This window comes from Lolium rigidum, chromosome 7 (genome assembly GCF_022539505.1).
Source record: "Lolium rigidum isolate FL_2022 chromosome 7, APGP_CSIRO_Lrig_0.1, whole genome shotgun sequence".
Taxonomy (NCBI): domain Eukaryota; kingdom Viridiplantae; phylum Streptophyta; class Magnoliopsida; order Poales; family Poaceae; genus Lolium; species Lolium rigidum.
Window position 1 is genome coordinate 114,451,729 of NC_061514.1, and position 72,089 is coordinate 114,523,817.

A 72,089-nucleotide genomic window follows, 5' to 3' on the forward strand; every position below is an offset into this window, starting at 1 on the left:
AGGGTGAAAACCTAAAACCTTTGGTCGGGCGACGACGGCGCTGGTGCAATGTTCCCTTCTTGGAGGCGTCGCTTTTGGAGATTCTGTCACGGTGGTGGTTGTATTGCTGTTGCTAGGTCTACAATGCTGTAGCGGGACTTTTATTTCTTACTTTTTTGGCTGTGTACATCCGTACTGCCATTAGGGTGGGGCGTTGTTGCAGAGGCTGGATGTAATTGGTATCTTTTGATATTAATATATTCCCTTTATCTAAAAAAAAGTGTATTGTGGGTGCCATAGGAATGAGATGCAAAAATAACAATGTATTTTCTTGTATCTAGTGTACTAGAACTAGCACACTTACCTGATCCGAAAGATTTATTCCGGTAACTGTTTCACGTACAAGATTCAGGGTTGTCACAAAAACAGGGTACACAAGGAGGATCATATACTAAAGATATGCACCAGAAAGGCAGAAACACAAAAAAGAAAGAAAGTTGAAAAGGTTCAGTTACTGACCTATGAAAGTCTTCGTTTGAATGTGTTCTAGCTTCTAGATACTCTTGCTGGATAGTTCTACCAAGATTCAGTAATAACTTGGCATTACTTATACCGAAAATTATTTTAAATTTTGTGGCACAGAAGATAGAATCGAATTAGGTAAGCATGCCTGGAGAACACTCTTTGTTTCTTTGAGCTTTGCCTTCAGTGCTCTGGAATCACCAAAAGCTAGTCAATTTCACCCATTTTCGCTAAAAACAAACTTATGAATTGTTTTCATGTTGCATCAAATAAATTTCAACTAACTGGTCCTAGTTTTTCTCCAGCACAACATATGTATGTATATTTTATAGCCTATATGTAGTTCTTATATCCTACACTAGCACATAACTGCTAAAAGTATTAAGTTTACTCTACATGATTTATCTGTTAAGCTTCATGCACTAACCACATTATCTACTCAATAAAGGGAATGGATTAAACGATGCAGAGGCCGGGAGATCAGAAACCCTTTCTTCAAAAAAAAAAAGGATTACTTGAGGAATGGATGAAGATCTTACATGGTCATGGACATCCTTGATATATTGATGATGGCTGTGCCCTTCTCATAACCTAGGTTCTTCTTGTTCTTAGAATCCTGCAAACAGACAAAGGAAGAGTGAGGCGAGTTCATATTTTACAGATTTTTACGGGTCAGTCCTATATCGGAACATTTATTGTTATTTTCTGAAATTTCTCTTTAATTTCATGTGCCATCTTCCCCACTTCATCCATGTCATTCTCCATTTGCCCCTTGATTTCTGGATGTAGGTCACAAAGAATGGTCCAGTTTTTTTCGAAATGGGGATTTTAACCCCGGCTTACGCATCATGATGATGCACACGGTCTTTTATTAATAAGTTACAAGTACATAGTTTCAAAACATCTTACGCATCCTTCAGAATTGATACAAAAATCAACCAGCAAAAAAAGAAAAAATAGTACGACTACACATCAACGTAGCCGTCTAGTGTGCCGCCAGCCAGCCTGACACAAGATATCCTGAGCGACCATCTGGAGTCGTGTGCATCCAGAAGCTATAGCATCCCGCTGCTCCTCCGGTGACAGTAGAGCCCACAACTGAACCCAATGAGACACCATATGAATAACCTGCAAAAAGTGAAAGGATTGTTTTTTTGTTAAAGATAATATCATTCCTCACCTTCCATATAGACCAACATAAGGCACAGACCCCAACATGGATAAAAGCCTTAGATTGTCTATCAACTCCATTTAACCAATTACCAAACATATTCGTAATATTAGTTGGAGGTGGAAGATTATATGCAAAATTAACTGTGCGCCAAAGAATTTTAGCTAAAGGGCAATTTATGAAGAGGTGTTCAATAGTCTCCTGTTCCCCACAAAAAACACATTTCGTACACCCATTACATCGACGTTTAGCTAAATTGTCCTTGGTAAGCAAAATTTTGTTACTGAGAAACCACATAAATATTTAATCTTAAGTGGAATTTTTACTTTCCATAGATATTTTCTCAAAAAGGGTGTGTGGTCATTCATAAGATCTTCATACATAGATTTCACCGTGAACAAACCATTGGTTGTCAAATTCCAAATAAAACGATCTTTTTGTCCATTTAAATTAACCATCATAAGTCTTCGGCATAATTGTAACCATGAAGTCCATTTATTACCCACTAACAGCCGTTTGAAACTGATATTTAGAGGTGTTTGTGTTAACACATGAGCTACTGTTACAATCTTGTGATACACTATATTATATAAGGATGGATATTGATGGGCTAGCGGTGTTCTCCCGAGCCAACTATCTTCCAAAAAACGAGTAGTCTCTCCATTACCAATTTGGAAAATACCTCTAGAGAAAAAATCATCATTAATCCCCATCAATCCCTTCCAAAAGGGAGAGTTAGTAGGTTTAGCTTTCACCTCAGATAAGGTCTTGTGTCTTAGATATTTATTATGTAGCAATTCTTGCCACATCCCGTCCTCATTAGAAGTTTATAAAGACACTTACTCAATAAATATCTATTTTTGAGTTTAAGAACCTCAATACCTAAGCCCCCTTGATCCTTGGGTCGGCAAACAATATTCCATTTTGTAAGACGATATTTTCTCTTATTTTCATCGGACTGCCAAAAAATCTAGACCTATAGAAATCTAATCTTTTCCTTACCCCAACAGGTATCTCTAGAAAAGACAACATAAACATAGGTAAACTTGTTAAAACTGAATTGATGAGAACAAGTCTATCCCCATAAGATAGTAACTTGCCTTTCCAGCATCCCAGTTTTCTCTCAAACCGAGTTTCTACTGGATACCAATCCGAGTTTCTGAGTTTTCTATAATGGATAGGAATACCTAAGTACCTAAAGGGTAAGGCGCCAGCGTCGCATCCAAAAATCTGCTTATACTGGTCAACCTCGTCCTTTTCCTTTCCAAAACAGAAAATCTCACTTTTATGGAAATTTATTTTAAGTCCGGATAGCTGTCAAACATACACAATATTAACTTCATATTAACAGCTTTGTCTAGGTCATGCTCCAAAAATAGGATTGTATCACCGACATATTGTAGTATAGAGATGCCACCCAATAAGATGAGGAATAAAGCCCCCAACTTGACCATCATCTTTTGCTCTTTCAATTATGATGGCTAGCATATCAACGACAATATTAAAAAGCATAGGAGATAGGGGATCTCCTTGTCTCAAACCTTTTTTTTTCTAGAAATAATGACTAGTGTCATCATTTACCTTCACACCGACACTACCTCCTTCAACAAATTGTTTCACTACTCTACACCATTCCGGAGCAAAGCCCTTCATTCATAAAGTCTGTTGTAGAAAAGGCCATTCACTTTATCGTATGCTTTTTCAAAATCAATTTTAAATAGAACCCCATCCATCTTCTTAGTTTGCAATTCATGGACGGTTTCATGAAGAATGACCACCCCTTCAATAATATTCCTACCTGACATAAAAGCCGATTGTGTTAGTTTTATAACTTTTGGGGCAATCCTCGTTATACGATTTGTACCTACTTTAGTAAAAAAATTGAAGCACACATTAAGTAAACAAATAGATCTATATTGTTGTATTTGAATCGCATCCTCTTTCTTAGGTAATAAGGTGATGACACCAAAATTCAGTTTAAAAAGAGGCAATTCCCCATTAGAGAACTGATGAAAAAGCGCCATCAAGTCATCCTTAATTACCTTCCAATTTTTTTGATAAAACTCTGTTGGGAAACCATCAGGCCCAGGAGCTTTGTTATGTTCCATCTTTGAGATTGCCTCGAAAACCTGTTCCTCGGCGAAAGGTGCTTTCAAAATCTCATTTTCAATAGCCGATATTTGAGGAATATCATGCACATCCTCCTCGACTAAAGACACATTACTTGGTTCTGGTGCCCCAAAGAGTTTCTTATAAAATTCCGTAATGTATACTTTCAGATTATCTTCCCCAACAATGGTACCCTCTTGCTGTTCTAACTGGAAAATTTTCTTTTTTCTTTTTTCTGTGCTTTCCATTTGCAATCAAATAGAAATACCTCGTATTATTCCCCCTTTCTTGAATATGTTTGACTTTTGCTCTTTGGACCCATTTAGACTCCTCTTCTCTTCTTAATTTATTCAGATTATCATTTGCATTCTTCAAAATTTCTCTTTCCACCAAAGTCAAAATATTTATTTCAGCTTTCACATCTAAACGATCAATAATACCAAGTAGTCTCTCCTTTTCCTTTTTATACTTTCCACTCTGATTTTTTGCCCATCCTTTAAGAACTTTTCGTATGTGGCTCAATTTATTTAACCAAATATTCATCGGATTTAAACCTACTAAAACCGACTTCCACTCTTTTTCAATTATTTCAAAGAAACCTTCTTGTCGCAGCCAATGTAATTCGAAGGAGAATTTAGGCTTATTGCCCAAGTGTGCTTTCACTTCTGAGTCAATAAGAATCGGCGTATGGTCAGAATCCGTCCTTGTCAATGCACGAACAGTGATTAAGGGGAATTTTTGATCCCAGGAAATGGAAGCTAGAACTCTATCTAGTTTCTCATAAGTTGGTTCTACACGACGACTCGCCCACGTGAATTGTCTCCCCGATAAGGCAATCTCACACAAGTTTAAATGTTCAATAATTGCATTAAAAATAAAAGGCCAGCAAGCCCTGAAATTATCATTATTATTTAAAGAATGGTCCAGTTAGGAATGCAACACTATTCTCCAGAAAATGCAAGACTATCTATGCAGTTGAACAAGTGGAGTTTTCACCTTTCATTGCAGCCAATTCGATGGCTGAATTGAAGTCCTGATTGGCTTCCTACAGGGGCAGGGGGCAGAAAGAATGAATTTCAAGTGGTACAAGCAAAAAACTACTAGTATTGAGTTGGGTGCAAAAATGGAAGGAAATGAGCATGCTATCACGGAAAACAAACTTGTCTGATGGGAACAAGTTTTACCTTGAGTTTTCGAACCATGTTTGCCATGTTGTTCAGCAGCACCCCAAACTCGCAAACCTCCTGGAAGTAGTGCTGAGGTCCTTGAGCTAAAGTAGTGTTGGCCCTCAGACGCCCCAGCTCGATGTCCTTCTCAATCATCGCAGAACTCTCGCCCGTCGCAGCAGAAGCCTGCAGTTCACAGGATCAGCAGAAAGGAAAGAAGCAGCATCGATATATATTTGCATGACTGATCGGTAAACAACATTACCCCCGCTGGCGCCGCCCGAGGATTGACCACGATGATGACCACTGCGGCTGCCACATCTGCCGCCGGTGGGTTGGCCTCTTTGTTCGCCACCGCCGGAGGTGGAGCAGGATTGAGTCGATTGACCGCGTTGTTGGCCACTGGCGCCGCCCGAGGATTGTCCATGTCGTGCCCGCGCAGAGAGAGTGATACAGACGGAGAAGCGTGTGTGATGTGGCGTGGAGGGATGAATTCTTTGGGCAGCGATGAATTACTAGTACGCTGGTAGCCAGAAGCCAACCGAGTAGAGAATACGGAGTAAGAGCATCTCCAACAGAGGCTCTAAAATAGCGCTGCGCTAAAATAACTGTCAATATACAGCGTCAGATGCATTTTTCTTCCCTCCAGCAGACGCTGTAAAATAGACCGCGCTGTAAATATTTTAGTGCGCGCGGTACTTTGCGCTATCAAAAGCGGTATATCTAGTGCGCCGGCTACCGCGCGCTGTAAGCTGAAACCGCTCGCGCGAAAAAGAAACTGCTCTGCTCTGCCGACCGCCGCATCGCGAGTTCCACCGGCCGCCGTGCTGCAAGCTTCGCCGGCCGCCTCCCTGCGAGCTCCGCCGGCCGCCGCCCCGCGAGCTCCGTCGGCCGCCCTGCGAGCTCCATCGGCCGCCGTGTTGCGAGCTCCGCCGGCCTCCCTGCAAGCTCCGCTGGCCGCCGCCCTGCGAGCTCCGTCGACCGCCGCCCTGCGAGCTCCGTCGACTGCCGCCCTCCGAGCTCCGTCGACCGCCGTGCTGCGAGCTCCGTCAGCTCCCCTGCGAGCTCCGCCGGCCGCCGCGCTACGAGCTCCGTTGGCCGCCGCGCTGCGAGCTCCGCCGGCCGCGCACGCAGGCACGGACTCGATTTCGATTGTTGTGGCTAGCTAGACTCGATTCGCCGCGCGCGGACTCGATTGATGTGGCGGCGCACGCACGCACGAACTAATTTCGGCCGGCCGCCCATGGAGATTCGATTGCTAGCTTGCTAGCTAGATCAATTTCTAGCTACATGGATAATGCGCAGTAATTTAGTTGAATTTTTCAGATTTATTTGTAGCCTGTTTGATCTTGTTTGTTCTATGAATGTTGAAGAAACTTGTTTGTGGAGCTCTATTTTACAGCCTCTGGTGGAGGGTTGTTTTTCGGCTTCGTGGTTGCGCTGTAAAATAGAGCCTCTGGCGAAGCACGCGTCGGCGCCGCGCGCTATATCCGAATCGAGCGCGCTGCAAACGGCTTTTACAGCGCCAAATTTTAGAGCCTCTGTTGGAGATGCTCTAATGAGTTTCTCGTTCCGGCGTAGCAAGGCTCCGGTAGGACGGCCGTGAATAGGCTCCTCTTCCGGGTTCCGGCAAAATTGAAAATCGCTAGCTGGAAGGTGTGAACTGCGGTGGACGTGAACAAGGCTTGACCACTGCACGTGGAACCGCAGCTCAAAAATGGCTGCCCTCGTATAAAGCAGCCGGATACTGCGAAATGGAAGTTTAATTATGGAATGTAACAACCGTCTGCACGCAGCAACGTGCAGTGTCTCCATCATTTGATCGATCACCCCTGTTCCAGTGACTGCCTCGAAGTTTAATTATGGAACGCAACAATGTATTTGCCGAATGTCTTTCCACCGGACATAGCACGGACATCTCGGCCGAGTACCAGCACTCGGCGCAGAAACGGAACACGGCAGAAATCTTCTATCTATTATATACTAAAAGCAAAATACAGGGGTTTTAAATAGAGACTTGAGGTTAATCCACATCATCTTAATTATTTCAACGGTTAGATCTAAAATTAGCGATTGTGATTTAATGAAAGATTATTATTTACGTAACAGTGTAAGTCCGTTTGACACGATCTATTAGCAGCTCAGGTTGATTAACAAAAAAGGAGTCCGATCTAATCCGGCAGATGGTGGCGTGTAGGAAAAAGACTCTTCTGCCTCTATTCAGAAAATGCGGTAAGAAAAAACATCAAGCCTGTAATGGCAACGGGATTCACGTCTTAACATGGAGAGAAGCTCCAAAAGATCTCAAAAAATACGTCTTGAATTCTTCACGTCTGTGGGCAGCAGGCTAAACATCTAAACTGGAGAAACTGTATCTTCAGGAATTATACATGAACGTTTCGTGCGTCGTTACAAGATAGCATATATAGTACAAAACAAGTTAATAGCACGTATATTATATATGAGGCAGTATATAAAAAATCAAATTATGCTATATATTAAAAGCAAAATGAGGGAGTTTTTTGAGGCATCAGCTTAATCCACGTATGCTTAAAAAATATAAACCGGGGATTTTAATCTTAACATTTCAGATTAAAAGATAAAAGTGTTAGTATAACAATATACATGTACAAAATAGACATATGACACGGTAAAGACCGTATATGTACATGCCACACCACCTAAATAATATTGGCTATTAATTAATTCTAAAAAGGAACTGTCTTAAATATGTCACGAATATACAACTTACAATTATAACACGTCACCCAGGAGTCTCAACCTTTTGTCACGTTGAGAACATGTATATTCTTGGGAAACAAATCCACATAATTGATCAACATATATACGGATCACGCCATGTGTGTCGTGCAGCAGCTTCTAACCATGGCGGTGCAACTACCAGTGGCAAGCCTGGCAATAATATGCATCTCCATGATAACTTGGCAAGATGCACCGCCTCGCACTATGTCCTGGGCTTGAGCTTTCCCCTTGGTGGCGGCCGCGTCCAGGACCTCAATCTCTCCCAGCTCCCGAAGCTCCTGTCGTCACCGGGATCATCAAACAATAAATCACCGCCGTCTCCACTACTATGTCATGGGCTTGAGCTTTTCCCTTGGCGGTGGCCGCGCCCAGAACCTCGATCTCTCCCAGCTCTCGAAGCTCATGTCATCGCCGGGATCATCAAAATCGAAATCACCGCCGCCTCTGCTAAGCTACTACCCATGACACTGCTCATCGTGGCTGTCGAGGTTCTCCTCCTGGTGGTCGGCGATCTTCGGAGTGATCTATGTGTGGCGGCGCGGGCAACAGTTCACCGAGGAGGAAGAAAACACTAAGGTCTCATGTGGATGCTGCGGCAGCTGCGCCCCGGCGATGCACGATGACCCCAGTTTTAGCAAGTTTGGCGTCATCAATATCCTCACTTCTGCTAATCTTCCTCTGAACCAGTTCAGTGCAGCATTTAAAGGTCGTGTTGCTGATTTCGACCATGGCGGGGAACCTGCGGCGGCAACAATCTGCGTCTCCATGAATGTACCGTCTCCGTCTTGGCTTGTATGGAACTCTGACACTAAGGTCATCAACATCCTCGCTAACCTTGCGCGCTGCCTCCTGGCTCCCTCCTCGAGATGAACCATTGGTGCACCATTTAAAGATACTCCAAGATGTTCTATGGTGTCGGACTGCTGGGGACGGGAGAACGATTCAGAATCTTACTTGACACTCAGAAGTTTCAAGCCCATGTTGAGATCCCTGTAGGATTCAAACATGCAACGTACTGCTGGCGCTACGGCCTGGCAATTACCGGAGATGTACGACCGAAATAGATTAAGGAGTATTGCATGATCATCTTCGAAGACAGCAACACACATCAGGGTGGAGATTGCAGGTACACACGTAATCATACATCAATGATCAATCTTATTGTGCATACCATAATGCCAAAAGAAAGTGACTGTTTATCATACGTGTGAACGCATGTGATTCCGGCATGAATTCGTGGAATTTAATTAAGTTATATTTTGTTCACCAGTTCAGATTATAATGTTGTTTTTTTAGATGAGATTACAACGTTTCTGCCGGCACACCGATGAAACTCATGAAAGACCACGCTCACGCCCCGTACCATAATCCCACTGAGAACACTTCGGTATCTAGGTATTGTTTTCTCCAAATATTCAGCTAATTAATGGCAAACAAATTATGTGGTACTGGTACATATGTGCGGTCCTTTCTCGCTCCTTCATTTTTTCCCAAGCATTAGCGGGCTGGAAAGGCAGTAGTAAGGGAGTAGTAAGAATGGATTATTGTTCTCTTCTAACTAGCAAGACACACCATTAATTAGTGGTCAAGCTGAAAGTTACTGTTACGTTGTTCTAAGTAGCTAACAGGTACAAATATTCTCATATTTATAGTTTCTGTCTCTATTTCTGGGAGGTACGTACATTATTGATTATTCACATATATTCCATACATAAATCAATGTTGAAAAGGAAAAAATTAACTACACAATAGCTAATCAGAGAGTATAAATTCGAATGGCTTTCTCAAAACTATACTTTTTACTTAATAGCATAACATCATATATTTGAGAATGATCACAACTTCATCTTTTATGTATTCAACGGCACACTAGGATATAATATTATATTCAGGAAATTTGGCAAAAAAAAAGGATCCAAAATGTAATCACTTTTGGTGGTCTAAGATAGCATGCAGATCATTCTTCAACAAATATACAATTATATTAGTCTTAGCAACACCCTCATATACAAAATAGTAAAGTTTGATTTTTTTTTAATGTAAACATGTCTAAAGTACCATGTATATCAAATTGTAAGATGCAAATAAAAATATGCATGTGTACCAATTTCGCTACAATAAAGAGGATGCCCTCGCAATTGCGAGGGCCACTGTGCTAGTTATATACTAAAAGCAAAATAAGAATGTTTTTCGAGACACTAGGTTAATCCACATATGCTATTAAAATATAAACCGATGATTTTATTCTTAACGTCTGAGATTAAAAGTTAAGAAGTGTTACGTACTACAATACATATGTGCAAATCTAAACTTGTGGCACCCGTAACTATAAGTCACGTTGATGGGTTCCAGGAGATTTTCTTTTGTACAGCCTGTGCCCCATAAATTTAAAGGAGTCCGTCAAAAAAAAATTAAAGAAAGAGTCCTTACTATATACGGGTGTGTGCATCTAATACGTATAGGAAAGAATGGTACACGTTTAACTCAGGTGACTTGGAAAGCAAATGCATGGACTCCAACTTGATTCGGACTAGCTCCAGATACGTAGGGCAGGTTGATTTATTGAATTATTTAGAATAATAATCCTTTAGGTCCTAGGTAACATGTAAATTTTCTCCTTGAGCACGTGGTAAAACTGATTTTTTTTTACTATGGATAGATTCTGAATATATTCACGCCATGCCGGCTACATGCGCGTACATGAGGCGCGTACGTATATACAATACTCGAAATATATCAATACTATTAACTAAAATTCTATATCTTAAAAATGATATGCAAATTTTGAAAACCTTGCAAAATACTAGGACATGGTCCGACTCTCACGTTTCTTTATAACATGTACATAATTAAGGAAATTGATGTATATTTGCGTCAAAAATAGGAAATTGATGTACATATGATTTAACTGAAAATTGAGCAATAATAATGTAGTATAAGTCAATTTAGATGTCGACACACTCAGCTTGCCTCACACGACAATACACATAAATGACAATGTAGAAAATAAAATGCATCAAACGTGGAAGATACCTGGGAATGATATCAATAAAACCAAAAAAAATGACTACCTTTGTTTTATACATATCACACTGTAGAATATTGCAGGGATTAAAACAATTACAGTAGTATCATTAAATTTGAGTACAAACATATATTGATTTCTGTTATTAGGAATATATTTATAAAATATTTAAAATAAAAATCTAGGAGATTGTATCTCAATTTGTCTAAAATGTGACATATTTTAGAATGAACAAATAATTTTAATATTTGATAATAGGGAGTAATGATGAAATAATTGATTCCAATGCGATAAAATATAGTTAGCCTAGCAATGAACAAGACTTATTTTTTTCACTTTGCTAGCAATATTTATGGTACTCCACTAAAAAATTATCTAAATCTTAAAATTCTTATACAAGCAGTAAATTAAATTATCATAGTGTCTTGTGTTAAATGTTGTTTCCTCCATTAAAATTTTATCATCATACATTTCCATAACAAACCATAATTTTCATATTATAGCACATATGACAGACCAAAATAAATTAGAGAAATTGTCTACAAAATCTCTTGGTGGACCAAAATATTGAGCCAACCAACAACAACCGATATTTTTCATCTAGAATGTTGAGCTCTTGAATCTTACTATCAATCGACCTGAACTGAGATTTCTCCTTACTGCATAACACAATCAAAGCATTAATCTAATTTACCATTATTAAACATACAATGACTATTTAAGCTTAGTAATTATATTTAAACGCCAGAGACTTCATTTACACATCAACACATATGTTTTGTTGATTCTACATCAATCGGAAATTTCCAAGCACATGTAGAAAAAAAATTCCAAGCATAAGATCTAACCTTGCACGAAAGAATCATCAAATAAAAAAGACATCATAATGCGGCATTTTGTAACATGGACATTTGTTTAAAACGACATTTTAGAGTTGCAAAAAATTCTGAAAAAGATGTAGCTAATGATGTATTCTATAAACATGACATTTTTTTTACTCGAAAGACCTTATATACTAGGCTGTGAGAAATATTAAATTGTAAATCTTTAAATCCTCCAAAAAAATCATCATATTTTGTCATTTTTGTTGGCCAAAATTACAAGGTGTGTTGAGTTGAGATCTTGCACGATAGTAGAATACATCTTTATATATATCTTGAAAAAAATCAGAACTTTTTAGAACTCTATATGTTTCAAAATTTTAAAAAAAACTGGCCTACATGTAGGTAGCCCGAGCTACATTTGTAGTTTCCGATCCTAGCTTGCAATACTTGATTTAACTATATGTAGTAATTTATTATCAACAGCACGGAAAAGGCACATATAATCATTGATACTCTCCTTTTGTGGAAATACTCCACAAATTATTACTCAACAAATTATAGACGATTAAAGATATCTCTGCACAAGTGAATTTTTATTTAGCATAATACTAATAGTGTCTATAGAAGCATATTAGTTATATTCACACACATAAATATATGCAGAATCATAATTCTTAAAATTATATTTAGACATTGCCCTCGCATTTGCGAGGGTCACTATGCTAGTTACAAAAAAGCACCCAGCACATAAAAAAACACGAACATGGCGAAACGCCGCATTGGTTATGACAGCTTTTTTTTTGGTAGTGGTACTGGTTATGACGTTGAGTGAAATCTATTCACGAAAAATTTGCAATTTAAAGCGTAGTCCATTATTCAAGTGTGAGCTGATGTAGCTTAAAAATCTAGGCGGAAGTTCAACTTTGTAGTTTCTACTGAAACACTGGTATACAAATAACCAGTAGTGACTGGCAAATCCACTAGTAGGGAAATCTAAAGTTGTATATGATGCCCCCTATAGGGGGCCTCACAGAGATTAGCTGCTCGTAGCCGTTGGATCTTCCCATCTGGCAATCTTGTCCGTCCATTTTTTCACTGATGGAGTAGTCAAACGCGAAGCCCTCGCGCGAACCCACTTTTTACCCACGGGTCGATGAAGCCCAAGCGGCCCGGCGTTGGCGCGTCGTGAGGCTGCTCCCCAATCCCTTCTCATTTCCACGCCCTATCCCCAACCGAGAAGAACAGGGCAGCGGCGGCGGCGCCGACCACACGCCCGGGGACGAAGCCGAGCGCGTGCCTGAAGCTCGCCTGGCGACGGCGGCAAGCGCGAGCACGCGCCTGGGAGACGGCGGCCGCGAGCGCGCGCCTAGAGATGGCAGCGGCGAAGGCGCGCCTGGCGACGGCGGCGGCGAGCGCGCGGCTGGAAACGACGGAAACGACGGTCAGGCACGAGCACGCATCCTCTCCCCAATCTTGTCGCCCCCTTCTTCGTCCTCCTCCAATCCCCTCCCATGGCTGCTCCTCCCCATTCCCGCTCGAGCTCGCTCGTCCTCTCCTCCTCCTTCCCCTCCACCTCCCATGCCACTCTTCCTCCTACCAGGCTGCCCTCTTCTTCCACACCCTAGCTCCACCCCCTGCCCAGCACTCCTGCGCCTCCAATCGTCACCAAGCTCCTCTACCTCCACCACGTCCCTTTTCATGTATGTGCTGGCTGGTGGAGCTCCCTTCTGGAATAAGTTCACCTACAGGTCCATACCCCTTCTCCCCTCCTCTTTGTCTCCCTCTCCCCCCTTTCTCTGATCCCCATATATAGATCCTCATCTATATTTGTGCAGGTTTTGGTTTATCTATGCGTAGAAGGTGTTTGGCAAAAATCCTGCAAGGAAACTATGTCTTATCTTTGCTCCATTGTTTACTCAGTAATTTCATTTTTCTGAAATATGGTCCCAATCAACTCGAATTGTAGATCTAGATATTTGCAACAGGTTTGGAAATATGGGTTCTTGTTGTGCAATGCACATATTTGCATTTGACAAGAACTGAGCTCACTATGTTTCTCTTAGGATCCTACCATTAGATGTCGTTGCTGGCTAATCTCCGTCTCCTCTGCGCAAGGGAGAAGGAGGCAACCCGGAAATGGCTCAAGGGCGTGCGGCGCAGCCACCTCCTCTAACTTCTCCCGCTGCCAAAATCGGGTTGGCCAACTCTGCAGGAATAGCTCCTCCCGAACTGATGATATTCGTTATGCTTCACAAAGTTTCTACCGTGGAATACTTTTGCAAAGAATGTATATGTTTAGATGTTTTCTTTTGTTTAGGCATGTAGGTTTTACTTAATGTACCACTTACTCCTGCCTTTTCACTTTCATGCATTAGCAGGTCTGATCTGGAATCTGTATTGGTGTCTGTTCTAAAAACAATCTTTGCAGATAAGCTTCATTGATCCAGTAGTACCTTCGTCCATGGTGGCCTCGCCATATCTACATGTCTTTTTCTATTTGCTTTGGTGCTTTACTTGTTCATTTTATTTTTTATGTCTCAGTATTTCTTAGGTTGGTACAGAGTTCAGTTTACGAGCTAACAGGCATCAACATTATTAGTCTAGCGGAATATGCACTTATCCTTGAGATGATGAATAAGAGGAAAGAAATCATATTGTTCAATGTGGCTGAGTTAATTGTTTTGTTTGTTTGCTCCAGTTTTAGTGTACTTGCTAGGTGAAAGTTTGGAACATGACAATTTCCATGCTTTGTTCAGTCTTGAGTTCCTTTTGTTATGAACATTTTCTTCTAAAAAGCTCTTAATTTGAGCAGCAAGTTTTCTCACTTTCAATGTTATATAATTGTAGGTACCAAAAGGTCACATTTGTTTGCAGGTGGCAATATTTATTCTTCTAGAAACTCAAGGCAGTTTGGACCTGTACCTTAAGGTCTTGCGACAACGAGGGTCTCGTTGTCTTGTATGGTAAGTTCTCTTCTTTCTTTAATCATTAATTTAATAAGAGATCGATGGAAGCTTTACTTGCACTCGTTGATTCCATTCATTCTTCTAGGTCTCAAAATTTATTGCTTTAGTAACCTTGAGATAGAATTGCTAACAGTTTGTCAATATTTTTGCATTTCAGTGGCTTAGCTCTATTTGTCGATAAAAATAAAGTAAAGGTTGCATAAAAATGTTATGCTTGGTGTTGCATCATACTGTCTGACTAATTTGTTTCTTGTGTCTGCTAACCTTTTGTTTCAGGTGGAAAAGAAACCTCCTATTGATCATAGGACTGTTTCGCCAAAGAGTTATCTGACTTGGTGCAGTTGCTTTGTGCTTGGGGGTTTTGCATAAAAAAAAACAGTCTCCTGTACTTGTGTGCTTTCCAAGAAGTGTTCGGAAAAGAAAAGAAACTGATGAGGTACGTTAAGCCAAGCAGTACTAAAGTATAGCTATATAGGTGCAAACACAAAACATGCACTACTACTTACTTGGGGAACGTGTAAGATCATATAAACAGAACTCTATGGTCACGTACCTCATCAATTTCTTTTCTTTTCCGAACACTTCTTGGAAAGCACACAAGTACAGGAGACTGTTTTTTTTCTATGCAAAAAATTAAAATGTTCTTGCTATGTATTAGTTAATTTACAGCGTCTACGATTAGGATACCTCAAATAGTTTATAAGCTTGCAGATAAAGCATTTGTTTGTTGGTTTATTTCTTTATACCATGTTTAAAAAATAGGAGGGTAATTTTCCAGCAGCTTTTCCGTTGCTCTGCAACAAACTGTGAAGGTCTATATTCAAGTTGTATCCATGGCCTGAGCAAGTTGCTCCTGTAATGTTCAGTTTTTTCTACTGCTATATATATAAAGGAATCATCTTATTCTTTTTGGTATTCATTTGCATCCAAATAGCAATTTGTTTTTTGTTTTAGTGGAGTGGTTAGTAGTTACTGTGTTCTTCTTGCAGTCTATAGGGTATTTACACTATGGTTGCTGTCTCTTTTCAGTTTGGCTTATCGATCTTCCTCTCGCATGGTCTCAAGTATTATCCTTCTTGACGTGTCTGAAAAGTAGGCACCAAATTAACTCCTCTACCAAACTGTGTTTTCTTTGTCTCAAGTATTATAGCTTATATCGATCTTTACTCGTCATGCGAGTCTTAATGTGAGGGGATGTCATGCTATCCGGGCCATTGCAGAACTAGGCTATTTTGCTAGTGTCTTAAAGCTGAATTATCCAATGTAGTTTCAGTTTGATTACTCTGTTTTCATGTTGTTTTATTCAATCATGATGCAGAGAAGGGAGTGTTCATTATGCACCAACAAATGCAGCAAGCTCGAGTTTTTGGAAGCCTAGTGTCAAATTAAAAGTCATAGGAATCAGATCTGGTAACTGGAGTTGAGAGTAACTAACTACGTTAGCTAAATATGCAGGACTATAACTATGTATTAACTCCTATATTTGCAAATGCCTTGCAGGATTCAGAAGATGCCCTGCATCCTTGATATTTTATATTTGAATGCTTCACCCGGAAGGTAGGATCTCTTCTCTTCAACGATGAGCTTTATCCACTGTTCGGCATTTATCTCTCATGGCTTTTCCTGGTGCAGAGGACTTTTTTTGCGCTTCCCATTACAAAATTATAGTTGCGTTCTTAGGAAGGTAGACTATTGGGGATGTCCTTATTTTGAAAAAAAGGAAGGTAGACTGTTGTATTTTTGGTCTAATTTTTCCAATGGTTTTGCTTCCAGTTTCAGGCCAGATTGGTTGTCTATTGGCAAACTGGCACATCCGGAAGGGCAAATGTATCATCAGCGATTCATTAATTGAATAAAGATAAGAATGGGTGGACTCTAAATGCCAGATAATAATCTTATATCAGATAATAACAATAAACTTCACTCATAAGAACTGAGCCTCAAACTACTATTGGTGGCTTGGATGAAGTAGGTTACAGAAGCCTCAGAATATACAATTAATTTTGAGAGTAGGTTGCAGAGCCTCAAACTACTATAAGTGGCTTGGATGAACTGAGCCTCAAACTACTATAGGTTCCAGAAGCCTCAATTTTGAGAGTATTGTTCCCTTGAAAATAATAGATGCTACATATCAATGTCATGTTCCTTGCAAACATACCGCAGGAATATGAATGCTTAACTTTTCTTTGAACAATTCGATTTTTAGGACAGATGCATGAGAGAGAAATAGAGCTAATATTTCTAATTCACTTTCAAGTTCACATGGGATGCTTTTTAACGTTTTCTTCCCCAAACCTAATATTTGTATATTTCTGCTGCAGCTTCTTCTTAGAGTAAGTAATTTTCAACAATATGGATTACAAAGCTTGTGGAGTCACATCAACTTATTAGGTAGTTCTCATGGCATCAAGTTACTTTATTGTGTAATGATGGTCACAAGTTAGCGCATATTATTGCATTTTATTTAGAATTTTTTTATGTTTTCGTGTTCTCGCATAGTGGGCTGATGCCTTAAACTGAATTGCCATCATGGGAATCAGAAGATAGCTTTCAGACTTCACATAAAGAGACTAATTATGGATATACACATTTGTATGTATGCAATGGCTACAGGAGAGACTACGAAGGTTCCTGATGCGGTTGAGACTTTTGAATTTCCTGTTATATATTAAGTTTCATCCATCGTCCTTCTGTATTGGTGCTTGTTTGATTGGTTTATCAGGGAGGGAATGGGCAAGATGAGGATCTGGAACTTGCAGGTTCCAGTGATCTAAGAGAGGAAATCATATTACTTAACTTAGCATTTTTATCAGTTTCACTTCATAGCATTAAAATTTGGATACCAAACTGGAACTTTACCTGTGTTTTTCTTAGACCTCTCTATCATTTATTGTGACAATGGAAGTGCACATCAGAGAATATCATGAAACTGCTCTTGATGCTGTAAGACCATCTTTAAATATGTTACAAGTAATGGACCAAATAGTCTACAATCGTAGTTATCTGTAAGATATGTTTTTCGTAGTAATATGATTAAGTTATGAATATGCTTTAGATTTCCTTTTTACATGTTCTAGAACTGAAATTCCAAATTTACGATCATATTTGACATCTTTTAATCACTCACAGGATACATATGCTCATATCCATGAATTTAAAGCTAATTAAAGAGTTTCAGATTCTGAGAAGAAACTGGCTAGACAAAATATTTATTCTCAGAGGTGATAAATTGCAGGTGACGACATGGATTTTATTTAATTTTTATCATGTCGCCCTTATGTGCAGGCCTTTCTCTTCAGTGATTTTCTTACATCAAAAACTTATTTCCACTGCTTTAGGATAACTTACTAAGCAATTGCTGAAGGTAAATAGCTATACCCTATTTTCATGTAGTCGAGTACTTGCTCTATTTCCTGCGTGCACATTTGCTGAAACTTCTGTACTGCTGAGAAATGTAGGTTCTCTCCTCAAGTTCAACGTGGCACGTTTGGTCTCACCATCAGCAATTCAGCTTTGCATTATAAGTTAATAGCCTCATGGTAAAAAATCAATGATGTAGCCAGTGCCAGCCTGGTGAACACTGAAAAATATATCATCTACTTTGCTTTCATATGTTGTAGCATTCCAGGATGTGGTTTGATGTTCACGTGTGGTTTCTGTTTGATCAGAAAAAAATGTAATAGACAACAAGGCATGTATGTTGTTGCGGTATAGTTGAGCAAAGAGGATTTGAGAAAATTGCTGGCTGTTGTGGTGTCGCTTTCACAGTTGCCCGTTTCCTAGGTTATCCTTTAATTTTGCAACATTCCATTTTGTATTATTTTAAGTTGGTACATCAGTGATCTAGCCCCATGTAACACTACTTAATATAATATTTTACGAACTTTTTATCGAACCGCAAGCCAAGGCAAGCCCCAAAATATTCCTCTATTTTCATGAATGTACATAAGCATGTGCTACTCGTTTCGTGATTTTGTTTGTTTTATCCTAATTTTATGATATCCACTTTGTTTTTTAAAAGCTAAAAAATGAATTAATATTTTACACTCGTCATTATACAAAATGTAAATCAGTGCGGATTCCACGGGATCGTGCGCCAAGGCGCACATCTAAATCTGTTTATCTATTATTTCATGAGTCAGTCCCTTTACATTTTCTAGTTTCTTATCTTTAGTCTTCGCCAATCTATCTAACCTTTACTTCCTTTTTTACCAGTCAAGTAAATGCGGTCAAAATATTTATCTATTATTTCAGGGAAAGCCTTCTTGAGGAGGCAGGAGCGATGCCTTATGTCGAGGTTCCTAATGAAATGTATGTATGCCTTTTCCTTCTTGCCGCCGTTCTCGGAGAAATTACATGGCGGCGGTAAGTGACCCTGTCTCGACTATAAAACATCACATCTTGTGTGTTTGATGTTTTTCTGGAGTTTATTTGTCTGAAGAAAAGAACATCTATATTATGTAGTATAGAAGCTTATATATGCAACATTTCGGCTTAACGTTGCCCATGTCTCTTTTGTATTAAGTTGCAGATTGGGATGTAGATTTGATTTAGGTATTTATGCACTGGCAAAATAATGAATCCATTTTGGCGTATACATTGAGGATAATGTCCAGGCCAGTCATGTTTTTTTGTTTCTGAAAAAGGAAATACTCACTGTAGGTATTACAAAGCATTAGGTGTATGCCCTTTATGAAAGAAAAAAAAAGTCTATTGGAGTTGGTAATGGTTCAAAATTTTAAAACTCACTACTTCATGAAAATGAAAGGGAAATATACAAAAGTCCTAACCAGTGGCCTGATAAATATATTACGGGGTTACAATATTACAAGAGCTCTAAATAGGGGAGTAGAGGCTTATCCCTAATTGTGCATACAAAAAAGGCATCAATCAGTATGGGGAACCTGAAAATATGAAGTAATAAAGGCATAAGTTGTGTTGATTCAAAAAGGGTATGTCTCATTCTGAGAAATTGAAAACTATTGTGGTTTATTGGTTCACTATATCCTTCTACTCTTATTTAGATTCATTAGCATTTTTCCTCATTGAAAAATACATTGAATATGCTTGCCACTTTTATAACCTGTTATTTACAGTGGTACGTGGCTCCTTAGTGGTAACGGGTATATAATGCTTTCTGACACAGTTAAAATACTACTGTATCTATCTACATTCGTCTTGCAACTCAAGAAGGTTAGAGATTGAGTGTCGGAGAACAATATCAGAAATATGTTACTTTCCCAATTAGAAAAGGTGTGCTAGAAGAATACATGCATCTACCAGCCGTATTTTCTCGAGACACTAGTAGAAAACCTCTCATCCATCTAAGCCATTGGTACCGGTTCCCTTACGAACCGGTACTAAAGGGGCCATTTGTACCGGTTTGAGGGCTCAGGTGGGCGAGGAGCTTTGGTACCGGTTTGGGAGGGGCTTTCGTACCGGTTCGTGTTAGGAACCGGTAAGAAAGGTCTTCGGCCAAAATTCAGACGCGTGGTGGGGCCCGGGCTGGACCTTTGGTACCGGTTCGTAACACGAACCGGTACCAAAGGGTACCCAGCCATATCAAATCGCCCGGATCGCCCGAGCCCCCTGCTGTGGCTCTCATTTTTCTCTTCTTCCTCACACTCTAAATTTTTCTCCACCTCTCACACTCCAATAATCTTTATTTTTCTCCACCATTTTAACAAGATTAACGACCTCCATCTATCCAAGGGTTAGCAATATCATCCTTTCTTCCGGCGTTCCTAATTTAGCTCATTTCTTTGGTAGTTTAACTCGTACTATTTTTCTAGTGCTAGCAAGGTGTTTGATGAAATGCCTAAGTTAGGGATTTTACTTTTTATATAATCAATTTGAGCTGAAATTATGGTATATTTTGTAGGTTTTAATTAGTATCATCCCCGTCCTCACCGCCGTCGATCGCTAGCGTCGTCCCCTAGCCGGCACCGCACAACCTCGGTGAGCCTCTTCTTTTTATAAAAAAACTTAGTTTTATGTGATGAACTTGAATATTAATTAAGTTGGTCACTCATATATCCATGATGTTGTGTACTTAATGATTTTTGATATACATATAAAATGCAGATGAGTCGACAATGGATGTACGGTGACCGGTGCCATCCCGAGTTCATTACTGGCATGCATTATTTTCTCAACGTGGCTGAGGCAAACAGGCGATCGAATGGTTTCATGTATTGTCCATGTAGTTCCTGTAAGAATATGAAGGATTACTCTACCTCGAAGACCCTTCACGTCCACCTGCTGGAGAATGGTTTCATGCCCATCTATAATTGTTGGACCAAGCACGGAGAAAGAGGGGTTATATTGGAAGACAACGAAGAAGAAGAGGATAGTGACAACTATCCCTTATTCACTGAAGACGGTGGTAGTAGAATGGGGAAGACGAAGCTGAAGAAGAGCTCATTTTCGATGAGCCGATTTTTGATGACCCGGATGACGATTTGGGTCGGGCCATTCTTGATGCGAAGATGAACTGCGGAAATGAAAAGGAGAGGTTGAAGTTGGAGAAAATGTTAGAGGATCACAACAAACTGTTGTACCCAAATTGCGAAAATGGTCAGAAAAAGCTGGGTACCACGCTGGAATTGCTGCAGTGGAAGGCAGAGGATGGTACTTCTGACAAGGGATTTGAAAAGTTGCTGAAAATAATAAAGAAGATGCTTCCAGGGGAGAACGTGTTGCCCTCTAGCACGTACGAAGCAAAGAAGGTTGTCTGCCCTCTAGGATTAGAGGTGCGGAAGATACATGCATGCATCAATGACTGCATCCTCTACCGCGGGGAGTACGAGAATTTGAATGCATGCCCGGTATGTAGTGCATTGAGGTATAAGATCGAGGCGAGATGACCCTGGCGATGTTGAGGGTGAGTCCACCCCCGGGAAGAGGGTTCTGCGAAGGTGATGTGGTATGCTCCTATAATACCACGGTTGAAACGTTTGTTCCGGAACAAAGAGCATGCCAAGTTGTTGCGATGGCACAAAGAGGACCGTAAGAAAGATGTGATGCTTGAGACACCCCGCTGACGGGTCGCGGTGGAGAAAAATCGACAGAGAGTTCAAGTCATTTTCGGATGACGCAAGGAACTTAAGATTTGGTCTAAGTACGGATGGCTTTAATCCTTTCGGGGAGCGAGCTCCAGTCATAGCACCTGGCCGGTGACTCTATGTATCTATAACCTTCCTCCTTGGTTGTGCATGAAGCGGAAGTTCATTATGATGCCGGTGCTCATCCAGGGCCCGAAGCAACCCGGCAACGACATTGATGTGTACCTGAGGCCATTGGTTGAAGAACTTTTAGAGTTGTGGCGTGACGAAGGTGTACCTGTGTGGGATGAGCACGAACAAAAGGAATTTAACCTACGAGCGTTGTTATTTGTAACCATCAATGATTGGCCTGCTCTTGGTAACATTTCGGGGAAGTCAAACAAGGGATACAATGCATGCACACACTTGTTTAGGTGAGACTGATAGTAATTATTTGGGAAACAAGAATGTGTACACGGGGCATCGTCGATTTCTTCCAAAACAACATCACCTAAGAAAGAGAGGAAAGCATTTCGGAGGTGAGGCAGATAACCGAACGAAGCCTACCCGCCCTAATGGGGAAGTTATATATGATATGGTCAAGGATTTAGAAGTGATCTTTGGAAAGGGTCCCGGCGGACAATCTGTTCCGCATGATGTTGACGGACACGTACCCATGTGGAAGAAGAAGTCGATATTTTGGGAGCTACCCTACTGGAAATTCTTAGAGGTTCACTCGCAATCGACGTGATGCACGTGACGAAAAATCTTTGCGTGAACCTGCTAAACTTCTTGGGCGTGTATGGGAAGACAAAAGATACACCGGATGCACGGCAGGACCAGCAAAGTATCCACGAAGGAAACAACCTGAATCCGAGAGAAGTATCAAGGTCCTGCCGGCTATGCTCTTACCAAAGAGGAGAAGGAGATCTTTTTTGAAGTCCCGAGTAGCATCAAGGTCCCGTCCGGCTTCTCGTCGAATATAAAGGGAATAATAAACATGTCGGAGAAAAAGTTTCAAAACCTAAAGTCTCATGACTGCCACGTGATTATGACACAATTACTTCCGGTTGCATTGAGGGGGCTTCTGCCGGAAAATGTTCGAGTACCCATTGTGAAGCTATGTGCGTTCCTCAATGCAATTTCTCGAAGGTGATCAATCCACTTACTCTACAAAATTTACGAAGGATGTGGTCCAATGTCTAGTCAGCTTCGAGTTGGTGTTCCCACCATCCTTCTTCAATATTATGACACATCTCCTAGTTCACACTGGTCGAAGAGATTGGCGTTCTCGGTCCTGTATTTCTACACAACATGTTCCCCTTTGAGAGATTCATGGGAGTCTTAAAGAAGTACGTTCATAACCGTGCTAGGCCGGAAGGAAGCATCTCCAAGGGCTATGGAACAGAGGAGGTCATTGAGTTTTGTGTTGACTTTATTCTTGACCTTAAGCCGATCGGTGTTCCCGAATCGCGCTATGAGGGGAGACTGCGTGGAAAAGGCACGCTAGGAAAGAAATCAGCAACGTGTATGGACGGACATTCTTTCACTCAAGCACACTACACGAGTTCTACTTAATTCCATCTTGGTGGCTCCGTACAAAGAGGAACACAAGGAGATCTTACGCTCTAAATACCCGGAGCAACGTGAAGATTGGATTGATGGAGAACACATGAAGACTTTCGGCGGTTGGTTGCAAACACGTCTCATGAATGTCACCGATGACGAGCAGCTGTACTTGTTGGCCAAGCAACCATCTTCTACTATATCGACTTTTCAAGGGTACGAGATTAATGGGAACACATTTTACACTTTCGCCCAAGACAAAAAGAGCACCAACCAAAACAGTGGTGTCCGCTTTGATGCGAGAAGATGGCAATGGGAACAAGGTCACATATTATGGGTACATAGAGGAGATATGGGAACTTGACTATGGACCTAATTTCAAGGTCCCTTTGTTCCGGTGTAAATGGTTCAACCTCGAAAGACGGGGTACAGGTAGACCCGCGAGTACGGAATGACTACGGTGGATTTCAAGAATCTTGGGTACGACACCGAACCATTCGTCCTAGCCAGTGAAGTGGCTCAGGTTTTTTATGTGAAGGATATGTCTAGCAAACCGAAAAAAAGAAAAGAAAGGCAAGAGGACACATCATACGATGAGCCAAAGCGGCACATAGTTCTTTCGGGAAAAAGAAACATCGTGGGAGTAGAGGACAAGACAGACATGTCAGAAGATTATAATAAGTTTGACGATATTCCACCCTTCAAGGTAAAAATTGACCCAAGCATCATCTTAAACAATGAAGATTGTCCATGGTTGTGTCGCGAGTAAGAAGAAAGGGAAACGGGCGAAGAAAACTCGAGAAGACTAGAGGAGATGGAGTATAACTTGTGTATCTCAATATGGAAATCACTTTTGTGTAATGATGTTACTTGTATGTAAGATATTAACAATGGAGATAGTTGGCTTGTTTTACTAGTTAAGTCACGGGCTTGCGGGGAAATTTTTCCGAGGCGGAACTTCCGAATATGCCATATATAGGGCATGTGCACCAAGGGCATATTCGAGAAGTTCCGCCACGGGTGATTTCCCAACCCTTTCCGCAACATTGTTAGAGGAGATGGAGTCTTCCACGGGCTTGCGGGGAAATTTTTCCGAGGCGGAACTTCCGAAGATGCCATAGGGCGTGTGCACCAAGGGCATCTTCGACAAGTTCCGCCACGGGAGATTTCCCAACCCTTTCCCCAACATTGTTAGAGGAGATGGAGTCTTCCACGGGCTTGCGGGGAAATTTTTCCGAGGCGGAACTTCCGAAGATGCCATAGGGCGTGTGCACCAAGGGCATCTTCGACAAGTTCCGCCACGGGAGATTTCCCAACCCTTTCTTCCATCCATGGTGATGAAACTCTCCATCCATGTTGGCTTGTTGAGCTGCTTCCCATGGTCTATCGATGCTCCTTTTATAGGAAGAGCGTCCTTATCCTGCCGACCGACTTTAGTACCGGTTGCGGACACCAACCGGTACTAAAGGTTACCACGCGTCCTTATCCCACCGACGGGCGTCGTGCGCTACATACTTTATCTCATCGAGCGGGCGTCCTTATCCCGCCGACGGCTTTAGTACCGGTTGCGGACACCAACCGGTACTAAAGGTTACCCACGCGTCCTTATCCCACCGACGAGGCGTCGTGCGCTACATACTTTATCTCGTCGAGCGGGCGTCCTTATCCCGCCGACGGCTTTAGTACCGGTTGCACCCACCAACCGGTACTAAAGGTTACCCACGCGTCCTTATCCTGCCGACAGCTTTAGTACCGGTTGCACCCACCAACCGGTACTAAAGGTTTGCCTCGATCTGTCTTCCCGCCTATTTTCTTCCCGCGCTTTCCACCGGATCCCGCCTCTGTCTTCCCGCCATTTTTTCACTATATATATGTAGGCTTGGCCACCATTTACATATCACATCTAGACTCATATACTGCAAACCTCATCATTCTCTCCCATGGCTTCCATCGCATCTCTAACCCCCGGGAGGCGGAGGCGCTTTGCGCCTCGAACTACCCCTGCCCGCCGGGCTACCGCGTCCCGACCGGCTGGTTGCTAAGCGTCGGAGGCGTACCGGTCCCTCCGGTCCCTCTAGGTGTGGCGCGCGAGATGGCCATCACGAACCACTACTACTTCGAGCTCACGCCGGAGCAGCGGAGGAATCCCCGGTGGCATCCCGACTACGGCCCGACTTGGGAAAGCTTCTTCATCAATCGGCGTGAGAGGGCGCTTGCCGAGCACGAGGAGGGCGGCCCGCCTCCTCCGAACTTCAACGAGGCCGGCCGTCGGCTGTGGTGGCGCGGCCGGACTCTCCCGGGCGTCATGGCCTACCGTGGCCCCCGCCTGCGCTACCCTCGGTCCCGGCCCACGCGTGCTCACCCGCCGACGTTCGAGTACCGCGACCCCGATGCCAGCGACGATGATGACGGCGACTACGACGACTACAGTGGCGACTACTACAGGGCTAGGCACGAGTATGACTGAATGACTCCAGTAGAATTTGGTCATGTATCTTCAATTTTCAGTTAAGCTATGTACTTTTAATTCGAGTTCAATCGTAATAAAATTTCATTCCCGCCCTTTCTTTTCCCGCGCGGCGTCGTGGCCGGAAAGTTTCCCGCGCGACGTCGGGACGGGAAAGTTTCTGTGCGGACGGCGTCGTGGCGAGAGTAAAGAAAAGAAATAGAATAGAGAAAAGAAATAGAAAAGAAATAGAAAAGAAAAACAAAAGCAATAGAAAAAATAAATAGAAAAGAAATAGAAAAGAAAGGAAAAAGAAAAGTAATAGAAAAAATAAATAGAAAATAAAGAAAAAGAAACGAGGAATAGAAAAGAAACAGAAAAAAAAAAGCAATAGAAAAAAGAAATAGAAAAGCAAAAGAAAAGAAACGAGAAAATAAAAAGAAAAGAAACGAAACAGCAAAAGAAACGAGGAAAGAAAAAGAAAAGAAAAACAAAAACAAAAGAAACAGCAAAAGAAAAACAAAAAAAAACCTTTGGTACCGGTTGGTACCACCAACCGTACGAAAGACCTTTCGTACCGGTTGGTGGTACCAACCGGTACCAAAGGTATTCCCCTAGTAAGGACTTAGCCGCGGGCAAAAATTCGCAACTTTCTTCTTCCGCGCGCGCGCCAACCTCGCAGAGCTCCGTCGCCCTCGCCCTCGCCGTAGCCGTAGCCGCCGCCGTCGCCGCGTCGCCGTCGCCGTAGCGGCCGCCCTCGCCGTCGCCCTCGCCGTAGCCGCCGCCGTCGCCCTCCACCGAAGCCGCCGCCGTCGTCGCCGCGTCGCCCGCGCCGCTCCACCTCTCCCCGCCGCCGTCGCCCTCACCGAGGTGAGCACCCGGCCCCTCCTCTTCCTCCCTCGCCTCCCTCGCCTCCTCGCCTCCCCGGCCGGCGCGCCTCGCCGGGAGGAGCCCGCGCGCGCGTCGGCTGCCGCGCCACGGTCGCCGCCGGCCTCCCCTCACGCACGCCCGCGGGGTGTTCGAGAAAGCCGCGCCGCGCCGCCACCAGCTAGCGCGCCCTGCCCCTGCCCTCGCCGCTGCCGCCGCGCTGCGCCGCGGTGCCCTGCCCTGCCCTGCCCTGCCCTGCCACCGCCCCGCGGCTGCCGCTGCCTCGCCGCTGCCGCTGCCGCGGTGCCTCGCCGGCAGCCGCTCCCCTCGCCTCCCTCGCCTCCCTCGCCTCCCCGGCCGGCGCGCCTCGCCGGGAGGAGCCGCGCGCGCGTCGGCTGCCGCGCCACGGTCGCCGCCGGCCTCCCCCTCACGCACGCCCGCAGGGTGTTCGAGGAAAAGCCGCGCCGCGCCGCCACCAGCTAGCGCGCCCTGCCGCTGCCCTGCCGCTGCCGCTGCCGCGGTGCCCTGCCCCTGCCCTGCCCCTGCCCTGCCGCTGCCGCTGCCGCTGCCCTGCCGCTGCCCTGCCGCTGCCGCTGCCGCGGTGCCTCGCCGGCAGCCGCTCCCCTCGCTGATTCAAAGTCAAACTCTTAATATAAGCATGCAAAGTGGCAACTTTGAAACAAATTTTAGATTGCCCCAAATTTTGGAATATTCACAAACCAACTCCAAATTGCAAACCAAGACCACCAATTGCCGCCGCGGCATAGAGAGAAGAGCGAGAGGAGGAGCGCCGAGTGTTAGGGTTAGGGTGCTGCAGCGGTGCCGAGTCCGTGGCGGTGCCGCCGCGACATAGAGAGAAGAGCGAGAGGAGGAGCGCCGAGTGTTAGGGTTAGGATCGAGAAAAGAGAGAAGAGCGAGAGGAGGAGGGGGAACACCGTGTCCGTGGCCGTGGCGGTCCGTTAGGGTTTTTTTGCTTTCTTCATTTCAATTGTTATCCATCTAGCAATCTGTTATATGATCATGACATGATGAATGAAATACAATTGCTTTCTTAATTTTGCGGTGACATTGAGGTATGGAGGACGGCACCTTCGTCCGAGATGAGGAGGGGGAAGAAGCGGTGCAGCAATTGATCTATGAGAGTGCCCGTGGTCCGGAACCCGACGATGGAGATGACAACGATTTCCAAGACTTTCCGAATGATTTTGGCGAGGGACTTGAGTCCGAACAAGTTAGAAGAGACAACGAAGTGTCCATCACAAACTCCGGCGAGGTGTATATCTATGTATCAATTAGTCTATATGTTCATCCCTAGATGCATTCATTTATTTGTATTGCACTTATTAACGAATAATTTTTTCTTTTAGCCTTCTGGATCATCGAGCAAGTCTGTTAGATCAAAACGAGGCCCGACGCGGGTGCTAACGTGCGAGGGCAGGTTAGCCCTCACGGCATTCAAGGATAATGGTGAACCAGTGGAGCCCAAGGAGTTTTGCCGCAAATTTACAAGTCAATCCGGAGTTATTGTTAGGGACCATGTACCGATCAGCATTCAAGAGTGGCATAAGCCGAAGAACCCGGAGAGTGGTGCTAGTTATGTCAACGACGCGATGAAAAAATTTCTTTGGGACACGCTCATGACAAAGTTCAGCCTACCGGAAGACATGACGGAAGGCCAGAAGAATAAAGTCAAGGAATGGACATGGAAGAAGATGGCCATACAATTCCAGAGCTTCAAGAAAAATTTATGGGACAAATATAAGAATGAAGATCCAGTATTCGATGATAATCTAGTGAAGCTAAAAGATCACCTGGGCCGCATTTAAGGAGTATAAGAAATCGTCTACTTTTGTGTCCCGATCGAAGAAAAATACCGAAAATGCTGCAAAGAAGAAACTTCCGCATCATTTGGGGTCAAGTGGCTACAAGAGTGCCATTCCGAAGTGGACAGCGTTTGAGAATAAACTGATGGATCATGGAATCACTCCACGGACATGGGACCGGCCCGAACGGTCCAAGTTATGGTTGTTCGCTCATGGGGCGGGGTTGGACCCAAAGACAGGGGTTGATCGTTGCGAAGGGAAAATGGAAGGGAAAAATTGAGGCAATTGTACCGAAGCTTGTAGATGCAATTGAAAAGGTCGAGAAGGGAGAGTACATTCCCGATCGAGAGAATGACGAGCGACACTCGCTGCAGGGAACCACTGAACATGTTGGACGGGTACGAGCTCGCCCGGGTCTCACCATGAAGGAAGCGTGGCCGGACAGCGCTGACACTTATAGAAGCCGTTCGCGAAAGAAGAAGAAGGACGCCGACATTGTAACGGAGTTGTTATCTAGGGTGGAGGCTCTTGAGAGAAATCAGAGGGCACCTGATCAGCCGGTGTTTCTACAGGATCCACAAGCCGATGCTGCCCCATCTCAGCGAAGAAGCGAGTGTCGGTTCCTCGCATCTTGACGGATGTGGAGGAAGCTACCCCGTGGATTATGTCACGGAGAAGACAGATTGCGAGCTACATATGTTAATCAGGACCGCGTACGTTAAGGTGGCGGTCGGCTATGTGTACCCAAGTGAAGATGGAGCAATGCACCATCATATGCCCATTCCACCTGGTTGTGTTCGTGTCGGGGTGGATGAAGTTGTTTCGGGTTTTGAAAAAGTGGAGCTTGATATTCCTAGAGGTGAAGATGAGAGGACACGGCCGATGTCAAGCACGGTTTCGCCCTATGGCCGAAGAAGTACGTCGTCCTTTTGCAAAGGCCACCGACTCCTACACATGAGCGGCAAATGCCATCGACTCCTCCTGGTGGCGGTCCTGGTGAGCAGCCAAGTCCACACCTACCGAGAGGGACCCCAGCGTGGGTCCACCATCTCGAGATCCTCCGCGTAAGACAGCGTCCGTTAAGCGGAACGGTACGCCGCCTAGGAAGAAAGCTAGAAAGGAGAAACAACCGCCGCCTCCCGAGAAGTTACCTTGGGAAAAAACTCCGGAGGAAAACGCGGAGGCCGTTCGGGCCGAGGTGAAGAAATTTTTGCACCGAAAGTGCCGGAGATACCTTTCGAGAAGACACTAGATCGGGAGAAAGTTGTGCGTACCGTTGACAATCTATATGACCCTGTACCATCGCCGCCATCGACTATGCGCGTTCTATTGAAAGGTCGTATGACAAGATGATCGAGGCGACAAAACCCGTTCAATCGGGTATCGGGGAGATAAAAGGGATACACGGTGTCTACCAGCTCGGACAACAACCCGTTCAATCGGTCGCCCCTCTCAAGGTGTTTGACGGGAAGACCGTTCAAAGTTCTCGACAAGACGCAACCGATTACGCCTTAGCTGAACCAGCATATCGGTTTGTTCAAGGGAAAGATTTGGTCGAGAATCTCGGGAAGGTACCAACATGTATGCGTAACTTGCATTCGTGGTACCTTAAGGCCTCAAAGGAAGGGATCGAGACTATCATGGTGCGAGTTAGGGAAGAGCACTACTTCCGGGAGTACTGTGTGAACGTTGACTTCGCCGAACTCTTTCGGTTATACAATCTCCGGGCCCTCGACAAATCAATCATCGGTTGCTATTGTCCGTAAGTGATTTATTTATTTAATTTGAGAAGTCGTTCATTGTCCGCAGATTATAATCTTTTGTGCGCTATATTATGCAGATCGAAGATGCTCGAATGCAAAAGGGACGATATCACAGACATTGGGTTCATTGACCCGAACACAATGCATGTCAAAACCATAGAGAATCCCCTCTATAACAAGGATACACCGCAGACTTTGCAAGGTTTTTGAAGCGACAACGTGACAAAAAGCTAATACTTTGGCCTTACAACTTCGAGTGAGTCTTACTGTCTTATAACACATTATATTTTGCTCACCGTATGTCAAAATTTTAACTAATGACTTATATATATGACACTACATATTGAAACGTGCGTAGGTTTCACTTTATTCTTCTCGTCATCAATTTGGAAATCGGAGAAGTTGAAGTCTTGGACTCACTAAGCAAAAAAAAGGATCTATACTTGTCTTGTTTTTTAATGCTCAGAAGGTAATTTTAATTCTTATCGGTTTGTTTCGTTAATTTTGTCGAGCAGCGTATGACTCTTTTATGCATTTTCTTTTGTCGAGCAGCGTATGGCAAACTTTCATCAAGGAAGATACGTCCCGTGAATGGACACCGAAGCTGCGATGGCGTGCGAAAGTAAGTAGTACTACCTAGGTCCACACACCTTTTAATTATCATACTTGACTATTGTTTGATTGAATTATATTCTTGTAAAGAAATGCCCGCAACAACCTCCGGGGACCGATCTCTGTGGATTCTTCGTTTGCGAGTACATCCGCAGAATTGTCAACGAGAGAACGAATAATGAAAGAAATAAAGAGGTACAAAAACAATCTTCACAAATTTGTTTTGTTATCATAAGTTGTGCTGAGTTTCAGTAATAGTTGTTTCATGTATTCATTTGTATCTTATTCTTTTATAGTTGGCAAGAAAGCGGAACAAGCTCTCAATCGATGACCGCTTCATAGAAATAGGCGAGGAATTGGCGGAATTTTTCCTTCGGGACGTCATACCACAACTCGCAGAGCACCACTATGAATGAAGATGTACATGTTACATATATAGTTGACTCGAAGAGTACCACTATGCTACATGTAATAGACATATATAGAGTACGCCTCGGAGAGCACCACTATGCATGAAGATCGATCTTCATGCATAGTGCTACTTAATTTGCGATCTCATGCAATAACATGTGTGTTATATTATATGCACCAACTTGCTATGCATCATCTTGATCTTCATGTACTACCTAAACCCAAACGCGTTTCTGGTGCATCGACGCGATATGAATCAAACCGATATCCCTAAACCTCTCCAAAACCCTAAAAAGCCAATTCTCGCCGCGGCAGAGATTTGGGCAAATTCCCTGCCGCGGGGGAACCTTTGGTACCGGTTCGTATTACCAACCGGTACCAAAGATCCTTAGCCCTGAGCTCTCCTGGTGGCCCACGTGGAGGCCCGTTTTATACCGGTTCGTAAGCAACCGGTACGAAAGGGAGGGGGGGGTTTAGTGCCGAATAATTTGTACCGGTTGCAAAACCGGTACGAATGCTCCTCTGGAACCGGTACGAATGGACGTTTTTCTACTAGTGAGACTTTTATATATGTAACAATTACATGTATGTATAGCAGTGTGCTTTGCTCGAGCTTAAGACTACCACTGATGTGTATTTCCCTGTGCTCTCCAATATGTAACTTTTATGTATGTAGGAGCAATGTGTGTTACTCTTACTAAGACTATCATCGGTATGTGTTCCCCAGTGATGCTTTTTTTTATATTTCAAAAAGAAATCTCAAAGATTCACATCTGATTAAATAATTGGTTAATCCGTTGTTGATTTGTTGATTACATAGCAGGGATTTTGTATTAGATGCCATATCATGTCAGGTAGTTTCGTGTGCTTTATTCGAATTTCATTCTAGCGACACCGTTTTGTAAAATCTAAGAAATGTTCTATCATGTTTGTAGTTAAATTTTACCGCTGTAATACAAAATGAATATCAACATGAACTAAACGGGGTCGTGCGCCAAGGCGCACATCTAAATCTAGTGGCTATAAAGTACTAGTAACTACTACCACACAATCAGGGCAGTCAAAAATTAAAAGCAATTTGCTCCTCTCTTGCTTAATCTGGGCACAAGATATGACTACTCTGCAGCAAGAGAGAAGGGTTGTCCACTGATTCTCTCTCACACACGCCTCTGCAGCTGAGGTCCTTGCTTCACCCGTCTTGCCTAGAAATGGCAATCATGCAATTATGCAATTCAATTGTGTGGACAAAAGAACCAGTACCAGTAACATGCAATAATATAACGCGGAGGCCAAACGAGCACCGTGTATGAACTCAGACAAGCGTCAGCGATGGAGATGTGTACGCGCTGTAGAGAAAATGTTAATTGCGCCTGCAGCCAACGAACAGTGGGACAGCCCAGGAGCAGGGGAAATCGAAGAGCACATTAAAATCAAAGCTGAAAAAATGGAAGCACTCTCGCTCTATCCGAATAAGCAGGCAGACTCCGAAATGAAAGTTCAATTACTCGGAGACACAGCCGGGCTAGCTACACACATCTCCAGGCTAGCACATGCACTCCCCGCCGCGCCATGGATAATATTAAATTTTGTCTCATGTTTTTCTGAATAAATATCTTATGGCGCAGATCATTCACACTGCTAGGCCACGTACTTAGACATTGGTTACACTTGGAGAAGAAGAAAGATCACAGCAACGCAGAGGGCTATTCCCAGGCTAATAACAAGTGCCAAAAGCCGGTCATTTTTCTCCAGCAGTTGGTCATTTTCCGCCATCTCGTCGCGCAGCTCCTTCTTTGTTGACCGTGCACGGACTGTAAGTTTCCGAACCTGGCAGCACGTACGTCATCATTCAGTAACAATAAGAATCAGATCCCAGGCTGGCACACACATTAAAGGAGATTACAGCAAGCAAAAAAAAGAGCGGGAGGAAGAGAGCAACGGATCGACCTTGTTCAGGGCCTTGTCCATCTTCTCGCGTGTCTCAACGAGTGCCGCCATCTCTGCGAAATTCTGAGAAAGGAACGGTACATGCGGAAAAACAGTCAACCGACCATTGGGAGAGATTAATCATGAAAACAGTTAGTGTACATGCAGTCTAGTAAGCCAAGACTAGCACCTGTTGCAGCTCAAGAATCTTCTTGTCGAAATCCATGACCGCGGCGTGCCGTTCCTTGATTTCATCCATCGCGGGGACGACCTGTAAACCGAACCAATTGTAAGATTATCAAATTGACATGGAGTCAGAGATTCCTTATTCTGATCGAGTGACATGGAACGCCGTTAATTAGCTGACCTGCTCTGGATTTATTCCCTGCAGTGCGTTCTCAAACATCTGCACGATGCTGCTGGCGGTAATCATGCGAACCACCTAGACAAATATTGTGCGTCTTACAAGAATGAGATTAAAAGAAAACACAATGTGTTAATTTCCATGTTTCTAGTGCACTAGAACTAGCATGCCTACCTCATCAGAAAGCTTTATTCCGGTGACTGCTCAAGGTATAAGATCCAGGGTTGTCACTCACAAAAACAGGGCACACAAGGAAGATCATATATACTTAAGTTATAAACCAGAAAGAAACTTTTCGGAAGGAAAAGAAAATGAACCAGAAAGACAACATAGAAAGTTTAACATGTTCAGTTGCTGACCTGTGAAAGTCCTCCTCTGAACGACTTCTACGTACTCTTCCCAGACAGTTTTCCGCAGATTCTGTAACTACTAGGCATTAGTTCTACCGAAAATTTCTGTTAAAATATTGTCACAGAAGGTGTACGATCTATATAAGAAAACCTTAAAATCATTCTCCTTTTCTTTTAACTTTATCTTCAGTTCCCTGTAGTCAAAAAGAGCTAGTCAGATTTCACTATCTTTCAGTGAACAAACAAGCACATGGTTTTAACTGTGTCAAGTACATTAGGACAAATTGGTTATGTTTCTCCAGCATATGAAACTTATCTGGATATGTTTTATACCAGGTAGAAGTTATGTGGTGGACTAGGAACTAGCAGTGAACACTTAGGAGCTGTACTAATAAGTTAATTACTCTAGATTATTGATCTACTAGAGAAATGGATCAAGGTCTTACATGGTCATCGACATTGCTGATGGATCCATGGTCTTGGGAAGGGTGACTGGATATCCACGGCCTTTTGACAAATTGTTCAGAATTGGAGTCAGCACACTTTGGAAGATCTTATTCAACTTTTCCTTCATGTTATGGGCCATCTGCCCCACTTCATCCATTTCCTCCTGTATCTTCACCTTGATTTCTAGAAGATATGCCATAAAAATATGTCCCAGTTAGAAATACAAGATTATTCTCTCAAAAAATAAAATATTTGAATGATTATTCTCTCAAAAAAATTAATAGAAATGCAAGATTATTCTCTCAAAACTCTGAATGGAGTTCAACAGGTGTAGTCCACACCTTTGATAGCATCATGTCCAGAGACTGAACTGAACTCAAGATTGGCTTCCTGCAGGGGTAAAGAAAAAACGAATTGCAGAAGCAGAAATCAGTACACGGAAAGAGCAATTGAGCTATGGTGCCAAAGATGCACGGAAATTAGATCGTAGTAAGCATGTAAACATGTTCTGACCATTGGATAGCGATGAGTTTACCTTCAGTTTCTGAACCATGTTCCCCGTGTTTTCCAGCAACACCCCAAGCTCGCTAACCTCCTGGAAGTAGTGCTGAGGTCCATAGACTGCAGTAGCGTCGGCGTGCAGGCGCCCCAGCTCAATGTCGCGCTCGCCCATGGCAGGAGAAGCCTGCGTTCAGAGGAAATAATCAGCTGCAATACCAACAAGCAAGATCTGAAGTTTCTACGATCTAACAAAACAAAAAGTAGGCAACGAAGAAATTGAGCTGCGGGTTGATTCTTGTGCAGAAACAAACCCGTGTTGCGCTGTTGATCGAGAGGGAGACGAAAGATGAGAAGGAGAAGAGGAAGCTGAAGAAGTCTGTGGCTGTCTCTCAGGCTGCGATGGAAGCAGGTGGTATATAGCAGAGCTAGCACACAACCAACTACTAACAAGTACAGTCAAAACGAGGCCATGTGACTGAGCCAGTGTGAGCTAGCGCCACAAAGGTTTTCCATTACGGGGAGGAAATTGCATAAACTCGCAGCTATTGTACACAAAATGCTCGCTTTATCTGTTTTTATGCGAACAAATAACTATACCAATAATTTGTTGTGCAGATGTCTAAATCTGAGGTTAAGTTTTTTTTTGCGAGGGAAAAGCTGATTATATTAAAACACGGTTCTTACAGAACAGTCCAGAACAAAGCACAGAATTACAACTGAGTCCTTCTGGACCTCGATGCCATGGAAGACGGCGAAGACGTTCCGCCGGCGCACCGCCGCAACTCCTCCCCTTAGGCCTTGGTACGGGAGGCATCCCTCTGCGGTCGTGAAGTCGACGGTCCTTAGCTCCGGAGAGCCTCCGGCCTGCAGCTTCAGCGCCATCGACGTGCGCAACACCACCAGCTCCTCTAGATTTCAACTGGACCGGATCCACAGCTACCCGGCATCCGGCGAGGGACAGCCACGCCCGCTGCTCCGAAGACCTGCAAAGATGAGGAGGACGGTCGCTCTGCAGCAGCACTCCAAGGAGGTCCACTGCCGAAGGGAACGAGCGCCGCCACAAATCACCACTCCGGCTGCGCCTACGCCTTCTCAACGCCGCCGGCTGGAAGCTACCCAACCCTACACTATGTAAAGCCAAGATCCGGGGTTCCCCCATCCTCCCGCCGCCGAAGCGGCCGCCGGAGGGAGAGGGAACCGACAAAATCTTCGGCGGGAAGGTGGATTGACCGGCTAGCTCACAAATCGACTCTTAGCAGTGAGAGGATAAGGGCATCTCTAGCAGGGCGACGCATTTCAGACACCCAAACGGACGCGCTTTTGACCATTTGGGCCGAGACGCATCCGTTTGCGTCTGGCTCCAGCGGCACGACACATACTTTTTTCCATTTATATAATTCATAATTTACATTAATAAAAAAACATAAAAATACATTTAAAGGCCATTAAGGCGTGCTAAAATCTAGCTAATGGCTACGTCGTCGGTGACTAGGTTGATGAACTCCGGCGTCGGCCACGGAAGCTGGTACACCGGTGGTGGAGGAGGAAAGGCGAGGCTGCGGCAAGCGCAGCCAAGCCGTTGCCTGCGTAGGAGGCTGTGGTGAAGGTGGCCACGGATCCCAGGCCGGAGCAGCAGCCGGCACACCGTCGTTGGAACGCGTTGGCGTTGCCGGAGGAGTCGCCGGCCTCCCCTGCGCGAGCGCCGACTCGTGGAACTGGATTGCAAGCCCGTCCCACATAGCGAGCTCGTTGAGCTTCGTCGAGCTCGATATTGGCCAGTGCCACGGCAATGGCCTCGTCCTCGGTAATGTCCGGCGGCTGGGTCTCCGGATCCCACGCCGACCCGCCGTCGTCGTGGTTGTAGTATGCACGCTGCGCCTGCTCGTCCTCGTCCTCGTTCGCGTACTCGTACTCGTTCTCCTCTTCTTCTGCGGCGATCTCGCGGTCGAAGTAGTCGAGGTCGCCGAGGTAGCCAGTGCGGCGGCGCGCGTCGAACTCCCATGTCCCGAACGAGATACAGTTGTAGGAGTTGATCCCGTACGCCGGATCTTGTCGAAGATCAGCCGGCAAGATCGCTCGGCGGCGGTGCACCTCGTCTCGGCGCTCTCGGCCCTCGCGCGGCATGTGGGGGGGGGGGGGGGGACCGACACGCGCCTGGAGTTGAGGTACCAGCCTTCTCCAGGCAAGTTTGCGTCCGACCATGGCACCGGCCGGTTTTGCTTTGAAAGGCGACGCGCGAACTCGATGTGGACGTATGGCCCGACCCGTGGCTTCGGACCGTGAGCCGCTAGCCTCGTGGTCGTTCTTGGTCTTTCGGAACAGCCATCATTTCTTCCCCATGGCGTCGGTCAGGTGGATAGAGTGGACTCTGGCAATGGTGTGGTCGGGGAAATGGGCGTCGTCACCGTTCCTTTAAGAGGCTCGGACGCCATCTCGACTTTAATGTTCTGCCACTGCGACGCCGCCAAGCAGCGCACGCTCGCGGAAGCCGAGGCGCTCCATTAACGCGGCCTTGAAAAGCTGCAGCACGCCCGTAAGTTATGCCGCGGAAGACGAAACATCTGTGCCCCTGCCAGCGGGCCCGTGCGAGGACCGGGCGGACAACCGATGCGTCCGCAGAGACGCAAACCTGACGCATTTTTGGGTCACATTTGTATCGCCGCGGATGGCCCGATCCCGCTGGAGGGGTACCAGACGCGTTTTCGGCACGCGTGGACGCAAACGGTCCAGGTTCCTTTTTAATATGTACTCTAAATCTGAGGTTAAGTTGGAACGGATGTTGTATGTATTTTTCTCCGTTTTGAAGTACGCCTCATCATAATTGAAACGCGGTGTAAGCATATGACAATAACTTCCGCGAAATTTCTAGGTCACATACAGTGCTGGAGCTCCCATTGTGGCATGGCCTGGCCTCTCCCAGAGCTAGATTGGGTCATCAATACATAATACACTATCTTACAAAAGAAATATCTGGCTAGAACGGAAGAACTACTCCAAAGTTCAGCTTTATGTATTGTTCATTCAACAAAGGACAATTAGTGGATGGATTCTTTAAATTTGCATCTTATTCCTTCCTCTAAGGGCCTCTCCAATGCGACGCCTCCAACGAAAGCGGAGCAACCGATTTGCGATCCCGCGGTCGAAAAATACGCCTACACCCAGGCTCAGCAACCTAACGCGTAGTGATTGAGCTGTTCGTGAAGACGCAAAAACGGTCCAAATATGCACCGAGTTTGCGTCTGCGCTGATGCTTCACGGTCGGGCCGAGTGACTCCCGTTCCTGAGGCCACTCACGGCCCAAAAAACACTCTAGCCCCTTGTGATGGATGTCCTCTTCACCGAACCCGCCATGGATTTCGAGGAAACCTTCCCAGCCACCACTCCATCCAACCCCAAAGCCACCGCCACTTCCCGATGGAGACCACATATCCGGCTGGCTCAAAGCGTGATGCCACTGGAGGCTGCGAAACAAAGGCGAAGGTGCCAAAGAAGCTGTTGTTGTAGGACTAGAAAGGCATCGAAGCCGCGAAGCGATGGGTAGGCGCAGGAATTAATCTTAAGGAGAGGGAAAACGCGGCGGCGGTCGCACAACAGGCGTAGATTGCCGCCGAAATGTCCTGGAAGATGCACGTGAAACCCAACACCCACGTAGGCCTGCATACTGGCCTCGCGGAGGCCATGCTCTATGTCAATCAAGAGATGATCCTCGGCATCGCTCCCCCGGCCTCGTCGGTGAGTTTGGTAAGTTCTCAGTTGCGTCCTGGAACGCTTGTACCCTCGTAGGTCCATGCGGCGTCCCAGATCACGTCCAACACCGAGTCAGTCCAGTTCAACAGGGCCCCAGTTCCCGACGAACTCAACCGGGCGCCGAGATGAGGTGACTCATGCCTGACCGCGACACAAAATACGCGACCGGTCCCGGAAGAAAACATGCCGGTGCCACGCACCCTGTTTGAGGAAATGCAACCATCTGCCCGACGATGGACGATGTGGTACGTTCGCTCTCATTGTCTCGGTCTAGAGTGTGTCATTCGGCTGATGTCCGGTGATTCGTAGGACTATTGGATGGGACGCAGAGAGGGCGATATTTCAGCCATTATCTTCTGCGGTGGTTTCTTCTGCAAAGGCGGTGTCGGAATAGCCACGCAGGATCCTAGCCCAGAGACGCAGGATCGGTCGGCACACACTCTGGATGGAACAAACATCGATGGCGAACGGTTGTTCTCCACCCAGCCCACGCAGCCAACGGTCGTCTGCGTCGATGCAATGAGGAGGCATTGGGGCTTGACCTTATCGGGCTGATGATGCCAAGAAGAAGGGGAGAGCCATAGGACCATCGGCTTCACCGACAAGGAGGACAAATGTTTGTGTGATGCATGGCTCGCAACCAGCCATGACTGCATAAACGGTGCCCAACAAAAGGGCAAGGTCTACTGAGCCAAGGCAAGGTGATCCAAGAGTACAATGAGAGAAAGCAACACAAGCCCTACAAGATGCGCATTGATTGCACGGAAGAGTCCATGAGAAAAATCTAGGCCTACATCACACAGGAGACCTCTAAGTTTTGCGCCACCATCGATCATGTTGTTAACAACCCCGAGAGCAGCACGGGCGCGATGGCACTGGTAAGTAACGGGCTCGTCATTTCATCTATCTATGCGGCATTTAGCATATCATAAATCTAACTTGTAGCTATTTTAGATACCCAGGACCTTGGGGTGTTCGGGTTCCCATATGGTCCAGTGTTGGGAGAAGCTGAAGGAGGCGTCGAAGTGGAGGGTTGGCTATGCAGCCTACCATGACGTTGTCAAGCATGGGACAACCACGTTGGTCATCGACGGCGAAGACGACGATCTTGGGCAGAATGCTCTTCCACCTCGTCCCCGGGGCCATAAGACCACCAAAGCCGATCTTGACCGACAGGCATCAGCCCTTGCGTTTAGCCTGGCTTTGGAGAAGATCATGACTGAATCGCAAGTTGGCCCTGGCCAAAAGGGACGAGAAGAGGCCTCTGCTGACATCTACCCCAACCTCACCAAAGAGGTCATTGAGGTCCAAAAGATGAACGTCACGGCTAAAAGGGCAGCCGCCGAGGTAAAAATGCTTGACGCCAAGACCAAAAGGCTGGACGTCAAGGCCAATATTCGAGCAGAAGACACAATGATCATGCTGGCCGACTATACCACCATGGACGACGAAACCAGACCTGGTTCCTAAAGAAGCACCCAAAAATCTGCACGCGTGCGTCTGATTTGGTGGTCATATTTTTGAAATGTACTTGTTTGTGATGTTTTGGTTTATTTTCAAAAATATAGTCTGGCAGACAAAATGCGTCGGCCCGCTGATACCTTCGGCGAGAACTGATTTCTGACCATTTCCGTGTCCGATGCAAACGAACGCGCAGCCAATCTAATGTTCGAAATGAGTCGGACAGTTGAAGATGCCATAAAAAAACTGCGTCCATACCAAAATAATTGTTCGTCCTCCGTAACTGCACATACACAAGGGGAGCACACACTGAGAAGTGAGAACACACGCAAGTAACCGTGCTGGAATTCTACTTTTGCAATGGGAAAGTAGCAAATGCGTGCCTGAAACATCTATCCAAGCACGCGCTAGCACCCCGCGTATGACAAAACATGGTAAGGCTTCTGCTCGGCAGCGTAGTGACTTATCAAGTTATCATGATGTGCCCGTAGGTCGTGGTCACGTCACGATTCGTACAACTTTGTGGTGTCTGTCGATTTGCCGCAGCTCCCGCTCGGGCAATCCGCTCTTCTGGAATGCACTCCGTGCGCGGAGGAGGAGCTGGCGGCTATTTTGACGCTGTAGCGACCGAGCGGCGTCCGTATCGACCGGAAGGATGGTGCCTGAGCGCTCGACCGCCGCCATCTTCACCAAGCCCTCCGCGTGGATGACCAGCGCGCAGGAATCCGCCGGCAGTGCTCGCCGCCGGTTGGTACCGCGCCGCTATGCCCTACACCAGCGCAACAACGCCGCTCGACACGGTCGTTCCACGCCGTCCACCACCGAGCGGGGGAGAGAAGGGCCCACCGAAGCCGACCTGGATTTCCCGTCGGCGGCGATGGCGAGAAGATGGGAGGGAGGAGCGGAGGGGGTTAGGCCCTGCGGGCTGCGGCACGAAGCATTATTAGGGAGTTTGGTTTGCTCGTCGCCTCGGTCAAAGCGGTAGAATTAAGCGGTTGAAGGTGGGGCCCATCCACTACGATTTGTTAGTATATGTAGACTGGAAAACTGGAAACGGGACAGCATGAAACATCCCAAGAAAACGGGAAAAATTGAAACTGACAGGCCAACAACCGGTGACATCCGATAAAGATGCTAAAAAAAGGAAAGGGCAAGGAAGATATGCGGACCTATACCATAAATTTAACTATCTACAGTGCCAAAACGATTACTTGGCATGGTTAAGAAAGCGCTAATTTGTACAACTTTTATATAGGGTATAATGTCTAAATCTGAATGCTATTTTATCCACCAATTTTTTCTCCAAAACAGTTATTTATGCTAAATATAATCAATGTGTTTATGATAGTTCGATTGTCACTTCTTGCCAGTACATTTGCCTCCAGAAATAACTAATATAGTAGGTATGAATTTTTTTCAAATTACTTGTACCTAAAAAAAATGGCAGTAACATCCATGTAGGCGGGATGCACGGCGCCGTGGCTGCGTGCCAGAGCTGTCGAATGTTCGAGGTCTGCTGTGGGAGGAGGAGCTGGTGTCATGGTGGGTCAAGCCCTATGGAAGCTTGTGATATGATTTCATATTCCAAAAGGGATATGATTTTATATTCCAAAATCACAGTTTATGCTAAACCGAGTTCTTGGCTTAGTTGTTGGCTCCGAATCCCTTTATCAAGAACCTCACACATTCAAATGATGAAAGAGACCATGAAGTTCTAGTTTTATGTGTGGAAGTGTCTGCAACTAAGAAAGATATAACACCAACTACCATGCAGTCCACAAATTAGAAGTTCAAATTCATAAATACAATAATAAGCAGTAACCACACATACCGCGGGACAATTCAATCGGCTATGAGAAGGAAAAATACAAGTGCTAGCACCTACCCTCTTCTCATTAACTATTAGAACGTCACATTAAGGCTATAGAAAGTATTTAAACCTCACAATTAGATCAAAGTGTATACTCTGAAAGTAATTAATAGGTTGCTCTTACATACTCCTGGTCTGCAACAAATTCTAGTGCAGCAGTTCTCTTCCATCTCAACCTTGCGTCATGTAAAACGTATAAGCAAGTGTGTCGCCATAACTCCTGTAGGAAAATGAGAAAACATGAGAAGCAGCAAGGAAGGCCTACATCCATATAAGGAATAAAGCAGCTATATTAGTCCCCAAAACCTGACGTACGTGCTGTGATGTTTTTTCTGGGCCGGGCAACGGTTCATGCTAGATGGTACATATAAAGACTACTCATGTTTTTCTTGGGTACTCATCCACTGACAGCGCATATGTTATCTTTTGGTTCTCTGTTTCTATGAATGTTTACCTATGTAGAGCCATCAGCCTCATCAGAGTAGAAGCCCAGCACGCGCGAGCTCTCGAGTGCTTCTCATGAAGCCAGCGAAGCTCCATGGACAGCTGCACAAATAAACAATTTTATTTTAGGGGATTGACTCAGCCTTGTGACCTGAACCATCAACAACAAAAAAGGGGAAACCAACCAATTCCTGCCAGTCGTCACTGGCGGCCACACTATCCTAGAGCCACGCGATGCTACAAGTTCCCCTCCAGACCGTCGACTTATTCGATTCCAGCGAGTAATACCCATGTCCAATTACTTCATCCTCCCGGATCCCCTTCTTTCCTCTGAGCCATCTTCAAGATGAATTTCAACGATTGAGTCTCAAGGCAAGCTCTCCCGAATCCGCCAAGAAATAAGCTGATGTATCCCGCCCTAGCGAGCTCCGAGCCGCCACTGCCCCACGCCGCGCCGCCACGGTCCTCCTGCCGTTGTGCCATCAAGCTCCGCGATGTACTGCCATGGCATCCGGCCTTCCGCCTCGTGTTCACATGTCTTCGAGCGCTTGACTGTGGGGGACGACGCCGGGAGCCTCCCCATGGAGCGCGTGTCGCCGACGCATCTCCAGCGGGGATCGGGGAGAGAACGCAGCCACTGCACGGGAAGGGTGGGCGTCACGGTCGCAAGGGTCCGTGGTCGGGATTTTTATGACGCGAAAGTACCGTTCCACCGGCCGGAGGAGGTGGCCATCGCCGGTGGCCGCAGATCGACGGGTGGCGGCGGTATGTGGGGGAGCGGTAGCTGGGCAGTCGAACCTGAGCAGTATGTCGAACCCTAGCTTCGCTCGGGAATTCTTTCCTGGCTTGGGGACGAAGCGGTATGTAATAATTACTTGGTAATGGAAGTGGTGGGGGATGACAGTTGGTGGGAGGGCATAACGATTTAAGAAAATACTAGCAAAAGTGCCATTGCGTTGCATCGGGAGAAATAAATAGTAAACAGATAAGCAAACCATCCATGTTGATACTTCTCTTAATCACATCCATTTTTTGATAAACAAAATATATTAATTAGACCCGGCTCTTGCAACAACATGATGCCCTAGTGGAAATACAGATGCACACAACAACAAAATAAAGAAGTATTACAAGAAAGAAAATGCATGCTAGAGTGATCAATCTCTTGTAGCAGCAAATCAAACACACTAAAACAACAGGAAAAATCCATCTTCTATTCAGCAAATCAAACACACTAAAACAACAGGAAAAATCCATCCTCTATTCACCATCCATGTTGACACTTCTCTTCTTAGTCACCATCCTCGATGTTGATTAGGTTTTTTTTTTTCTATTGATAACAAACATAATTAATTATAATATAAGATTAGATGCGAGTCCCTCGCTTGATCGACTTGTAAAACCACAGACGTTTAATGATGTTGGCCGTCACCCTTTAATTTTATTGAGGTATAAATCTAAAAGATTTACATGTAGAATTGATTTTTATTGGCTGGCAATGAAGAATACATTACCCCCTCCATCCTGAAAGGGATGTCGGAGCCCGTTCCAAATATCCAACAAAGCTAGCCGTTTGAACACCAAAATTATTTTATTAAACTTGATTTTGTTGCTAAAATCATTCTCTCATTTTATCCCCAAATGAAAACTCTATTTTTTTTTGCTTATTTTCGTATATAAAGACTATTTGTAAATTGGTTTTAAAACAAACATAAAATAATAACAGAAAAAGTTTTTAAATAAAAAAGGAGAAGACCTCCAACCGGCCAGGCCTAGCAAGGCCCAGCCGGCGAAACCCTAACAACCCCCTAACTGGTGCCCTGGCCATTTTGCATTGTCCTCCCCGCCGCCGGTTGTTTCCAGAAAACCCATCTGCCTCTTTATTTTCAAGTTTAAGTCCTCCCACCTCTCAACTCTATCCTTCCCGCAAGGCATCCTGGGCTCCTGGCCCCCCGACTCCGATCCTCTCTCTGCTCCTCCTCGCTCGAGACAGAGCCTGCGTCCCTGCCTCGCTCCCTTCCTGTAACATCCCAAAAATTTCAAAAGAAAGAAAATGAACTTCTCTTTTTTCCAAATTTTGGAACCAACAAAAACTTTTATTAAATTAAGTTTGATGCATAGTGATCTTGCTTAACTCTTGTGCTATTGCCATAATTGCTTGTTATTAGGATTTGAAATGATCTTAAACCCTAAACCCTATCCTTTTCATCATTCAAGTTAAATAAAAATAAAAAGAAATTAAATAAGAAAAGGGCCTATGTGCCTATGGCTATTTTTGGAAAACTTTACCCTAGGCTTTTCTACCTTAGTTAGAGGTTTAGAAAACCTTCATAAACCTTGCCTAGTACTTATCAAACCAAATCCAAAGTGAAACCAAAGAAAATAAAAAGAAAATAAAAATGCCATAGAGGCATATGAGAGTAAAATGCAAATTTATGAATTTGAGGATCTTGACCCTAAAACTTGTTGTGAATGGCTGGATCACTCCTCTATACCATTTCAACACTCAACAACCTCATTTGGGTCAAGCCAAGTCAACTCAAAAAGAAAATGCAACATATGCATAGAGGCATATGTGGCACATAGCCATTTTACCCAAATCTTGTTCTATGCCCTTGTACCTTACCCAAATGGTGTAAAACCATCTTTGAACCTAATATCACACTAATTGGACTCTAACCCCTGCCCAAGTAAAGCAAGGGAAAACAATTTAGAAGAATAAGAAAATTTGACACATCACCTCTTATGTGTTATGGCCATTTTTGCAAATCTTTGAGCTAGACCTTTTGGAATGGTTTCAATGGTTTGGAAAGGTTCCTAAACTAATAAGAATCACTTTGGAGTCAAGAAAAATCAAATCAAATGGAGAGAAATCAAATGGTGAGAAAATTCCATTTTTCCCTCACATACACTTTGGCCAATTTTGAAAATCTCCAACCAAGGCCACATTTGCTTGCTCCCTTGGTTGTAAAACACTTTGATATCAATTACAAACTCAAATGCATCAAAGAAACCAGAATAAAATCAAAGAAAAATGCCAACCCAACTTACTTGTGATTTTGGTCAAATTTGACATTTATAAAATGTTGCCCTCTTTGCACCCCTGTTTTGGAAGATTCCTAAACTAAACCCCTCTATCTCTTTTCACCTCATCCAAGACCATGTCAAGATGAGCAACTTTGATGTTGACCACCAGTGCTGAATTTGACCAGGTTGACCAGAATAGAATTGACAAGTGGAGACATTGAAATCAAGAGAAGATCAACCCCCATTTTGAATTCTTGCAAACCATCACCAAATTGACCACCACCACCACCACCACCACCATTCTACCTCTCTGAATATAAAATTGAGATCCACCAAAAAGATTTCCAAAATTCAACAAAAACCTTCATGCGGCCATTTCATCAAACACTTGGCCGGCAACATTCCAGAATTGTGGTACACCTCATTACCCACTGGTTTTTGGGCTAAACCACTTTTGATCTGTGATCATTTGGCTCTCCTGCATTCCCCATCAGTGCATGTCCTTGCTTGTGCTGATTAAAGTGAAGCCATGATCAATATCTTACCATGCCGTGCACCATGCTCACCATCATGCCACCTCTGCCCCTGTACCTCACCTCTCCCTCTCACCATGTCGTGCAACCTCTCATGCCACTACTGAACACCCTAGACAAGGTCCTGAGCCAAAGCAATGCAGCTACTGCCCAGGACACGACGCGATCACCGCGCCAGTACACGCCAGCGCGCGCATGAGCACGCCACGGGACGCCCCAGTACACCACCCCGCCTGGACGCTCCCGTCCTCCTCTCCCTCTCTCACTTTGCACGCGTGATCACCACACCCCCAGCTACATCCTAGACATCCTCGCTAGCCCGTGGAAGCAATGTCGCCGTCGCCATGATCAACGCTCTGCCGCGCCCGTACTGCCAGGACGGCGACGATGCCAGCATGCTCCCGTCCTCCCTTAGCTGCCCCATCACGCGCGTCGTGCTCGCCCTGATCGCAGCTACCTAGCGCGCCCCCTACCTTGCCCCTTCACGCCCTCGAACGCCGTCGCCGCCATCGACCTTGCAGCACCCCACGGCCACATAGCGCAACTATAAATAGAGGCGCCCTCTGATCGATCTAAGCACGCCAACCTTCTTCTCTCATCTCACAACCTCTCCTCGAGCAGCGCCGCCAATCAATTTAAGCCGTAGCCCTTGAATTGCTTGTCGGAGCTCCGCCAGTACCCCTGCTACCTCGCTGGCGATTGGAGCCCCCATTGGAGCCACTGTTGGTGCCAGGAGCTTCATCGCCGTCTTCCACGACCTCTGCCCACCTCGCCGACGCTCGCCCGCCTCCAGGTAGCTCCCCGACCCCCTAGGCAGGCCGCCGGTAGGGTTAGTTCTTCGGCGATCCGCGTCGATGATGAGGACGACCCTCCGCCGTAGATCTTCGTTTTAATCCGACGGTCACCGCGTTGCGTACCGCTTCGCGTGTGAGCACCCGCTGACAAGCGGGGGCCACTGTCAGGCAGCCCGTAGCGATAATGGGCCGGCCCATCTATCTCTCCCGCTGTGTAGCCCACCTTGTTTCCCGCCAGCCCAACCTTTTGAATTTAAATTTCCAGATTAGAGAAATAGTACAAACTGGTGCCAACTTCAAATTTAATTTTCTCCAAATCTACTTGGCCAAATTTTACAAATTTTATATATTTGGAAAGCTTAGAATTGTATCTGCACAATGCCACTGGTGTGAACCCTAGATCTGTTATATAATTAAAGTAGAAAAATAAACAAGATAGGGACTTTTCTGACTTAGAATAATTCTTAAAAATCAACCAAAAGTGCTTTTGAGTTGATTCCAACTCCTATAGCTCACATTTAACTTGCACTAATTGTTTCTGCAAAAATATGCCATGCTTACTTTGAATGATCATGGCCTAGTTTAATTAAAGGACTCTATGGCTATTTCTAGTCAAAGTTATTATCCAAAACGATTAATAAATCCTATGGGAGTTTTTCTCTCATTTAAATCTTGTCACAAACATTTCAAAATGAGGTAGAGACTCTAATCATTTAGGTCTCATATGAATTGTGGATGATATTAAATCTTTACCATGTTAGGATTAAATTGTCCCTAAATTGTATGAGGTGCTACACCTCATTTAAATCATTTTCTTAAATGATAAGTATGAAGAGGTTGACTTTGGTCAACCTAGGTCATATATTATTCATGAGAGAAATTAAATCTTAATAATATAATGAGAGGAAATTATTTCTCTAAGTAATTAAAAGTAACACCTAAGTTAGTATGAGAGGAAATTATTTGTCTTAAATAAGAAAACTCATCCACCAACTTAATAAGTAATGTGTGATGCTAGATTAAGTTGTGTGACTCATGTGTGTGCCTAGTGTAGTACATAAGTTTGGTATGATGATTGTATACCCCGTATTCGTATTTTAGACGCTAGTACCGGAGACTATCAAGAGGAGGAGGTATTCTACCAAGAGGAAGGAGAAGAGAACTTTAATCACCTCCCCAATCAAGGCAAGCTATTACCAATGCAACTAGACTAATGCAAAGCTCTACAAGAGCAAGGCACCATTACTTTTTACTTTATGCTTAATGATCCTATCCCAAGTTTTTTACTTTACAAGCTTTACTACATTTGGTTTATCAAAGTACTTTTTGATTCATGATTCACTTAGTTAGTTAGGGAGTAATACAAGAGTATCAAACCTAGCCTAGAGCAATACAAGTTGCTTAGCACCCCTCATGACTAGTTGCTAGTGCTAAACTAAAACTGTCTACTCTAGATGGGAACTTGTGAAAACCAATGACTTTGAAAACCTTGGAATGATGAGTCATTCTATTGAAAGATTTGGAAGGTGAAGGTGACTTGTGAATGACTTGGTGAAACTTACCAAAAACTGATGGTTGGGTTCGGATGCGATACCATTTCCAATTCTTAAGTATCCCCACAATACCTGAATCTGGGTAAGGCTTAACTAGAAACTTATGTATTTTAGTATGGGTTCCCTCTGAACAAGCGTCATAGGGGTTATGCTGAGGCTGCCTCCCTCGAAAGTGAAATGATGTGAAATGAGGTGAATGTCCTACCCAAGCCCTGCGCAGTTCCCGGGTTGACCGTTTGTTTTCACCGGGAGGCCAAGCTCATGGGGAGAGGTGCCTATACTAGGATATGTAAATGAAAGGTTAGGATTGGTAGTTCGCGTACTGTGTACGATAAATCAGGGCCAGTTACCCCTGACGGACTATTGCAATTATTGTGGCACAAGTATACAACCTCTGCAGAGTTAAACCTATTCGAATAGCCGCGTCCGCGGTCATCGACAGTTGGAAAGGCCATACTGTTCCGTCAACATAACTTTTCTAAAACTATGAATGGTGACTTATGAATTGAATTGAAAGGTGACTTTGATTTTGAATCACAACTGAGTTGTGGGAATGACACTAATGTTTCCACTTGAGTTAAGTTAGGAAAATGAGGAGTTTTTGATTACAAATGCTTATGAAATAAAACTGGCGTTATGCAAATAAACTTAGAGCTTAGAACCCCTTTACTATAGTTGGTAGTATTTGAAGGAGATATGCCCTAGAGGCAATAATAAAGTGGTTATTATTTATATCTTTATGTTTATGATAAATGTTTATATATCATGCTATAATTGTATTAACCGAAACATTAGTACATGTGTGATATGTAGACAAACAAGAAGTCCCTAGTATGCCTCTTAAACTAGCTTGTTGATTAATGGATGATTAGTTTCATAATCATGAACATTGGATGTTATTAATAACAAGGTTATATCATTATATGAATGATGTAATGGACACACCCAATTAAGCGTAGCATAAGATCTCGTCATTAAGTTATTTGCTATAAGCTTTCGATACATAGTTACCTAGTCCTTATGACCATGAGATCATGTAAATCACTTATACTGGAAAGGTACTTTGATTACATCAAACGCCACTTGCGTAAATGGGTGGTTATAAAGGTGGGATTAAGTATCCGGAAAGTATGAGTTGAGGCATATGGATCAACGGTGGGATTTGTCCATCCCGATGACGGATAGATATACTCCGGGCCCTCTCGGTGGAATGTCGTCTAATGTCTTGCAAGCATATGAATAAGTTCATAAGAGACCACATACCACGGTACGAGTAAAGAGTACTTGTCGGGAGACGAGGTTGAACAAGGTATAGAGTGATACCGATGATCAAACCTCGGACAAGTAAAATATCGCGTGACAAAGGGAATTGGTATCGTATGTGAATGGTTCATTCGATCACTAAAGTCATCGTTGAATATGTGGGAGCCATTATGGATCTCCGAGATCCCGCTATTGGTTATTGGTCGGAGTGAGTACTTAACCATGTCCGCATAGTTCACGAACCGTAGGGTGACACACTTAAAGTTGGATGTTGAAATGGTAGTACTTGAATATGGAATGGAGTTCGAATATTTGTTCGGAGTCCCGGATGAGATCCCGGACATCACGAGGAGTTCCGGAATGGTCCGGAGAATAAGATTCATATATAGGATGTCATTTTATGTGAATTAAAATGTCGCGGAAGGTTCTATGGAAGGTTCTAGAAGGTTCTAGAAAAGTCCGGAAGAAACCACCAAGGAAGGTGGAGTCCACATGGGACTCCACCTCCATGGCCGGCCAACCCTAGTGGGGGAGGAGTCCCAAGTGGACTCCCCCTTAGGGAGCCGGCCACCCCCACATGGGAGGTGGAACTCCCACCTTGGTGGGAGTCCTAGCTTGGCTAGGTTTTCCCCCTCCTATGGAAGGTTTTTGGTTCGGGTCTTATTCGAAGACTTGGACACCACCTCTTGGGGTTCCACCTATATAATGAGGGGCCAAGGGGAGGGGGCCGGCCACCCCAAGCACCACAAGGTGGCCGCACCACTAGATGGCCGGCGCCCCCTCCCAAACCCTAGCCGCCCCCTCTCTCCTCTATAGTTCCCGCACGCTTAGCGAAGCTCCGCCGGACTTCTCCACCACCACCGACACCACGCCGTCGTGCTGTCGGATTCAAGAGGAGCTACTATTTCCGCTGCCCGCTGGAACGGGGAGGTGGACGTCGTCTTCATCAACAACCGAACGTGTGACCGAGTACGGAGGTGCTGCCCGTTCGTGGCGCCGGAAGCGATCGTGATCAAGATCTTCTACGCGCTTTTGCAAGCGGCAAGTGATCGTCTACCGCAGCAACAAGAGCCTCATCTTGTAGGCTTTGGAATCTCTTCAAGGGTGAGACTCGATACCCCCTCGTTGCTACCGTCTTCTAGATTGCATCTTGGCTTGGATTGCGTGTTCGCGGTAGGAAAATTTTTGTTTTCTATGCAACGTTATCCTACAGTATTTACCTTAGTATTAGTTTGCGAGTACTTTAAAGTACTCATGGCTGTGTCCCTGGCTATTCAAATGGCCAGACTATGAAGAGGAGTACCAGAACCCGGAAGAAGGACAACAGGACGTCTACGACAACTAGGATCACTCCTGACGTCAACAGTTGCCTGTGGAATAAATGGACTACTACTACGTTACTTTGCTTCCGCTATGTGTTATGTAATTGATCAAGAGAACTTCTATTATTGTAATGAGACTGGATCATGTGATCCTTTATTTGTAAGACGATTATGGTATGTAATGAATGATGTGTTGTGATATCAATCTATTATGTCTCGCAAAAACGATATTCCTGGGATTGCGAGGAAGGGCATAATAGGCATCTGGACTTAAAAATCCGGGTGTTGACACTTCCCCGCTCCACGCCTGGTCCCGCCGCCGTCCGGCGAGACTTCGCCGTCCTCCTCTGCGCCCCTCCAGCCACCACGTCCCCTCCTCGTCTTCCTCAACCTGGCGCCCCTCCAGCCACCACGTCCGCTCGCCCTCGTCGACAAGAACGACGCCGCCTCGGCCTCATTTTTCCCCGCCGGCAGGACCAGCTCGCCCCCTCCCTCGACCCGCACGTCACCGCGTCCGCCGCCAGTTCTGGCTCTAGTGCAGGCGCTGCCCCGCGCCCCACCTCACGAATTCTGCTGCTTGCCTTTAATCCCCCCCCCCGCCCCCCCCGTATTCCAGGAGTGTGCAATTCCTCCGGTCCATATCTCGTCGTCGCTTGCTCGTTCCAACTCAGCTTGTTCTATCTCGGAAAATTTAGGCATTTAAAGCGGTGGAACTCCGTATATACAAGCGAGGTGGGACTATTCGGCCGTGTGTTGACCAAGCAGCACCGCATATGATGATGTGGATCAAAGCCAAGCTGCGGCCCTGTTCCAAGACACGGGAGCCCAGAGCAGGAACTGGATCGAAATTAGCGAACCGGTACGGTAGGATAGGATGGTAATTGCAGTATTATGTATTTTGGTGGGAGGGTAAAACGGTCCAACGAAAAGTTGGACGAAAATTTTGGCAGAAACGTTAGCTCCTTTATTATTAGGTATAGATGTAGAACGAAACTTTCGACCGGAAGAAACAGAACCAGTTCCTTCTTTTTATATAGTAGATATAGATATAGATATAGATATAGATATAGATATAGATATTGATTTGGTCAACTTTCTTTTTAGTGATTTGATGGTCGTGATTTTTCAGATCTTTGGTGCTCAAAGTAACATCCCAGATCACATTTAATATTAAAGATATCTAACCCGCACATTTTGGTAGGTATTTAAAAGTTTCCAAATTATTTTTTCCATGATAACTATCTCACGTCGCTATATAAGCACTAGAAAAAGTGGCATTGCTGCAAACCGGCCAGCAGGAGCAGGAGACAGGAATAATATCCAAGTAGCCAACTAATTCAACAGATTGATGGCGCTTATGAAGAACACAATGGCATTGTGCTTCATTGCTCTTTTTTTCATGCCCACAATTTTCTTATCCTGTCATGCAGCAGGGAGGAGCATAGGTAAATATTTCTTCCCCTATTTTTTGTTTTCGTTGTTGTTTCTTATGTGTTTTAGTTCAACTTAATGTATCAATAATACAAATCCAGTTTCCACATATATCCAGCTAATTCATCATTTACTATATAAATAATAATTGGTCGTGGGATGCATGTTCTTGCGCAGGTACATTTGCAATCGGACCTATTCTTGGTTGTAGAGAGATGAAAGAAGTCTGCTCAATTGTTGGGTGCACGAAGTTGTGCGAATCCCTTGGTTGGAATTCTCACAGATGCATTTGCTCCGATAGTTCCCATTGCTGCCACTATGCGGAGGGTTTGACGGCATGATATATCGTCATGTGCTCTTGCTTCCAAGGCTGAATAATCATACATATCACCACACCGGTGTAATAAATAGATGCAATATAGGCTGAATAAACTATATATGTAGTTGAATTATGTGTATAAAGTTACTATCTAAGTGCTCAATTCTTTTAGGACGAGAATAGTGGATTGTGGATCTCCTTAATGAGATCTACTAACTTTTCTACTAAACCAGAGTTTGATGGTACGTCAAGTTAACATCGAACATACGAGAAATCACGATCCTTAAATCGTTTCAGAAATGCTCTCTAAACATTGGAAGAATCATAACCGCTCGATCGCATGCTGTTCTTGGGGCGAAAAAGGGTGGCAATCCTGTCATCGTTAACACAACAATCGGACACATGTGTCAGAACGCAATACCCTTACAACGTTATTAACCTAGGTCTGACCGAGCAGAAAAAATGGGGGGAGGCAATCTTTTTCCACAATTTTCGGGTAATTAAGTCCCTAAATTATAGTGTTCGCATCCTGCTTCCTCTAACAATAAATAGTAATGTCCGGATCCACTTCCTTATATCGTGGTATCAAATCAGTACTCCATTAATCCGGTATATAGGTCCTACGCACGTATTCAGAAATTGTTAATCTGACATATATATAAGTGCTATATTATTGTAAAGTATAAGGTTTTCACTTTTCAATAACATATATATTTTGTAGTTTACACCTTGTGAAGCTGGTAAAATTGATGATCTAGAAATATGCGTAGGAACTATTAACTGGGACGGAGTGAGTACCAATCAACACTAAAGGGGTGATCCTTCCTTGCCGCACATGTCATCCAATTTGTTGAGATCAGTGGTAAGATATACATAGCCACCACAAAATATGATGTGCATTACTTATTTTTTCCTAATCTGAATTCTACCGCATGCAATAAGAAAAAAAAGGAGATATTTCTTCGCTCTTGACTCTCCCTTTCCTTTCCCAAGAAAAAAGAAAGGCTTTGTACAGGGCCTGCGCCAGGGTGTGGTGGTGGTTGGCGTGTTTGGTGCTGGGAGGCTGGTCGTCGGCAGGCGGATCTGGTGGCCGTGGGCTTCGATGTCGAAGCCAGTTGCCAGGTTCGGGAGCGGAGGAGTCTGGGGCGGGTCCCCAGCCAATGTTCTACAACGTCTTCGGTCCCGTCTTCTTGGGCGGGCGGCTTCTGTGGTTCGTGAAGCTTCAAGCGAGGAGGCTGCTCTGCTCCGTGGTGCTCTCCGGCTGCTGCTCCGGCGGCGGACGAGGCAGGTGGTGTGAGTTGGGTTGCTGTGCAGGGGTATCCAGGGGCCTCGTTGTATTTTCTTTCTTTCTAGAGGTGTTTTCTGCTGTTGTACCAGACCAGCTGGCCTTCGCGTGCGTTCTGGCGAGTGTGTACGTGTTCGGTGCTTGTACTCTTGTTTCCTGAGTTTAACACGTATGTCTTTCAAAAAAAGAAAACTACATGATCGTGTTCCACAATAGCGGCACCGATGGGTTGGGGGGTATACGATGCCACTTTCTGGGCCGTTGGACGTGTTTCCAAATCTCAGTGCAGATGTCTCTCTCATTCCTTCTCTGTCTCGTGGCTGAGTCATGTGTCATGGCGAGTCTCCGGCCCGCTCTGTTTTGTTTCATTTTGCTCGGGGACGACGGGGAGGAGGTGAAAGCCATGGCGGAGGCTGGAGAAATCTGCAGCGACGCCGCAGCCAACTATGCCGGTGTCAGAGGGACGGTGCTTCAAGAAAAGGGGAGACCGGCGCCGGAGAGAGCGCTGACCCCGCAGCCGACGCTAGCGGCGATGGAGAGAGTCGTGGCTCCGGGGAAGAGATCTACGATTCGCGAGCGTGGGAGGCATGTGCAACGTCGGCGACCTGGGTATTCTTCCTCTGTGTTCCTTCAATCCAACCCCTGTGTAATATTTGATTTAGTTTGTAGCTCGAGGAGAGGAGGTGCCCTGAGTGCGGCCAGGTCCTCCCGGAGAGCTACGAGCTGCCCTCCGACAAGCCCTGGACCACATGGATCTTCTGATGCACCAACGAGCCCGAAAGCTGCATGTATTTAACCTCCCCTTGCTCCTTTACTTTCTCTGGTTCGTCACGGTTCAACAACGGCACTACGCTAATTAATTATCTTCCCCGGTTTGGCTCGTGGTGGTGCTACGCCTACATCATATCATATCGTATTCATCCTCTTGCTATATTTGTGGCCTTGAATGTTTAATTGTGTGTTCTCTGATGCCAGCGTTTGCCACAGTTCCATGGATGAGTTAATCAGTCTTATTGTCTCATGTTCTTACTATGGAATGGATCATTGATCTGAGGTCTTGAAGGATGGTATGAGTCCATTGTGACCCTTCATTGATTCTTTGTCTTTTCCTTCACTTCACACTTTTCAGTCGATGATTGAAACATGTAATTGCGCTGAAATGTTTTCCCCTACATTTTGGTATCCAATCACTAACTTGTAACTTTGATTAGTTTTTGAGCACCAAAAGTGGGGTTCTGTGGTTAACGAAATTGGAATTTGCAACTCTAAGGGTTATAATTTTGCACTTGTCATTGTTGGATTGCAACTGCTGCTTCCCTGCATGGATGCAAGGGACAATGATTCTAGTGGTCAGAATCAGATATGTCATAATGTTCGGCACGTTCATGTGTGTTTTCTGAAAGAACTTGATGATTTTTGGAATAGTCCTCTTGTATCTCAATTTGTATGGAATCAAAATATTGTCATAGTCATCAATGCATTGAGTTTATTACCTGCTAAGTTTAACCATTCTCCACATGTGTAAGGAATTATTATAGAAGAACACTAATCCGTAAATTATGAACCTTTTTTTTAGAGCAACCACATATTTCATTAATCAAACATCAAGTTACATGAAGCAACACATGTGGAAACTAAAAGACAAACCGGGATAAACTGATTATCCTGAATTTGCAGATAAAATCCTAAAAGATCGAGAAATACAAAACGATCCCTAGGGTTTCCTGCAACCACCGTAGCCAGCGGCCGCCGTCCAATTCCAACGCTGCCGAGACGTACGCAAGAAGAGACGCCGAGCCTCCACCTTTGCAAGATCCAAAAAAGCACCATCGCCAATGAGGCTTTGTGAGTCGATGAACAGACCTGCTGCAAGCAGCGAGGCACATATCGTTGTGGCACGTCGACCGGGGGACGTCGTGCTGTCTTGGACCAAGATACGCCGCCTCCCATCGACGAAGTCGGAGAAGAACGGCATAACCACCACCTCCGGACCATCATCTTCGCTCCAGAAGAACCACCTCGCCCCAGCCCCCAGCGCCGCCGTGGACAACGACAAACGCCAGTGACACGTCGAGAAACAGATCTCGCCAGATCTGAAGAACGGCGAGAAGACCAAGCTGCCGACCTGAAAGATCGACAAGCACACGTTGCCAACAACTCCGAGACGCCGCCGTGAAGGTCGCCGCCGGTGTGGGAGTGGAGTTGTGGCAGATTTATTTGCCCGGGCACCGCTCCCACCACCCCAACGACGCACCATAGGAGACAAAAACTAACCCTAACTACTAGGCCAGAACGGAGGAACAAGGTTCCCCTTTCCTCATATCGCCGCCAGAGTGGCAAGCAGAGGGAGAGAAAACCAGGCCTAAGAGAAAACCAGGCCTAACTCCCTGGCCGGAGATTGGGAAATTGGATCGCCGCCGCCGCCTCGTGAGAGCGGACGGGAAAAAACGGTTCCGTGGTCTACTCGGTATAAAGGTAATGAGGCAGGCCGTAAATTATGAACCTTGAGAACCACTAATTGAGTCTCCTCCGCACTTGACTTCCTGTGATCTGAGGTTTACATTTCTAGCAAAAATCAATGCACTATGACAAATAGACATCTAGCCTGTTGCATATGGTGTTACCGCCACAACTTAATTATTATGGTCTTCTTGTGTTAAATTTAGATAATTTTTCATAAATCTCTTGAATGTACATGAGCTACAGCCCAGTAAGGTAGCTCATGTAGTCTACAATTCCTGAAATCTTAAGACCCATCACGTTGGTAGCTTGGGAACAGCATTGGGGGACAAAGTTTAGTCCCACATTGCTAGTTGCGAGGAAGTTGGAGTGGTATATAAGGGCTGCTGTTCTAGTCCTTTCATGTGAGTGAGAATAGAAGGAGCCCTCGTGCACTCCTCCTCCTCTGCCCGCCCCGCCGTGCCTTGCCTCGCCTCATCATGCACGCACGTCGCGTTTCGTGACTCGAGTTCGAGTTCGAGACACACTCAAGGAAGTCTAAATTTTTGCTTGGTGCACCAACTAGTTGGGTACGTATCAACCTGCATTTGCATGCTCGCCGCGTGTCCCTGCCTTCCTACGCGTGGCAACGCGGTCGGGTCGGCTCTCCTCCCAGGCTATACCAGGAGACAGAACAGATTTGGAAAAAACACGCCCAGAACTCTCTAGTCTGCCTCTCCCACGAAGAAGTTCCTTTTATTGCGCTACTCTCTAGTTTTTCCCATCCTGGCGACTGTGTCACACCCCAACTTTTGCAACCATGTTTAATTGTCCTTAATGCAAAAATCAGGGGGAACAAATTTTTTTTCTGAAAGCCAATTAGTTGCATTTGCCTTGATCTGTTTGCTAAGATGCTTTGCTTTGATCTCGGTGGTAGATAAATTGTCTTGATTTAATTGTTGAGTTTTGTCTTGAGCTGCCTCAAGGAACAACCCCTCTAGTGGTAAAATCATCCTTGAATTCAAAACTTGGGATCATCTACCCCTTAATACATCCCTCTCTTATACCCTAGTCAAAACCCCTAAGGCATCACAAATTTGGCTAAGTCCTAAAACTGTTATCAGGTCCCATTTTGGAGCCCGTGGATTAAGCTACCCCTTGCCATCCAAGGCAATGAATCTGGTCCTAAACCTACCTTATCATAAGCACTTCCCAACCATGTCCTTGGTTTGAACCAAATCCCTCTTATACTCATTTATCCTTGTCTATTTTTAGGCCAAGTCATCAAATGGTTTTGGCAGGCTTAAAATGTTCAATCTTTGGTAGTTGTTTCTTAAGCACCCCCAACTGTTATTGGTGACCTCAATGCATGGATCTCATCTTTGCGACACCCTCTACAACTTCCACGTCTTGCATGTCCCATAACACCTTTCCAACCTATATTTTCCACTTGATCTTATACCCTATCCATTGTTGCACCACTAGATCCCATCTCCAACTTTTACCCATTGGAGTTTTTTCTTCATTTCAAGTTTAACCTCCACAAAACCAAGAGTGAAGATAATAGCTACATTTTGTAGCAATACTCTACCCTTGAGATCACTTCTCCCAAAATATTTTATTTGCCAAAAATCCTATTTAAGACTTTTTTTTTTCTTTCACTACACAACTAATCCTAGTTCTATCAAAGCTTTCAAAATTGTTTCCTCAACTAAAATAGAGGATGTGGATGTTATTTCACCTCATCCCATTTTCCACCCTAAAAAGTTAGTGCTATAGCATATTTTGTTTTGACTTTAAATTAAAAAAAAAACATGGTTTTAGTACATATTCCATTCTTGCACTTGTGTGACCACATAAATTTTGAGAATATTCTACTTAGAATATTCTATGCCTTTAAGACCATATTTTATTCAAATGTTCATCTCTACCTCTCCCAAAATTTCAAAGGCAAGTTCAATAAAAACCCTCTACACATTTTTTTTACTAACTCTCTCCAACTCATCATCTTAACCTCTACACTACCTTCACCAACACCTCATCTTGGAGGACCGGCCAGCATGGTCACTTAGCCCTTGTGTGACCTAGTTTTGCATAGCTAGGAGAGGAGCCGGCCATGCATGCATGTGTTACTCTTGCTCATGACACTACCTTCCCTTCTCTAATTAACTAAGTCACCACCCCTTGTCAACACCCGGATTTTTAAGTCCGAATGCCTATTATGTCATACATCGCAATCCCAGGAATATTGTTGTTGCGAGGCATAATAGTTAAGTAATTGAATGGGAGACATTACATGCCCGGCCAAATCATGAAAAAAATCTTGCAGCCACCCTCTCCCTTCCTCCACCTAAGATCTACACAAGCTTCAAGACCTTACACTACCCCCTGGACACCATCAAGGTAGCCCTAGCCAGCCTCTAGCCTTCCATCACTCATCTCTCTCTCGGTGGGCACCCAAACTTGGTCAAGACGACAACCATCGACCCAGCCCTCGAGGCCGCGCCATGAAGGCTTCCTGCCACCCCTCTAACCCACGCACATGTTCCCGAGGCAAAGCCTCCCTCCCACCGGCTCTGGACGAGCTCGCCACCTCGATGATCACCACGTCTAGGCGTGCTCGCGCGTTCCCAGACCTGCAGACCTCCTCTGGCTACCCCTAGCCGTAGGCTACCAAGGCATCATACCAGGACCAGGAAGCAATGGTGCTACACCTCCATATTTCACCCACGACCGAGCACGACACATCAAACACCTCTCGTCCGCGCAAACATCACCTCGTTTCGGACAAACTAGCCAATCTTTTTCCTGGATTCCAGCTGCCCGAGATCTCTCTCTCGGATGCTCTACTCAATGGCACCGTTTTCCCGTCCAACCCCGCTCGTCCCCGACGCGGCCTCACCACCCGCACCATCCACCATGAGCCGGTGCTCGGCTATTTAAAGGCACCCGAGTCTTCCTCTCCCCTGACACCACTCTCCTCTCCCTCACAGCAACCCACACTCCACCCTCTCCCTTCCCCAGTTTTCGCCCGAGGACGCCGCAGCCGCTCCGGCCGTGTGCTCGCCGGAAAGCACCACCGTTGCCGTGGTCGCCGCGTGCATGGCGAGCAGATGGAGATCGTTCCCAGCGTCCTGTTTTCCTTTTTTTCTTGTTCCGTGTTGTTCCTCATCATCTCCCCACTCTAACCCGCTGCTCCGCTCCGTCCAGCTTCGCCGGAACCGCCGCCGCCGTCGCCTTGCCGGGAGGTGCTGCGGGGACACCGCCACCAGGAGAAGCCGCTGCCGGGCGAGAGGGGGCGCCGAGCCCGCGCCTGCACCGCCCCACCTTGCCGCCACCCTGCCCAGCCTTCGCCGTGGTCCGCAGCATCCGGCAGGTGAGCCTCCGCCCCGCCCTGCCCTTTTTCTTCTGTACGTCCGCGAGCGAGGACGCGAGAAGAAGACGAGGATCGATAGGATCCTCCCGACCGTGCGTGGCCACTTAGCCACGTCGGCCATGCAGGCCTGGCCCGCCTGGGCCCTCCTCTCCCTTTCTTTTTAATTTTTTTTTTCTCACCACCACCTGGAAACCTACCTGGGCCAGCCCAAAATTCCACCCGCATAGCCCAGTAAATTCCCGCCCGTTTTTTTTTGTTGTGAACTTTGAAAATTTCTGTTAAAACCAGAGGCAGTAAAAGGTGAATAACTGGAGATCTACTAACCCAAATCCACTGAAACCAATTGCATTAGTTCAGAAATTTAAATACCTTTCCATTGCCACTGACCTCATATTTTTAGGATTTTTGTACGATTTTTAATGTATTAAACATGATCACTGGTTATTATTTAGTATCTCTAATTTCTAAATTTGAAAAATTAACCTTTTTGAGTGAATCCAATTTTGTTAGCCTTGTTTTAGTACTGACCATCTATAATAATTAGTGTTAGACCCTTATCATAACTTTTTGATTACTATCTGTGCTAAGTGTGTGTCACATGAAATGTTGTACCAAACCTTTTTCTTATTTAAAATCCTTGACCACCTCTTCCTTTTAAAAATAGTCAACCTATGTTTTATTCTTGCAAAACAAACTCTCTGCAACTTAACCTTAGACCTATTGTTTTGCTTAAGTTTTCAAAAGAGTGTAGCATATTGTTTACCTCCTATTTTTGTATAGTGTCTATTAGCCATTTAAACTAGGAAAATGATTTCCTACTTTTCCAAAAATGTTTAAAAATAAAATATGAATGCTTTTGATGTCTAACCAATGCACTTGTCTTCTTTGTGGTGTTATATACCAGGGGATAATTAATTTATGTCGTGGTGATACCCAAAGAGGCAATTGATAATTGGTGAGGCTCTTATGCCCTTATTAGGTGAATAAATTGAGTTTTCTAAAATCAAAACTCTTAAAGTTGTTTTGTAGTATCTATAAGACCTGAGTATGTTAGCCCTTAGTAGAGTGGTTATCTATTGATTGTTGCTTGTTGTATGTTGTTTTGTTGGTACAATGTGTTGATTATGTTCTTTTATATTTTCCGGCGATAGATGCGAACAATTCGGGAAAGAAGAAGTGGTTCGGACGAGGATTTTATTTATATTGTTGGAATTCTTTTGATGGAGTTGAAGAAGTCCAGGGACAAATAAGCCAACCAAGGCAAGCCATCTCTTGATCTCTGAATGTTGAATCACATATCGTGGTTACTTTGTTGTTATTCTTGTCTCTCGATATATTTTGTGTGGTATCTACTTATGTTGATGGAGCGTGCTCACCATGAGCATGTTGGATTCTCTTTGACACCTCACCTACCATCCCCTTTAGGGAAATGGTGGTAATTATCATATCTTGGTGTACCTTCTAAGTGTGAGGGATATGCCCACTTATCTTGTGTGTGTCGACCTCTTGACACCCTTCTTGAACCCCTTGTTGATGTTCTCGCATACTTACTCTCGAGTATGTTGAACTCCTTGTTGATCTTATGCATGCTTACTCTAAGCATGTATGCCCCCTTGACCACCTATATTATCATCTCCTTAGTGGTATGATGGCTAGCATCATGCTATTGTTGTCCCTTAGTTCTTACATGAAACTATAGGTTGGGAACCCCTTGGAAAAATACCTTGTTGAAAAGAATTTTTGAAAACCTTGGGTAAGTTGGACTTACCCAAGCGTGTGTTATGAAAGGAAATGATCTTGGCAAAGATGGTTGAAAAGAAAATCTTGTTTTTCGAAAACTTTGGCGCCTAAGTATTCACCCGTGACAATTAACCCGCGCAACCACATTACCCCGGAGTGGGACGGGGCTTAGCTCGTAGTTTGTTCTTCTTAGCATGGGACACCGCACAACTATACAAGGGTAAGGTTACCCCGAGTCCGGGTTGTCGTTGGTGGAGACAATAGTATAACGGGAGGCCTTCGGGGCTGACCCGTCCGGAAGACACTATGGGTCTCCTGGCTTGGCGGTGGAGCCACGCTCAAAGTGAGGTGAGCTGCCACGGTGCCGGGGAGGTACATACTCCATAGGGTAGGATCCCGTGCTAAGACGAATAGGCGAAAGGCTATGTCCGAGTTTTTGTCATGGCATAGTTGATATGCGGGGATGATGCCCACATGATGAACTCGCGGATCTTGTGGGGAAAGTGTGCAAACTCTGCAGAGTCAAATCTATTCGAATAGCCGTGTCCGCGGTCATGGACGGTTGAAATGGTCTGTTGCTTAGCCTCGATGTGTTTTGGTTTACATGAAAGTGTTTTGAGAATAAAGAAAGGAACTTTGTTTTGGAGTACCGGGATGGTATCGGAAAGTTGTGGTGACCATATGGAGATGGACGGAAAGGAAACAAAATGGGTTTGCCCTTCCTAGTGTTTTATGTTGTAGTCCTTCTTTTGAAGTATCTTCTTCATTAGATGATATAGAGATGTCTTAGATGAATTCCTTAGTGTCCCCTTCGATCGTGAAGTTGGGATGCTATCATCCACAAGAAACATCTCTTCTCTTCTACATGCTACATCCACAAGAGAAACTATTCTTCCTCTCTTGTCTTCTTTTAGTTAGAATTGTTATCACCTTCTTGATGGTTTGCGAGTACAATTCAAATGTACTCACGGCTTTGTCCTCGGCTATTTACTTGGCCAGACTTGGAGGAGTTCGACAAATGAAGAAGGACTTGGACGACGTCTATGCGAGCTAGGAACGTCTTCCCGACCGGCTGCTCGTAGGGTTTATGGCAGATGACTTGGGCTTTGCGCTCGTTGAAGTGATGATGCTACTCTGATGTTTAGTTAGGCCCATCGAGGCTATTATGTAAGTATTGGTCATGTGACCGCATTGTAATTTTTCTTATTCCGCTTTGTAATTGGATGGTGTAATTTGATATCAGTTCGGTTATGTGTTCACGGCGCACTGATCATGGGATCGTGAATCGTATACATAACGGGGAATTTCGGACAGCTAGTCCGGGGTCCCCACGTAGCTGGTATCAGAGCCATCCTGACTGTAGGAGACCTTAGTTAGCATGGACGTTAGTTCGGAAACAAGTACTTGGGCAAAACTATTTACCAAACAAATTCTTTCGTTAGTCGGAAGCATAGCTTCTACTCCTCTTGTTTCTTCAAAACTTCTAAATTCTTATCTCTCCGCTTTATAGAAGTGTTTGAAAATTCTTACTCTATTGTCTCATCCACTTCAAACCTACATATTGGACGATTTCCCCAACTCAGACCGGAGACTCGAACTCAAAAATACATCAATCCCTCAGGAAGACTCATGAATCTCCAACGACAACTATTGAAGATTGGAGGCCGACTTAGTGTGCACATAGAAGAATAATAAGATCATGTCTTTGGTTGTCACCAAAGTGTGTCAAGAAGCTGACCTTGTTCCTCCGTGGACTTGCACTTTTGCAGTCGCCAGGGATCGAGTCCTCAATTCTTGACTAGTAATTTTTAGGCCAGCCACGAGAGTATCTCGGCTTCAGGAGCACCTCAATAGCTACCCCTTCGAAGACCTCACGTCCCTGGGATGTTGAGCAAGAAGACTACACAGTTTATCCTCTACCTCAACATCGACGACTCAACACCAGGCCGCATCACCACCCTCTGCTTCGAGAATCCTTGTTGAAGACGATGTCAACAAGCTGAAGACGCCAACATATGTGACCAGCCCCAAACCAATAGGATGGATAGTCAAAACTCAATCGCTTTGATTGAGCTACCCTGCGTATTAGGCATCCCTAGATGCTTAGAGTGCCTTGTCCGGTGTGATGATTGCTTGTTGTTTCCTAGTGTGCTCGCCTTGAGTGTTTTTATCTCGTTTGTCGTGTGCATGATTGTTTTGATTTGAAAAACACTCTTGGTGTGATAACCTAGCTTAGAAAGCCTCCCTAATAGGTTTTCACATCACCAACCTCGTCGATAAAATACTAACTTTGTCTAACCTTGGAGTATAATCGCGCTAACTTCAAGTATAACTTTTTGAAACTACCCTCTAACACACCGTCTAACAAGCCGAGAGGACAATAGCGTCAAAGCCAAGCTACATCATGTGGTTCATCTGGTCCTCATCAAGTGAAGCTCATGAAGATACCTCAAGACTCAAGAATAGGTGTAATTTAACCGCTCACTTCTTGGCTAGTAAAAGTTAGCACCGACCCTCAAGCTGAAGATTGTCTCCGATGACCATTGATGCTTGCTTCATATGGACAACAACCAGGCGCTTCATCAACTTACTAACTTACCGCGCGTTATATGGTCTAGTAAACACCGTGAGTGCCTCTTGAAGTCGTGGACTACACATCGCCTCCCGAAGATTCTTCAACCGATTACGGAAGATCGAAGACTTCTTCGAAGCCCAGCACAGGACTACAAGGCGAAGCTCGTAGTTTTTCCAAAAAGCCCGATGAAAAATCTTAAGGGTGGAAGACTTCGTCTTCCATTAAAAATTGGAGCTGACCCTAAAATTTAAACCTTTCTAAAAACGCCGTTGGAAACTTGGGATGCACTAACTCCCCTTGAAGCGGTGGACTGCACCTTGCTCCCTGAAGATGCTTCAACTCAAGACGAGAGAAAGATTACTTCTTCGAAAAGCACCGACAAGACCCGTAGCCGAAGCTTAGAGTTTTTAAAACCCCCTCTATGAACAATTTTAAGGGTGGAAGACTTTGTCTTCCACAAAAATTTAAAGTTAACTCTAAAAAGTTTTCAACCCTGCTAAAGCACCGCTGGAGTGCACTAACTCTCCCAGAATCGTGAACCCCCGCTAGGATCGCTTAGAAGCTACAGATCTAACACCTACATGGAGTAGTCAACCTCTTCATGAAGCACGCCATCGGCAGGAATCCATCATGTCTCCCGTAAGATGAAGCAACGACCTTCTCGGCAACAAGCACATCTACGTAAGAATGGAGTCTAACTTTAGTTACACTTTACAACCCCTCTAGTCCTATGCTTTGTAATCTCGGGACGAGATTATTTTAAGGGTGGAAGATCTGTCACACCCCAACTTTTGCAACCATGTTTAATTGTCCTTAATGCAAAAATCAGGGGGAACAAAATTTTTTTCTGAAAGCCAATTAGTTGCATTTGCCTTGATCTGTTTGCTAAGATGCTTTGCTTTGATCTGGTGGTAGATAAATTGTCTTGATTTAATTGTTGAGTTTTGTCTTGAGCTGCCTCAAGGAACAACCCCTCTAGTGGTAAAATCATCCTTGAATTCAAAACTTGGGATCATCTACCCCTTAATACATCCCTCTCTTATACCCTAGTCAAAACCCCTAAGGCATCACAAATTTGGCTAAGTCCTAAAACCGTTATGAGGTCCCATTTTGGAGCCCGTGGATTAAGCTACCCCTTGCCATCCAAGGCAATGAATCTGGTCCTAAACCTACCTTATCATAAGCACTTCCCAACCATGTCCTTGATTTGAACCAAATCCCTCTTATACTCATTTATCCTTGTCTATTTTTAGGCCAAGTCATCAAATGGTTTTGGCAGGCTTAAAATGTTCAATCTTTGGTAGTTGTTTCTTAAGCACCCCCAACTGTTATTGGTGACCTCAATGCATGGATCTCATCTTTGCGACACCCTCTACAACTTCCACGTCTTGCATGTCCCATAACACCTTTCCAACCTATATTTTCCACTTGATCTTATACCCTATCCATTGTTGCACCACTAGATCCCATCTCCAACTTTTACCCATTGGAGTTTTTTCTTCATTTCAAGTTTAACCTCCACAAAACCAAGAGTGAAGATAATAGCTACATTTTGTAGCAATACTCTACCCTTGAGATCACTTCTCCCAAAATATTTTATTTGCCAAAAATCCTATTTAAGACTTTTTTTTCTTTCACTACACAACTAATCCTAGTTCTATCAAAGCTTTCAAAATTGTTTCCTCAACTAAAATAGAGGATGTGGATGTTATTTCACCTCATCCCATTTTCCACCCTAAAAAGTTAGTGCTATAGCATATTTTGTTTTGACTTTAAATTAAAAAAAAACATGGTTTTAGTACATATTCCATTCTTGCACTTGTGTGACCACATAAATTTTGAGAATATTCTACTTAGAATATTCTATGCCTTTAAGACCATATTTTATTCAAATGTTCATCTCTACCTCTCCCAAAATTTCAAAGGCAAGTTCAATAAAAACCCTCTACACATTTTTTTTACTAACTCTCTCCAACTCATCATCTTAACCTCTACACTACCTTCACCAACACCTCATCTTGGAGGACCGGCCAGCATGGTCACTTAGCCCTTGTGTGACCTAGTTTTGCATAGCTAGGAGAGGAGCCGGCCATGCATGCATGTGTTACTCTTGCTCATGACACTACCTTCCCTTCTCTAGTTAACTAAGTCACCACCCCTCCACCTCTTTGACCTCCTATGCATCCATTCCCTCTCCTTGGCCGAATCTTGCTCGAATCCTTTTTTAACTCCCCTAATGATGGCTATTGGGAAGGAATTGAATGGGAGACATTACATGCCCGGCCAAATCATGAAAAAAATCTTGCAGCCACCCTCTCCCTTCCTCCACCTAAGATCTACACAAGCTTCAAGACCTTACACTACCCCTCGGACACCATCAAGGTAGCCCTAGCCAGCCTCTAGCCTTCCATCACTCATCTCTCTCTCGGTGGGCACCCAAACTTGGTCAGGACGACAACCATCGACCCAGCCCTCGAGGCCGCGCCATGAAGGCTTCCTGCCACCCCTCTAACCCACGCACATGTTCCCGAGGCAAAGCCTCCCTCCTATCGGCTCGGACGAGCTCGCCACCTCGATGATCACCACGTCTAGGCGTGCTCGCGCGTTCCCGGACACTGCGGACCTCCTCTCGGCTACCCCTAGCCGTAGGCTACCAAGGCATCATACCAGGACCAGGAAGCAATGGTGCTACACCTCCATATTTCACCCACGACCGAGCACGACACATCAAACACCTCTCTGTCACGCGCAAACATCACCTCGTTTCTGGACAAACTAGCCAATCTTTTTCCTGGATTCCAGCCTGCCCGAGATCTCTCTCCGGATGCTCTACTCAATGGCACCGTTTTCCCGTCCAACCCCGCTCGTCCCCGACGCGGCCTCACCACCCGCACCATCCACCATGAGCCGGTGCTCGGCTATTTAAAGGCACCCGAGTCTTCCTCTCCCCTGACACCACTCTCCTCTCCCTCACAGCAACCCACACTCCACCCTCTCCCTTCCCCGCTTTCGCCCGAGGACGCTGCAGCCGCTCTGGCCGTGTGCTCGCCGGAAAGCACCACCGTTGCCGTGGTCGCCGCGTGCATGGCGAGCAGATGGAGATCGTTCCCAGCGTCCTGTTTTCCTTTTTTTCTTGTTCCGTGTTGTTCCTCATCATCTCCCCACTCTAACCCGCTGCTCCGCTCAGTCCAGCTTCGCCGGAACCGCCGCCGCCGTCGCCTTGCCGGGAGGTGCTGCGGGGACACCGCCACCGGAGAAGCCGCTGCCGGGCGAGAGGGGGCGCCGAGCCCGCGCTCGCACCGCCCCACCTTGCCGCCACCCCCGCCCAGCCTTCGCCGTGGTCCGCAAGCATCCGGCAGGTGAGCCTCCGCCCCGCCCCTGCCCTTTTTCTTCCGTACGTCCGCGAGCGAGGACGCGAGAAGAAGACGAGGATCGATAGGATCCTCCCGACCGTGCGTGGCCACTTAGCCACGTCGGCCATGCGAGCCTCGGCCCGCCCGGGCCCTCCTCTCCCTTTCTTTTTAATTTTTTTTTCTCACCACCACCTGGAAACCTACCTGGGCCAGCCCAAAATTCCACCCGCATAGCCCAGTAAATTCCCGCCCGTTTTTTTTGTTGTGAACTTTGAAAATTTCTGTTAAAACCAGAGGCAGTAAAAGGTGAATAACTGGAGATCTACTAACCCAAATCCACTGAAACCAATTGCATTAGTTCAGAAATTTAAATACCTTTCCATTGCCACTGACCTCATATTTTTAGGATTTTTGTACGATTTTTAATGTATTAAACATGATCACTGGTTATTATTTAGTATCTCTAATTTCTAAATTTGAAAAATTAACCTTTTTGAGTGAATCCAATTTTGTTAGCCTTGTTTTAGTACCTGACCATCTATAATAATTAGTGTTAGACCCTTATCATAACTTTTTGATTACTATCTCGTGCTAAGTGTGTGTCACATGAAATGTTGTACCAAACCTTTTTCTTATTTAAAATCCTTGACCACCTCTTCCTTTTAAAAATAGTCAACCTATGTTTTATTCTTGCAAAACAAACTCTCTGCAACTTAACCTTAGACCTATTGTTTTGCTTAAGTTTTCAAAAGAGTGTAGCATATTGTTTACCTCCTATTTTTGTATAGTGTCTATTAGCCATTTAAACTAGGAAAATGATTTCCTACTTTTCCAAAAATGTTTAAAAATAAAATATGAATGCTTTTGATGTCTAACCAATGCACTTGTCTTCTTTGTGGTGTTATATACCAGGGGATAATTAATTTATGTCGTGGTGATACCCAAAGAGGCAATTGATAATTGGTGAGGCTCTTATGCCCTTATTAGGTGAATAAATTGAGTTTTCTAAAATCAAAACTCTTAAAGTTGTTTTGTAGTATCTATAAGACCTGAGTATGTTAGCCCTTAGTAGAGTGGTTATCTATTGATTGTTGCTTGTTGTATGTTGTTTTGTTGGTACAATGTGTTGATTATGTTCTTTTATATTTTCCGGCGATAGATGCGAACAATTCCGGGAAAGAAGAAGTGGTTCGGACGAGGATTTTATTTATATTGTTGGAATTCTTTTGATGGAGTTGAAGAAGTCCAGGGACAAATAAGCCAACCAAGGCAAGCCATCTCTTGATCTCTAAATGTTGAATCACATATCGTGGTTACTTTGTTGTTATTCTTGTCTCTCGATATATTTTGTGTGGTATCTACTTATGTTGATGGAGCGTGCTCACCATGAGCATGTTGGATTCTCTTTGACACCTCACCTACCATCCCCTTTAGGGAAATGGTGGTAATTATCATATCTTGGTGTACCTTCTAAGTGTGAGGGATATGCCCACTTATCTTGTGTGTGTCGACCTCTTGACACCCTTCTTGAACCCCTTGTTGATGTTCTGCATACTTACTCTCGAGTATGTTGAACTCCTTGTTGATCTTATGCATGCTTACTCTAAGCATGTATGCCCCCTTGACCACCTATATTATCATCTCCTTAGTGGTATGATGGCTAGCATCATGCTATTGTTGTCCCTTAGTTCTTACATGAAACTATAGGTTGGGAACCCCTTGGAAAAATACCTTGTTGAAAAGAATTTTTGAAAACCTTGGGTAAGTTGGACTTACCCAAGCGTGTGTTATGAAAGGAAATGATCTTGGCAAAGATGGTTGAAAAGAAAATCTTGTTTTTCGAAAACTTTGGCGCCTAAGTATTCACCCGTGACAATTAACCCGCGCAACCACATTACCCCGGAGTGGGACGGGGCTTAGCTCGTAGTTTGTTCTTCTTAGCATGGGACACCGCACAACTATACAAGGGTAAGGTTACCCCCGAGTCCGGGTTGTCGTTGGTGGAGACAATAGTATAACGGGAGGCCTTCGGGGCTGACCCGTCCGGAAGACACTATGGGTCTCCCGGCTTGGCGGTGGAGCCACGCTCAAAGTGAGGTGAGCTGCCACGGTGCCGGGGAGGTACATACTCCATAGGGTAGGATCCCGTGCTAAGACGAATAGGCGAAAGGCTATGTCCGAGTTTTTGTCATGGCATAGTTGATATGCGGGGATGATGCCCACATGATGAACTCGCGGATCTTGTGGGGAAAGTGTGCAAACTCTGCAGAGTCAAATCTATTCGAATAGCCGTGTCCGCGGTCATGGACGGTTGAAATGGCTGTTGCTTAGCCTGATGTGTTTTGGTTTAATGAAAGTGTTTTGAGTAAAGAAAGGAACTTTGTTTTGGAGTACCGGGATGGTACTGGAAAGTTGTGGTGACCATATGGAGATGGTCGGAAAGGAAACAAAATGGGTTTGCCCTTCCTAGTGTTTTATGTTGTAGTCCTTCTTTTGAAGTATCTTCTTCATTAGAGATATAGAGATGTCTTAGATGAATTCCTAAGTGTCCCCTTCGATCGAGAAGTTGGGATGCTATCTCCACCAAAAACATCTCTTCTCTTCTACATGCTACATCCACAAGAGAAACTATTCTTCCTCTCTTGTCTTCTTTAGTTAGAATTGTTATCACCTTCTTGATGGTTTGCGAGTACAATTCAAATGTACTCACGGCTTTGTCCCTGGCTATTTACTTGGCCAGACTTGGAGGAATTCGACAAATGAAGAAGGACTTGGACGACGTCTATGCGAGCTAGGAACGTCTTCCCAGTCAGTTGCCTGTAGGGTTTATGGCAGATGACTTGGGCTTTGCGCTGTTGAAGTGATGATGCTACTCTGATGTTTAGTTAGGCCCATCGAGGCTATTATGTAAGTATTGGTCATGTGACCGCATTGTAATTTTTCTTATTCCGCTTTGTAATTGGATGGTGTAATTTGATATCAGTTCGGTTATGTGTTCACGGCGCACTGATCATGGGATCGTGAACTGTATACATAACAGGGAATTTCGGACAGCTAGTCCGGGGTCCCCACAATAGCCTGATGGAGAAGGTGTAGGTTGCCCCCCGGGGCGACACGAGTAGGATGCCTATGCCGCAGCCACCGTCGCAAACCGATCCATCGAAGAACATGGCCCATGCACGTATAGATAGTGCTGCTATATTAGTGTTGATCCGTTCAGCGATTAGATCGGCTAAGGCCTGTCCTTTGACTGCTTTCGCAGGTTGATATCGGAGATCCAATTCCGATAACACAAACATCCATTTACCGAGTCGGCCTTTCAACACGGGAGCCGACAGCATGTGCTTGATGACGTCTGATTTGCAGATGATGATGATTTCTGCCGTCAGAAAGATGTGGCGAAGCTTGGTACAGGTAAAAAATAGGCAGAGGCACAACTTCTCGATCTCCGGGTACCTCGTCTCTGCATCCAACATCCTTCTGCTGAGGTAGAAAGCAACTCTTTCCATGCCATTATAGATCTGCACTACCACTGAGGCGATAGAAGTATCGGCTACTGACAGGTAAATATAAAAGGGATTTCTATTTTCGTGCCCTCGGTTCCTTAGTTGTGCTCAGTTTTCCCCAACTCCTTAGTTTTCCTCAGTTTTCCCCAAGTGCTTGTTTGAAACCCGCAGAAGGCAGCTCAGACGGCAGGATTCCCGTTAAGTTGACCGCTCCGTGCTGACGTGTGGGGCCGCGTCGTGTGGGCCCGCGTCGCGTGGGGCTGGTAGAAAGGGACCGCGTGGGACAGGACGAGATAGCGTTTGGTTGCACGTGAGCAGGAGGCTGGGTTTTGTCTCTCTCGGCCATTGGCATTTCCCTTTTAACGAGTACCTTTTCGCCTCCTTCTCTCTCGCCTTTTTTCACCTAATTAGTATCAAATCTAGAGAAGCTTGCATTTCTGTCTTTCTTCAATTATTATTTGTGCCTTTTGGCCCTCGTTGTTTGCCCAATATGGCAGCAAATCTAGTAGGGAGCCCAATCTAGTACTCCATCTAGTCCATATGTATGTAGTTAAATCTAGAAGCAAATCTACGGGGAATGTACGATAAATTCACAAGGTCATATAGTAGAATAGGGATAGATAATATAGATAATAAGCTGCATTCAGCAGCCAAACATAGTAGGGTTCGAGGTTCTTCACGGCAGTACAGTACCATCATACTAACAACATAACAACGAGGGATCCCTAGCTAACAACAAAGGGATTCCAACAACAAAATGGAGGAGGCAGCAGCAGAAGACACGTCCGAGACTCCGCCTACCCCATCCGCCTCTGCCTCCACTTGTTGCTCCCCTTGGGAGCCTTGGGCTTGAGCGGAGGCATGCGCCCGCCGGAGATCTCCACCCGCCGGATGCTGCGGAGGTGCATGCCGAGCGCCAAGTGCTTGGCGCGGAAGGAGTTGGGGTTCACCGACGCGCCGACCTTGGGGTTGGTGTGGCCGATGTTCTCGGCATGCGTGAGGACGCAGTTGAAGTCAGTGCCGCCGAGCCTCCTAGTGCGAAGGGGCACCCGTAGACACCCTTGGCGACGTCGAGGTAGGAGACGCATCGGCCGACCTGCAGCCTCCGCGAGCACTCTGGCGAGTCTTGATGTCATGGTGCTCGTCGTCGCTGCCGACGTCGCTGCCAGACAGCTGATCCATATCAAACGGGAATTTATTAGTGAATGAGTTGCAAACGTGCATGATAACAAAGTTAGGAAAAACAGAGGCAGCCTCAGTTAGAGTGGACACAATTATATGTCTACAGGGACGGTGTAAGCGAACCAAAGCTCATGCACAACAGATTTGTACATAGAAATGGTTCGCTGAACCCTCCCTGTAAAAATCTGTGCCCACCGATTCATCATAGGCAAAGAAACAGATTTC

General features: G+C 45.0%; 1 protein-coding gene across 1 annotated transcript; it reads right to left on the reverse strand.

The window, feature by feature from the left end:
- Positions 1-12,768: 12,768 nt before the first annotated feature.
- LOC124671869 (putative syntaxin-131) lies at positions 12,769-35,526 on the reverse strand. The gene is made up of 12 exons (XM_047208190.1): positions 35,329-35,526; positions 34,679-34,828; positions 34,485-34,533; positions 34,143-34,326; positions 33,848-33,890; positions 33,706-33,766; positions 33,521-33,546; positions 33,350-33,424; positions 33,173-33,253; positions 33,004-33,066; positions 32,723-32,883; positions 12,769-12,979 (listed from the first exon to the last, which is right to left on the reverse strand). Exons 1-12 carry the CDS (start codon positions 35,524-35,526, stop codon positions 12,769-12,771), a joined length of 1,302 nt encoding a protein of 433 aa, XP_047064146.1.
- Between the last annotated feature and the right edge of the window lie 36,563 nt (positions 35,527-72,089).

Excerpts from the sequence above, each read along its gene's own strand:
- LOC124671869 (XM_047208190.1), bottom strand. The coding sequence starts at position 35,526 with ATGGCGCTGAAGCTGCAGGCCGGAGGCTCTCCGGAGCTAAGGACCGTC. Across the intron at positions 33,891-34,142 it reads TCAGCAATGTCGATGACCAT|GGAACTGAAGATAAAGTTAA; the intron begins GTAAGACCTTGA and ends TTTTGACTACAG. Across the intron at positions 33,425-33,520 it reads GAATAAAGCTTTCTGATGAG|GTGGTTCGCATGATTACCGC; the intron begins GTAGGCATGCTA and ends ATATTTGTCTAG.